The sequence below is a fragment of the Canis lupus genome, chromosome X (assembly GCF_048164855.1).
Source record: "Canis lupus baileyi chromosome X, mCanLup2.hap1, whole genome shotgun sequence".
Taxonomy (NCBI): Eukaryota; Metazoa; Chordata; class Mammalia; order Carnivora; family Canidae; genus Canis; species Canis lupus.
In genome coordinates, this window is record NC_132876.1 from 47,592,587 (window position 1) to 47,664,675 (window position 72,089).

Genomic DNA, 72,089 nt, shown 5'->3' on the forward strand with positions numbered 1-72,089 from the left:
AACACTTCCATACAACACCCGGTGCTCATCACGACAAGTGCACTCCTTAATCCTCATCACCTATTTAACCCAACTCCCACCCACCTCTCCCCTGGTAACCATCTGTTCTCTATAATTAAGAGTCTGTTTCTTGGTTTGCATCTCTCTCTCTCTCTCTCTCTCTCTCTCTCTCTCTTTTTCTTTTTTCCCTTTGCTCATTCGTTTTGCTTCTTAAATTCACATATGAGTGAAATCATATGGTATTTGTCTTTCTTTGACTGCCTTATTTCACTTACATAATACCCTCTAGTTTCATCCATGTCATTGCAAATGGCAAAATTTCATTATTTTTTCTGGCTGAGTAATATACTATGGTAGATATATACTATTTCTTTATCCATTCATCTGTCGATGCATAAGTGGGCTCTTTCCATAGTTTGACTATTGTAGATAATGCTGCTACAAACATAGGGATGCTTGTAGCCCTTTGAATTAGTATTTTTGTATTCTTTGGGTAAATACCTAGTAGTGTAGTTGCTGAATCACAAAGTAGTTCTATTTTTAAGTTTTTGAGGGACCTACATACTGTTTTCCATAGTAGTGGGACCAGTTTGCATTCCACCAACAGCGCAAAAGGGTTCTTTCTCTACATCCTCACCAACACTTGTTTCTTGTGTTGTTGATTTTAGCCATTCTTATGGGTGTGAGGTGACATTTCATTGTAGTTTCAATTTGTATTTTCCTGATGATGAGTGGTGTTGAGTATCTTTTCATGTGCTTGTTGGTCATGTGGATGTCTTCTTTGGAAGATGCCTATTTGTATCTTCTGTCCGTTTTTTCATCGAATTATTTGTCTTTTGGGTATTGAGTTGTATAAGTTCTTTACAGATTTTTGGATACTAACCATTTATCAGATATGTCATTTACAAATATCTTCTCCCATTCTGTAGGCTGCTTTGTAGTTTTGTTGATTATTTCATTTGCTTTGCAGAAACTTTGTATTTTGATGAAGTTCCAATAGTTTATTTTTGCTTTAGTTTTTTTTTTCCCTTGCCTCGAGAGACATATCCAGAAGGAAGTTACTATGACCAATGCCAAAGAGGTTACTGCCTGTATTCTCCTCTAGGATTTTTATGGTTTCAGGTCTCACATTTAGGTTTTTAATCCATTTTGAATTTGTTTTTGTGTATGGTGTAATAAAGTGATCCAGTTTCATTCTTTTGCATGTTGCTGTTCAGTTTTCCAAAACACCATTTATTGAAGAGACTATCTTTTTCCCATTGGATATTCTTTTTAAAAGTTTTTATTTATTTGAAAGAGAGAGAGTGCGAGCCAGAGAAAGTGCTCACAAGTGGGGGAGGGGGCAAAGTGAGAGGGAGAGGCAGGCTTCCTGTTGAGCAGGAGCTGACTCTGGTCTCTATCCCAGGACCCCAGGATCATGATTTGAGCAGAAGACAGACGCTTAACCAACTAAGCCACCCAGGCTTCCCTCCCTTTGGGTATTCTTTCCTTCTTTGTCCATGATTAATTGACCTTATTGCTGTGGGTTCATTTCTGGATTTTCTACTGTGTTCCATTCTATCATTTCCTTTTGATACCTTCTTAGAATTTTTATCTTTCTGTTTACATTACCCACCTGTCTTGCATGTTGTCCAATTTTTCCATTAGAATCCATGGCATATTAATCATACTTGTTTTAAATTTCCAAAAAATAAATAAATTTCCAATATGATAATTGTAACATCCCTGCTATATCTGAGTCTGATTCTGAAGCTTGCTCAGTCATTCCAAACTGTGTTCTGTATTTTATTATGCCTTGTACTTTGTTGAAAGCTAGACATGATAATCTGGATAAATGGAGCTGTGGTTAATAAGCCTTTAGTGAGAGGTTTTATGTTTATCTGGATAGGCTTAGGCTGTGTTTACTGTTTGTTATTCTTGTAATTTTCAGAGGCTAAAATTGCCACAAACATTTTTTTTGTCTCTCATATTGTGTTTGGGTTTCCTAGAGACTTCTTTTTAGTAAGTCTAAGACATGCAGTTTTTTCAGTTGTATTCCCTTATAATTATATAGGAACCTAACTGATGTAGTTGTAAGATGTGGGGTATGGCTAAGCATTCTATAGTCGTCTGATTTGGCCACAGAGTTTAGGGAGGCTGTGATCTGAGCTGTGACCTTCACAAGCGCTTCTCAGTTTTCCCCTGTTGAGTGAGATGGGAAGGCAAAAGGTGGCTGGAGTTCAGTATTTTCCTTCTTTCACATGAAAGACTAGAGGGGGCAGGAGTTGGGTATTTCCTTGCCTGCAAATCAAATACTAAGTGGGGCTGGATTTGGATATTTCCTTTCCCTCAGGTCAGTTAAGTTCCAGTAAAACCACAACAGATTCTAGTAAAATAGTTTCCCTTGAAGGCAGGATTTGTTAAGAAGAATAGAGTGCTCTGGATATATTTCAAAAGGACTACTTTTTCTTTTCCCTTGCCGGAGTGTGAGGGGACTTTTTTCTAATCTTCACTGTGAGAATTTGGTAGAGCTCCTGTAAGTAAAACTCATGAATTCCAGCACTTTGTCAATTAAAATTTATGCTTTCCTTTTTCTAGTACTGGTTATAGCAGTGGTTTTGATCCTGGGTTCTGCTCTGGTGAGCTCTGATCCTCTAAATCTGTCTGTATGTTTATTCAAAATTTGAGACTCAGTAGTTTGTCTTGTGTCCTCAATTGTCTGATGGATCTAAGAAGAGTTGTTGATTTTCACTTTGTTCAGCTCTTTTCTTGTTGTGAGAACTGAACTGACAACTTCCAAGATTTTTGTATGCCAGACTGGAACTCAAAGAATATTGATTGTTTTTAGAGTTTTAGAACAGATACATCCTGCCTTTGCAGGCAGGATGCCATATTATAGTACCTGAATGCCAAGCCAATGTATGTAGGTGAGAATACTCCAGTAAGAACCAATTGTGCAAACATAGTTCAATTGTGATGTCAGTCAAATACTACTAAATCAGACCTCTGCTTCATTCACTAAGAAGACAAATAAAATATTGTGGGGACATGATACAGGGTATGCCCATTTCTCAGAACCTCATACATTATATAAGGTGGACTAGTCCAAGCATGCTGTGTGATTGTTACACATTCGCTCAAAGCAAACTTCGAGTCTCTTTTCCAAAATGGCTCCTGAAGTGAGTTGTTCAGTTTTCCTGGGTCTCTCCCATGTATATAGGAGTTATATGTGCTATTAAACTCCTGTTTGCTTTTCTCCTATTAACCTATCTCAAAAAAGGAAACAAATAAAATGGGTCCTGAAACAAGTGAGTTATAGCCAGAGAAGAATAGTGACTGGATACTTTTGCAAGTCCTATGTCTTTGACCTAAGTGAACTCTACTGAAGTTCAGAGATGAGAGGTACTGTTTTCAAGCCTCCACAGCTTGGGAAGAGGCATTACAGGGATTGTGATACTGATTTTTCTTACCCTCTGCTACCGCACTGTCTTCCCCACAGAGAGTTGCCTTCCAAGTCTCAAAGTCTCATGTGTGTCAACTTATTTGATGTGGAAAACAGTGGTAGAATCTTGGTTTAACCAAATAGAAACACATAGGCAGTTGTATCGATGATTTGGGCGCTGAACACAGAAGTGTGAAAATGGAGTATTGATACAGGCTGCTGGTGCTTGGCACAGAGAGGTTGCTCATAAATAAGTAGTGGAAGGACAAATTAATGAAATGTTGATTTTGGAATGATCAGTCTCTGACACTGATCATACATCTTTCCAAACTTTTCCTAAGTGTATGAGATGGAGGTTCATTTCATACTTCCTGTATTAGAACCTGCTTTGTACAAGTTATTTTTAAAATGTTTTTTGCTTTGACAATGTAAAATATGGACTTTGGATGATAAGGAGTGTGCCAGTGTAAGTTCATTGATTGTAACAAATGTAGCACTCTGAGGCAGGATGTTGATAGTGGGAGGATTGTGGAAGCATGGGAGCAAGGGGTATTTGGGAACTCTGTACTTTCTGATCAATTTTACCTTGAACCTAAAACTGTTCTACAAAATGAAGGATACTTAAAGAAACAAAAATGTTTACTGCTTTGATTTTCTCTCCTTGCTAAAAGGATAGTATGCTGGAGGGAATTTAGAAAGTAGAGATCTTTCACCATCTAGCAACAAGAACTTGAACTGCAACTTGAACCTCATGGCTGACAGCAGATTAGGAGGGGAGGAGGGAGGATCAGGGGTTTCTTAAAGCCACCAGATGGACCTTTCAAGATATGAAATGTGACACAAGACCTTGTGCTGTCACTGCTGTCTCTGAGTCTTGTGACAGCTGATAAGCAACATTTGGGATGATGCTATACATGGTTTCTAATCTGACTTTTTCTACTCCCATTCACAATTATTTGTAGACATGTTTTCAGATAAGTAAGTCTCTCTACAACAATTCTGCAAATACATTTAAGAGCAGATTCCCACCTCTTATTTTGAAATATTATTTTTCTTATAATTACATAAGTGGTAAATCCTGGTTATAAGACAAATTTAAACAACATGAAAAAATAGAACTTCTCTACTTCCCCACAGCCCTGATGATACCCATTTCTGTAGTTTAGTGTATGTTTGGCCAAATATATTTAGGTGAATATTACATCAATATCAACAAGCCATCAGTTATTAACATAATATCAATTCTATTAATATATAACATTAATATTGCTATAATTTGTATTAACACATTAATATTAGAACGAATATCTCAATTATACATTATTTGAAGAGACTTATTTTTATTTACTTTTTAAAGATTTATTTATTTATTTATTTGAGAGAGAGTCAAAGGCAGAGAGAGTGCACACACAAGTGGGGGCAGGGACAGGAGAAGATGAAGAGAATCTCAAGCAGACTCCCTCTGAGTGAGGAGTCGGATACCGGGCTTGATCTCATGACCCATGAGATCATTACCTGAGTCGAAATCAAGAGTTGGAAGCTCAATCTACTGAGCACCCATACACCCCCATTTGAAGAGATTTAAAGCAAGATCTTTTGTAGGAGAGCATCCTTCACACCTAGCTCTTTGAAAATACTGAATGAAGTGTTTGCTCATTGTCCTTGCAATGCATAAGAGTCAGAAAAGCTAAAGGCTCAGTTCCTCACCTTCCTGAACTGTTAGGCTTTGAATCCTCTATTTTCATTACTAGGCCATCCCTTTGCATCATTAATATAAACTGGCTATGTCTCTTCTTCCAATAAGTAGACAAACATACCAAAAAACCCTCCCCTACAAATCAGTTCCCCTAAGTTCCACACTCCCTGCTTTCTTCGCATTTTCACAAGCAACAAACTTCTCAAGGGGGGAATATATTCACTATCTCCACTCTCCATATCTCCCTATTATTCCTCAACCCACCCTTGTTTATTGCCTCCCCATTCTGCTGAATTCACTCTGAAGGAGGTTACCAATGGCAACATTGTTAGAAAACACAAAGGGGTTCCTTTCAGCCTTTATCTATAGTGTAAGCTCATATTTATTTTTATTGTTTCTGATAAATAAATGGTCCTTTTGTTTGTTGTTGTTATTGCAAAAACTGTACACGAACAGGAAAATTGTTGATATAAAACAAGGAATCCCCCACCTTCCTCCCTGGACCATATGAGAATAAGTTGCCAACATTATGCCCCAGAGCTCCTGAACACTTCAGTGTATATGTCTTACACAATATTGTCTTATATAACTATCAAAATCAGGAAATTGTCATTAATAATATTTACCACAAGCTAATCTTCAGACCTTGTTCAAGTTTTGCCAATTTTCCTAATAATGTCATTTGTAGCAGAAGGATCCAGGACAGAATTTTGTACTGTATACAGTTGTTCATGTCTCTTTGGTTCTCTATAATCTAAAAAATTCTTCAGTTTTGCCTTGACTTTAATGACCTTGACATTTCTGAAGACTATGTGCCAGGCATTTTGTAACTGGCCTCTTGATTTGATGTTTGCTTGATTATATGTAGGGATAATTATAGAAGTGATGTGTTTTTCTCATTGCATCCCAGCAGACAGTATGTAATTCAGATTTTTCAATTAGTTAGATATTGGACTTTGATCACTTGATTAGGGTGTTGTCTCCCAGCTTTTCTCACTGTAAAAGTATTGCTTCTCCAATAAATATTTGATACTACACAAATATTCTGTTCCTCATCAAGCTTCAAATTTACTTAAATTACTTATTTAAATTCATGTAATATATATATTATATATATAATGTATATATATATTCATGTAATATATATATTATATATATATATATAATCGACTCATGTTTTCCTGTGTAATTGAATTGGCTATAATATATCCTACCATTATTTGTTTTGGTGCTCAAAATTGTTCCTCTTCAGACTGTTTTGTTGTGTCCTTTAGATATACTCTCAATCTTCTTTGAACACTTCCTTATTATCTGGCACAAGATACCCCAGAGTCATTTTGTATTTTCCCTGTCCCAGACCTGGAATTAAATATTTCTTTAAAAAGCCCTGGTTCATTTTAGTGACTGAAAGTATTTAGAGAAAAATAAAAGCACTAGGTGGACCCAGCTGCTACTGGAGTGTTGCTACTTCCAGGTTTTCTTTTTTTTTTTTTTTTTTTTTTACTTCCAGGTTTTCTTAGTGGACAGAGCTAGGGAACATAAACACGCACACACACACTCAAACACATTTTTTACATGTATGTTTTCCCCAAGTATCTTTAAACACCTTGGAAATTATTGGTTCTCACTCATAATCCTAAATTCAATCCAAGATTGTGTATTGTAATAGTGAGCAATAACATTGGTCTTTCACTCAGTTGGTGGATTAACCATTGTGCTTAATCAAAATAGTACTATTTAATTGTTAACACTATGAATATAGTGACTTTGTTTTCTAAGAAGTCAGATAATGAAAATTGGAACAATTGAAATACCAATGGCAGCATGACCAAGACATCACTAAAAAAGACTAAATGATTGCTATTTTAGTGACAGATGGAAGAATATATAAAACTGGGCTAGTAAGGTAAATACTAAAACAGAACATCCTGCAAAATATGCAGAAAAGAATTTGGAATAGAACATGATGGAGAAGGTGATGTGAAAGTATATACAGAGACTGAATCTCATAATTATAGAATGAAATAGTCAAGGTTTTCTAAACTAATCTTTTTTTTTTGCATTTCATTAAAAAGACACGATACTTAGTTAAAAACACTGACAGCCAAATTAGCTGGATATACTGAACAAATGAACTTGCATTACCTTACAGTTCTCTCAATTGCTCTATGAAAGCAGGTGAAATTATATTTTATGATCTAAAAGATGTAACTAAAATATCCTTTGGATGAACAAAAGGGGTAATTTTGACAAATGTGATAAGTGTGAAGGGCTCTTACAGTGTAGAACCAATTCTGTAAGATCTAACCAACAATCATGCTTTCTACAGTATATTAAGTGATGCCTCAAATCTTGACCAAAAAAAACAAACAAAATCTTAACTGTAGAGAATAAACTGATGGTTACCAGAGGGTGGGGGTGGGGGTGGGGGAATGAATAAAATACATGATGGGGATTAAGGAGAGCACTTGTTGTGATGAGAACTGGATGATGTGTGGAAGTGTTGAATCACTATATTGTACACCTGCAACTATAATAATACTGCAGGTTAACTATACTGGAATTTAAAATTAAATTTTAAAAAAGGCAGGGCAGAAGGCATGAACAGAAATTTCTCCAAAGAAGACATCCAGATAGCCAACAGACACTTGAAAAGATGCTCATCATCACTTATCATCAGGGAAATGCAAAGGAAAACTACAATGAGATATCACTTCACACCTGTAAGAGTGGCTAAAATCAGCAACACAAGAAATAACAGTGGTTGGTGAGAATGGGGAGAAAAAGGAACACTTGACACTGTTGGTGGGAATGCAAACTGCTGCATCCACTGTGGAAAACAGTATGGAATTTCCTCAAAAAGTTAAATATAGAACTACTTTGTGACTCGTGATCCAACAATTGCTCTATTGGATATTTACCCAAAGAAAACAAGAACACTAATTCAAAGTGATGCATGCACCCCTGTGTTTATAACAGCATTATTTACAATAGCCAAGATATGGAGGCAGTGCAAGTGTCCATCCATAGATGAATGAATAAAGAAGTGATTATATATATGGAATAATAATTATATTATATTGATATATATTATATATCAATTGATATGTAAGATATAGAATTATATATAATGGAATATTTATTGTATTATATATATAATGGAATATTATTCAGCCATAGAAAAGATTGAAATCTTGCCACTTGCAATGACATAGATGCTGCTAGAGAATATAATGGTAAGTGAAATAATTCAGAGAAAGACAAATACCATATGATTTCACTAATATATGAAATTTAAGAAACAAAACAAACAAGCAAAAGGAAAAAATTAAGAAAGACAAACCAAGAAACAGACTCTTAATTTTAGAGAAAAAATGGATGGTTACCAGAGAGAGGAATGAGGGCATTTGTTAAATAGGTAATGGAGTTTAAGTAGTGTACTTCTCCTGATGAGCACAGGGTGATGTATGGAAGTGTTGAATTACTATATTGTTCACCTGAAACTAATATAACACTGTATGTTAAAAAATAAAATTGAATAAAATTTAAAAACCCAAATTCCCTTAGTTCTTAGGTATGTTGGTTTGAAAAATGGAGATTCAATTAGTTTTTTTTTATTTCTATGAATATTTAAATGCAACTGCAGAAAAGATATAGCAAAGGATTTTATATCTTCTCTAAATTCAAACAAGATTTCATTCACCTATATGCACTTTTGGAAGATAGTACAAATGTAAATTTTGGTAAATTGCACTAACAGTCTATAAATTTCTTTTCAAATAAGAAGATCCTACTTGTTAAATATGGTGTACTAGTTGCACACAACACTGGTACAAAGAGGTGTGATTTACTTACCTGTGACATTGAGACTTTCATAATGAAAATTCTTGTCACTTTTCAGTTTCCTCAAAGCAAACAGTAGCTCTCAGTGAGATTTTTGACTGTATGAAAATAGAAAAAATAGGAGATAGCTTCCTTAGGCATGTGCCCATGAGATGGCCATCAATGTTCCTGGCCATAGAAAATACATTAAAATGTTGGTCAGACATGTTTTTCTGTAATTTGGAGATATATTGAAAATATGAATGGAGAAATGGATTAAATTAAAATAGATACAACTTGGAATAAGTCCAGGTAATTATACTGAGTGAAAAAAGACCATCCCAAAAAGTTACACAGTATCTGATACCACTTATATAATATTTTGAAATGACACAATTTTAGAAATGAAGGATATCTCAGCGGTTGTCAGATGCTAGTGATAGAAGCGTCGGTGTAGGAGGAAGGTGGGTGGAGTCAAAGGGCAATAAAAGGGATCACTGTGGTTTTGGAGCTAATTACTATCTTGAATATAGTGGTGGATGCATGAACCTACACAGGTGATAAAATTGTATAGAATTTAATACACACACTCACACACACATACACATAAATAAGTACAAGTAAAATCGTGGAAATATGAATAAGACAGGTGGATTAATATTCATAGTTGGGTCAAGATATTCTACTACAGTTTTGCAAAATGTCATCATTTTTGCAAAATGTCACTCCACCATTCGGGAGTATGGGAAAATGTAAATGGAATGTCTGTTTTATTTTTCTACAACGACATGGGACTCTATAATTATTTCAGTTGAAATTTCAATTAAAAAATTAGAGCTAGGTAATCCACTGAATGGGAGAAGATATTTGCAAATGACATATCCAACAAGGGGCTAATATCCAAAATATATAAAGAACTTATAGAACTCAACATCAAAAAACAATCCAATTTAAGAAATGGGCAGAGACCCTGATGTTTATAGCAGCAATATCCACAATAGCCAAACTGTGGAAGGAGCCTCGGTGTCCATCAAAAGATGAATGGGTGAAGAAGACGTGGTCTATGTATACAATGGAATATTACGCAGCCATTAGAAATGACAAATACCCACCATTTGCTTTAACGTGGATGGACCTGGAGGGTATTATGCTGAGTGAAATAAGTCAATCAGAGAAGGACAAACATTATATGGTCTCATTCATTTGGGGAATATAAAAAATAGTGAAAGGGAATAAAGGGGAAAGGAGAAAAAATGAGTGGGAAATATCAGAAAGGGAGACAGTACATGAGAGACTCCTAACTCTGGGAAACGAACAAGGGGTGGTAGAAAGGGAGGTGGGCGGGGGGTGGGGGTGACTGGGTGACAGACACTGAGGGGGGCACTTGAAGGGATGAGCACTGCGTGTTATTCTATATGTTGGCAAATTGAACACCAATAAAAAATAAATTTAAAAAATGGGCAGAGGATCTGAAAAAACATTTTCTTCAAAGAAGACATGCAGATGGACAACAGACACATGAAAAGTTGTTCAACATTACTAATTATCAGGAAAATGCAAATTAAAACCACAATGAGATATCACTTTACATCTATCAGAAAGACTATAATAAAAAACATAGGAAGTGACAAGTGGTAAAGATGCAGAGAAAATGGAAACCTTGTGTACTATTAGTGGGAATGCAAATTGGTGCGGCCACTGTGGAAAATAGCAATGACATTCCACAGAAAAATTAATAATAGAATTGCCATATGATATAGAATGTACTGGATAACCAAGTTTTTTTTTCCACAGGGAGGCTGTGAGCATTAAAAGATATAACACCTATGTCAAACAGATGCATGTATAATCCTCTGCCAAGGGTATCTGTGTTCAAGGAATTTCTTATTCCAACTACTCCTTGTCCTATTGGGGATTCCAGGGGATCTGGAGAGGAAATGACTGTCAAGATAAAGGTAAATGGGTTTCTATAGCACTGTACTACAACACCAATAGATAACTCCTTTCACAATCCAAAGAAAGTCTTAATTTCATCCATAGAAGAAGAGTATTATCAGAGAACACTGAACTAAATTCCTCAGGTGTCTAGGGCTTGAATCAAGGAAATAGAACTCATATGGAGAAAGAAGGATGACAGATTCAGCGAGTGTGAGGCTGCTTGTGAATGGGTAGTGTCCTAAGGACTGTGGGATTCACTCAGCAGCATTTAGGGTATATTCCTCTTTATCCATGACCAGAACACTTGACAGAATTTGGGAGTTGTGACTAGGGGTCTTCAGTCCCAGTGCTGAGCCATTCCAGGGTTAGTTCCTTCCTCTTCATGTCCTGCATTATCACATGGGTGCTCACTGAGCATCTGTCACTCTTCACATCTCCAGTGGCCCAGGGGCTGCAAAGGTTATAGCAATAGTTTCACAAGGTCCATGTACTTGCAGAAGTTATGGTAAACCTCTTTAGAACCTCTTTAATGTATAAAAAGGATGAAGGGCTCACTGGAGTAGTCAAAGACTCCCCAAAGATGAGCCGGCCCTGGCACAGTGGGCAGTACTAATGGAAGCTGGATGGGAGGGAGGGAATGGGGAGTCCAGCCTGACTGTTGAAGAGTAGGGGCTCCCAGGTGAGCAGACATGGCTCAAAGGTAACTGGTTGGACACTTCAGGGGACTGAGACCATCCTGGTTTAGGAATAATTGCAGGATTATTATGGATTTGCTTCTTTGTGATATACATGAACTTCTAGGAAGTCTGGGTGAGATCAAAGCCTTGCCTTACCTAGGGGATACTTGGTTAGAGGTGTGTCCTCCTACCTCTACCTCACCACCACCTTTTCTGATACAGGCTAGGGTACTAAGAAGAGCCAGGCATCATTTCTTCCTGCTTTATTTTATTTTGGAGGGATGAGGACAGTGTCTAACCTTGTCTGTTCTAGGTCTGAGGTTCCTGCCTTTGGATATGGCCATTGAAGGGCTAAAGTGCTCACATCCAACCACTGGCTTTCTCCAGCACAGAGGCTACAGGACAGTGGGATGGCAAACGGCTGTGAATGAAGGAAGACTTGGGGATCATTAAGGGCACGATGCCATTAAAACTTTACGAGCAGTTGGAGGGGGAGCTAAGATGACAATGTAGTAGAAGGACCCAGGCTTCCATCATCTCTCAAACATGACTAGATAGCTCTCAAATCATTTTGAATACCCAAGAGATTGACCTGAGGACTGATAGAGCAAAGTGTACAACTTGAGGGAGAGAAGAGGCCACACTGAGGAAGGTATACAGAGATGTGGTTTGGGAGACAAATGGATCAGAGGTGCTGTGGAAGGGAGGGAACCCTGGTAGCAGCGAAAAGAGAGAGAAAGAGAGACAGAGAGGAATGAGTGCACAGGGGATGGCACAAGAACAGTTCCCTGGAGCCATTGCTTGGTAAAGTGAAAGGGGTTGATTTTCATGAGTTTTTGCAACCAGCATAGGGCTCAAAGACTGGAGATTTAGTGGTCAGAGGCTTGGCTGTGTTAGAACCCTGAAGGTACTGCCCTGCTCCCAGAGAAAAGGCAGGCAGGCAATGATAAGGCAGACAGTGTGACCTGAGGATCATCTAAGGGGTACAGGTGTTCCTTTTTTTAAGATTTTATTTTTTTTATTTGAGAGAGAGAGAGAGAGAGAGAGGAAGTACACTAGCAGGGCAGAAGCAGATGGAGGGAGAGAGAGAAGTAGACTCCCAGCTGAGTAGAAAGCCTGTTGAGGGGCTAAGTCCCAGGATGCTGGGATCATGACCTGAGCCAAAGGCAGACACTTAACTGACTGAACCACCCAGGTGCCCCAGGAGTTTTCTCTTCTTGGAGTGCATCTGTGAGAGGTGGCATTGTCTTTCCTGGGACAAAAAAGCCAGTGGGCACCATTTCCCTCTCCCACCCCTCAGCATAGGTGCAGAGACACCTGCTGAGGGTGGCTAGCCCAGACATTAGCTGTTTGACATGCTTTGCTCCAAATCCCTAGCCCCTGTACTCTGATATGAATGCCCTTCCTGGTCAAACCTGCATCTGTCTCAGTGAAGTAAGATCTTTATTCAGAAGACCAGTGCAGGGCCTTGCCACACCAAGTCTCTACAATTTGGAGTTTTAAAAGTTAGCAAGCTTGGCTGTGATAGGGCCCAAAGTGCACTGTTATGCTCCAGGCAGGCAAGCAACTGCAACCTGGGGACAGTGTGAATAGTGATCTGATTAATGCTTAGGATGCACAAGGGGAAATTATTCCTTCTTCTGTGAAGGCTTCCTGAGAGAAGCAGGCATGGACTCCCCTCTCTGGAGAAAAAGGAGCAGGCTGGTCCATTTCCTTCCCTTACCCCTCAGCATAAACCAACTTCAATAAACAGCAGAGCAGCCAACACTGGCTGCCTAACCTGCTTACACCACGTTCTCCCCCTCCCAATCTCCACTCTGTTCTCTGTTGGTACTGCTTTTCTCAGGCAGGTGTGCCTAAGGACCAGTATATAGCAGGCCCCTTTCCCAGAAGACCAGCACAACCTCCCCTCCATGCACTACATCTACTGACCAGAAAGCTCTACAAAGCTACAGGTCTATAGGAAATGCTTTCAGGTCTCATTTAACAAGCAGATCAGAATACAACCAGGTTAAAACTCCCCACACTCTGACCAAGGTCCAAACACTGTCTACTGCAGGCAAGGACTGACCTGAGGGAAAGAGCAGTCAAACCACAGCAGCAGAGTGCACACAGCACACACCAGAGACACTTCTTGAAGCACCAGGCCTTGAACATTATATGACCTCTTCTTTATAAGTCCATTACTCACAGGAGCAGGAGATATAGCAGGGTTTTCTAATACACAGAAGAAGACAAAGTCTGAGACAAAATAACAAAATAGAGGAATTCATCCCAAAAGAAAGAACAAGAAAAAGTTATGGTCATAGATGTAATCAAAACATATAAGTAATATGCCTGATGCAGAATTTAAAGCAACAATCATAAGGATACTAGCCGGGCTTGAGGAAAGCATGTAAGACATCAGGGAGACCCTCACTGCAGAGATAAAAGAGCTAAAAAATAATCAGGCAGAAATGAAAAATGCAATATCTGAGGTTTGAAATTGACTGGATATAATGACAAGGATGGAAGAAACAGAGGAAAGAATAAATGATATAGAAGACAGATTTATGGAAAATAATGAAGCTGAATGAAGGAGAGAAAGAAGAATAATGGATCATGAAAGTAGACTAGAGAACTCAGTGACATACATAATAACATTTGTATCATAGGATTCCCAGAAGAAGAAGAGAGAGAAAAGGGGGAAGGTTTGTTTGAGGAAATAATAGCTGAAAATTTCCCTCATCTGGGGAAAGAAACAGACATCCAAATCCAGAAGGCACAGAGAACTCATTCCCATAAAAATCAACAAAAGCAGGACAACACCAAGACACACTGTAGTTAAATTTGCAAAATATAGAGATTAAGAAAAAAATCCTAAAAGCAGCAAGACAAAGGAAGTCCCTAACTTACAAGGGAAAGCCTATAAACTTAGCAGCAGATCTTTCCACAGAAACATGGCAAGCCAAAAAAGAGTGACATGATATATTCACTGTGCTGACTGGGGAAAATCTGCAGCTAAGAATACGCTATCCAGCAAAGCTATCATTCAGAATAGGAGAGATGAAGAGTTTCACAAATAGGGGCTCCTGGGAAGCTTAGTTAAGTGTCTGATTTGATTTTTGGCTCAGGTCATGATCTCAGGGTCCTGGGATTGAGCCCTACATCAGACTCTGCACTATGTGGGGAGTCTGCATGAGATTCTCTCTCCCTCGCCCCTTTCCCCACTCATACATTCTCTCTCTCTAAAATAAATAAATAAATCTTTAAAAAAATGAGTTTCCCAGACAAACAAAAAATAAAGGAGTTCATGACCACTAAACCAGTCCTGCAAGAAATAGTAAAAGGGACTCTTGGAGGGGAAAGGAAAGACCAAAAGCAGCAAAGATGAGAAAGGAACAGAGAAAATCTCCAGAAACAATAAAAAACAAGTAAAAAAAGACAATAAATACTTATCTATCAATAATTACTCTGCATGGACTACATGCTCCAATAAAAAGACATAGGGTGTCAGAATAGATTTTAAAAAAACAAGACTCATCTATATGCTGCCTACAAGAGACTCATTTTATTTTTTAAAGATTTTATTTATTCTTTTGACACAGAGAGAGAGAGAGAGCATAAACAGTGGGAGCAGCAAGCAGAGGGAGAGGGAGAAGCAGACTCCCCACTGACAAAGGAGCCTTATGCAGGCCTTGATACAAGGACCCTGGGATCATGACCCCAGCCAAAGACAGATGCTTAACCAACTGAGCCACCACATCTTTGGTGTCCTAAGAGACTCATTTTGACATAAAGCCTCCTGCAGATCAAAAGTGAGGGGATGGAGAAACATTTATTATGCAAATGGACATCAAAAGGAAGCCAGAGTAGCAATACTTCTATCAAACAGATTAGATTTTAAATTAAAGACTGCAACAAAAGATGAAGAAGGGCATCATATCCTTTTCTTTTCTCTTCTTTTTGGAGCATCAGAACAGCTTTATTATGGATTTAGGGCTGCAGAGACAGTGTATGTAATCAAATGATCCCCAGGAATATGTATGGGGTGGATGAAACAAAGGAGAACTTGGGTGATCACATCGATAGACACTCGCCTATGCTAAGAAATCAGATCGCTGATAAAAAATCGTACTTAGAGCTGTGCAAAATCAAATCCTCCCTTTGCAACAGAGATGTGGGGGGCAGGGGAGTTGGGTGGAAGAAGAGGTAAGAAATAAAGAGGGTTCTTATTTTTATGTGGGCAGTTTTGGGGAAGAGAGACAAGTCCTCCATTCCAATCCCATCACATCGTTGTTTCCCTCCCAGTCATGAAAGTAAGTCTTTGGAATACAGGTAACTTCCAATCAAGTAAATTCTTATGGAGGCAAGAGGGATAAGATAAAGGTAGAACTGCGGGGACTCATGTTTTCTATTCCCTTCCCCCCCCCTCTCCGCTCTAAATGGCAGGGGAGATGCACAGAATTCAGTCACAGGCAAAAAGTTGCTTAGTTCATGTGATTTATCAGATCTCCTGTCCTAAAGGGGAGACAGTTTCTTGTAGAACAAGGTGAAGGAGATGATTCTGCTCAGCACTCAGCAGTGGCCATATCTCCACTTGTAGTGACTTGACTGACAGCTTCTGTGTCCTTTTCGTGGGTAGCCATGACCAAGGACTGGAGCAGCAGGAACAGCTCCTCAGGAAGCTGGCCACTGCTCTCCTGCCCATGGCTGTCAAAAGCCACCCAGGAGTACTTCTCTAGAGTATGGGCATGCTCTGGTAGGAGCTTGGTGGGTGGTGGTTGCAGGAGGAGCAGCAGCTGCACGTGGGACACCTTGAAGCAGGGACCAACACGTTGAAGAAGGCTTCCAGCTTGGTGGGAGTGGGCTCACCAGGTGCAGAGCCAGTGCTTGCATGTAGCAGTGTGGCAGGCAGGACCGGGGCTGTGGGGGCAGCAATCCGGGCAGCATCTTTGGCAGCTGTACTGGTGGCTGCAGAGCTCCCACGCCAGGTGCTGCATGTGTGTAAAGATAGCCAGGACACCCTTGTAGTGGCACACCAGCAGCTGGCAGGAGGTGGCATCACTCAGCCCCTGCAGTGTGGCCAGGGGCAACTGCGGGAGGTGCAGCTGGACAGTATGCTGGAAGTGGTTGGCGGCGACGGGCGACCAGCTGGCCCAGCTTGAGGTGCAGGCCCACCGCACTGCATAGAGCCCTGCAGCAGCTTTGCGTAGGCAGGGGGGCAGATGAAGTGCTGGCACAGGTTGGGCACCTCCAGCAGGAAGAGGCCCGCGGCCTTTGTCAGCACCTGCGCTTCCCTGGCTATGGAAGAGTGCCTGTTGGCAGTGCATCACAGCCAGCTGGTACCAGGCTGGGTAGGGCAGGCAGTCCTGGGCCCCACAGCTCACAGGAAGTGCATTGTATCCTAATGAAGGGTAGTATCTAACAATAAGATCTAACCATTGTAAATATTTATGCCCCAACTTGGTAACACCCAAATATATCAAACATTACTAACAAACGTAGAGGAACTCATTGATAATAATATGACAATAGTAGGGGACTTTAACACCCCACTTACAGCAGTGAACAGATCATCTAAGTAGAAGATCACAAGGAAACAATGGTATGAATGACACACTGGACCAGATGGACTTCACAGATGTTCAGAACATTTCACCCTAAAGCAACAGTATACACATTCTTTTCAAGTGCAAATGGGAGATTCTCCAGAATAAATGACATGCTAGGTCACAAATCAGCCCTCAACAAGTACAAAAAGATTGAGATCATACTATGCACATTTTCTGACCACAATGCTATGAAACTTGAAGTCGATCACAAGAAAAAATTTGGAAAGAACACAAATACATGGACCACAAATACATCCTACTAAAGAATGAATGGGCCAACCAGGAAATTAAAGAAGAAATAGGAAATACATGGAAACAAAGAAAATGAAAACATGATGGTCCAAAATCTTTGGAATGCAGCAAAAAAGGTTTTAAGAGGGAAGTATATAGCAATACAGGCCTACCTCAAGAAGCAAGAGATATCTCAAATAAATAACCTAAACTTATATTGAAAGGAGCTAGAAAAAGAACAACAAATGAAGCCCAAAGCCAACAGATAAAGGGAAATAATAAAGATTAGAGAAGAAATAAATGACATAGACAATAAAAAAAACAGTAGAACAGGTCAATGAGATCAGAAGCTGGTTCTTTGAAAAAAAATTAATAAAATTGATAAGCCCTTAGCCAGACATACGAAAAAGAAAAAAGAATGGGGCACCTAGGTGGCTCAGTCTGTTAAACATATACCTTTGGCTCAAGTCATGATCCCAAGGTCCTGGAATTGGGCTCCATGTTGGGCTCCCTGCTCTGGTAGAAGTCTGCTTCTCCTTCTGCCCCTCCCCTGCTTTTGCTCTCTCTTGCCCATGCTCTCTCTCTCTCTCTCTCTCTCTCTTTCTCTCTCTCTCTCCCTCTCAAATAAGTAAATAAAATCTTTTAAAAAAGAGAGAATGGACCCTAATCAATAAAATCACATATGAGACAGGAGAAATAACGACTAATAACCACAGAAGTACAAACATTTATAAGAGAATATTATGAAAAATTTTATGCCAAGAAATCAGACAATCTGAAAGAAATGGATAAATTCCTACAAACATATAAACTATCCAGACTGAAATGGAAAGGAATAAAAAAGTTGAACAGATTGATAACCAGCAAAGAAACTGAATCAATATTGAAAAATCTCCCAACAAACAAGAGTCAAGGGCCAGATGGCTTCTCGGGAATTCAACCAAACATTTAAAAAAGAATTAATACCTATTTTTCTCAAACTATTCCAAAAAACAGAAATGGAAAGAAAACTTCCCAACTCATTATACAAGGCCAGCATTACACTGATACCAAAACCAGACAAAGATTCCACTAAAAAAAGAGAACTACAGGTCGATATCCCTGATGAACACTGATATAAAAATTGTCAACAACTTACTAGCAAATCTAATGCAATAATACATCAAAATAATCATTCACCACAATGAAGTAGGATTTATTCCTGGGTTGCAAGTGTAGTTCAATTTTTGCAAATCAATAAACATGATACACCACATTAATAAAAGAAAGGATAAGAACCATATAAGCCTCTCAATAGATGTAGAAAAAGCATATGACAAAGTACAACATCCATTCATGAAAAAACCCTCAACAAAGTAGGTTCAGAGGGAACATGCCTCAAGATCTTAAAGGCCAAATATGAAAAACCCACAGCTAATATCATTCTCAAGAGGGAAAAACTAAGAGTTTTTCCTGCAATCAGGAACAAGTTAGGGAAGTCTATTCTAACCATTGTTATTTAACAGTGCTGCAAGTCCTAGCCTCAGCAATCAAACAACAAAAAGAAATAAAAGGCATCTAAATTGGCAAGGAAGAAGTCAAACTTCCAGTATTTGTGAATGACATGGTACTTTACATAGAAAACCCCAAAAAATTCCACCAAAAAAATTTTCCAGACCTGATACACGAATTCAGTAATGTCGAAGGATACAAAAATCAATGTACATAAATATGTTGCACTTATATACACCAATAATGAAGTAGCAGAAAAAGAAATTAAGGAATTTATCCCATTTACAATTGCACAAAACCCCTAAGATAGCCAGGAATAAACCTAAAGAAAGAGGTAAAACATTTGTACTCTGAAAACTCTAGAACACTGATGAAAGAAATTCAAGACAACACAAAGAAATGGAAAGACATTCCATGCTCATGGATTGGAAGAACAAACATCGTTAAAATGTCTATACTACCCAAAACAATCTACACATATAATGCAATTCCTATCAAAATACTACCAGCATTTTTTGCAGAGCTAGAACTAACAATCCTGGAATTGTTTGGAATCACCAAGGACCCTGAAGAGCCAAAGGAATCTTGAAAAAGAAAAGCAAAGCTGGAGGCATCACATTTCTGGACTTCAAGCTTAATGATCAAGACTGTATGGTACTGGCACAAAAAAATAGACACATAGATGAACAGAATAGAAAACCCAGAAATGGATCCACAACTATATGGTCAACTAACTTTTGACAAAGCAGAAAAGAATACCCAATGGGAAAAAGACAGTCTCTTCAACAAATGTGTTGTGCCCGAGACTGCGAATCCAAGAAACCACCAAGGAGCCAACACCAATGCAAACATACGAGGGTTTATTTGCAAGCTCGAGCTTGGGTCCAAGTATACCCGACACAGCGGAACAGGGACTTGGGCCCCGAGGTGGGTTTCAGCTTAGTTTTATGGGCTGGTCTAGGGGACCTCCCCAAGGGGTGGAGGACTTTTTCAAGTTCTGTTTACATTCTGATATGGGGCTTTCAAGGGCATTGAGCTCTGTTCTCATTCTGATATGGGACTTTCTGCTACTGGCTTGGGCTCTGTTCTCATTCTAATATGGGGCTTTCTAGGACATTAAGCTGTAAGCTGTTTTTTTTTTTTTTTCCCTGTAACTGAAGTAATGTAAATTTCAGCTCTTATTCACAGGGCCCTGGGATGGCTGTACTTGTGCTAACGCTGAACTTAAAGTGGAATGGCCTTAATTTTCTCGGCCTCCACAAAATGGTGTTGGGAAAACTGGATAGCAACATGCAAAAGAATGAAACTGGATCACTCTTTTACACCATACACAAAAATACATTTAAAATAGATGAAAGATGTAAATGTGAGATAGGAAACTATCAAAATCCTAGAGGAAAACACAGGTAGTAACCTCTTTGATATCAGAAGTAGCAACTTCTTTTTAGATATGTCTCCTGAGGCAAAGGGAACAAAAGCTAAAATAAACTATTGGAACGTCATCAAAATGAAAAGCTTCTGCACAGCAAAGGAAATACTCAACATAGCTAAAATGCAACCTTCAGAATGGAAGAAGATATTTGTAAATGACATATCTAATAAAGGGTTAGTATCCAAAATATATAAGGAACCTATTAAACTCAACACCCAAAAAAAATCTAATTAAATAATGGACAGAAAACATAAATAGACATTTCCCCAAAGAAGACATCCAGATGGCAAACAGACACATGAAAAGATGTTCAGCATCATTCATCATCAGGGAAATACAAATCAAAATTACAATGAGATATCACCTTATACCAGTCAGAATGGCTAAAACTAGCAACACATGAAACAACAGATATCGGTAAGGAGAAAGGGGAACCCTCTTGCACTTTTGTTGGGAATGCAAACTGGTGCAGCCACTCTGGAAAACAGTATGAAGCTTCCTCAAAAATTTAAAGATAAAACTACCTTGTAATTCAGTAATTGCACTACTAGGTATGTAACAAAAGGATACAAAAATATTGGTTCGAAGGGATACATGCACCCCAATGTTTATAATAGCATTATTTCCAGTAGCCATGGAAAGAGGCCAAGTGCCCATCAACGGATGAATGGATAAAGTGGTTATATACATACAATGGAATATTAGCCATCACAAAGAATGAAATATTGCCATTTGCAATGATGTGGATGGAGCTAGAGTGTATTATGCTAAGAGGAGTCAGTCAATCAGAGAAAGACTAATACCATATGATTTAACTCCTATGTGGAGTTTAAGAAACAAAACAGGAACATAAGTGGGGAGAAGAGAGCCAAACAGGAAACAGGCTCTTAACTATAGAGAACAAACAAGGTTGTTGGAGGGGTTGTGGGTGGGGGGATGGGTTAAGTAGGTAATGGAGACTAAGGAGGGCATTTGCTGGGATGATCACTGGGTATTGTATGTAAATGATGAATCACTAAATTCTACACCTGAAATTCACATTATACTGTACATTAACTAACAGGAATTTAAAGAAAAAGTTTAGGAAAAAATGAAAAAATCTTACCAAGACCAAAACAAACAAACAAATCAAAGAACAACAAAAATGGTATAAGCAGTCAAATAAGATCAATGGGATCCTTATTTAGAAAGATGAGCAGTTTGGGGCACATTCAATACTTTGGGTTAAGGATGATAGGCAGGAATCCCAGGGGCAAGTGTACCTGATTAGTTCTCAGGTTCTGAGGCAAAGTGTCAGGAGCATAGAGTGACACATAAGATCTAGAGGTGTTCCGAAAAAGGCACACAAGCTAGTTGGAAATGAGTGATGGATAAAGGACATCATTATGGCCACTACCCCTGGAGACCTGCAGCTACTTCTGGGGCTCCTGCCCTACTAAGGCTCCAAGATCCTGAAAGGGACAGGAAGGGATGGTCCATCACCTACCACATCAGTAACCTTGTAAAAAGTGCACCTTGTTGGAGGTGTCCATGAACTTGAGGCCTTTGTGCATAATGGATAGGAAAAGAAGTGATGTACAGGGAATAATGCCTCTTCACTGAGCTAAACTCACATGATGTCCACAGCCCCAGGCTCCCTGACACTCTATTCCTAAACAGAGTGTGTCAGGACCCAGAGAAATGAGCAGAGCGGCTGCTTCTGGACCCTCCGGGCTGGACTCCCATTTGCTGCCTTCCGTCTTCCCATGTCACACTTTATCCCATACCATAATCGACCTGCTTCTTGGTAAAGGCATCTACCATTGCATCTGTCTCTTGAAGATCTTCAGCTCAGGAGACCAGATTCTGTGGAAACAAGTACTGACAGGGCTTAGGAAATAACATTGGCACCCAGGGGTGGGGAGGTGGGCAACCAAATCAGGCCATTCTGTTATCAGTGTTTCTTTCTTTTTTTTTTCTCATTAAAATTTTGTTTTAATGGGTCTCCAAATTCTGTAACAGATTTTTGGTCAAGTTGTTTCCATTAAAAAATACTGATTTAAAAAACTAATAACTTAAAACTGCCACACACACACACAAACAAATGGTCCACAAAACATTCTCCTTTCCTTCTGAAGGTTTTATGACGCATTGTTATCATTAACCAGTCTTTTACTATTAAACTTAAATGGCCAATTGACACAAACAGTTCGGAGGCTGTTCTTCCACCACTGATTAAGACTGGGGTGGCAGGTATTGGGGGTAATATTCATTTAGTCTTCTGAGCTTTCTGGGCAGACTTGGTGACTTTGTCATCTCCAGCTGCCTTCTTGTCCACTGCTTTTATGACACCCACAGCAGCCGTCTGTCTTGTGTCACAAACAGCAAAACAGCCCAGAGGAGGATAGTCAGAGAAGCTCTCAACACACATTGGTTTGCCAGGAACCATGTCAACAATGGCAGCATCCCCAGATTTCAAGAACTTGGGACCGTCTTCCAGCTTTTTTCCAGAACGACTACCTATCATCTCCTTTAGCTCAGCAAACTTGCAAGCAATGTGAGCTGTGTGACAATCCAGCACAGGTGCATATCCAGCACTGATTTGGCCCGGATGGTTCAGGATAATCACCTGAGCCATGAAGCCAGCTGCTTCCATTGGTGGGTTATTTTTGCTGTCACCAGCCACATTGCCACGAACATCTTTGACAGATACGTTCTTGACATTGAAGCCCACATTGTCCCCAGGAAGAGCCTCACTCAAAGCTTCATGGTGCATTTCAACAGACTACTTCAGTTGTAACATTGACCAGAACAAACCATGCCAGGCTTAAGAACACTAGTCTCCACTTGGCCCACTGGGACGGTACCAATACCACAAATTTTGTAGACGTCCTGGAGAGGCAGATGCAAGGGTTTATAAGTTGGATGAGTTGGTGGCAGAATTAAATCCAGAGCTTCAAGCAGTATGTTTCCACTGGCATTCCCATCTTTATGGGTGACTTTCCATCTCTTGAACCAAGGCATGTTAGCACTTGGTTCCAGCATGTTGTCACCATTCCAACCAGAAATTGGCACAAATGCTACTGTGTTGGGGATGTAGCCAATTTTCTTAACGTAGGTGCTGACATCCTTAATGATTTCCTCATATCTCTTCTGGCTGTAGGGTGGCTCAGTGGAATCCATTTTGTTAACACCAACAATTAATTGTTTTACACCCAGTGTGTAAGCCAAAAGAGCATGCTCATGGGTCTGCCCATTCATGGAGATACCTGCTTCAAACTCACCAATACCAGCAACAATCAGGACAGTACAGTCAGCCTGAGATGTGCCTATAATCATGTTTTTGATAAAATATCTGTGTCCTGGGGCATCAATGATGGTCACATAATACTTGCTGGTCTCAAATTTCCCCAGGGAGATATCAATGGTGATACCACATTCACGTTCAGCTTTCAGTTTATCCAAGACCCAGGCATACTTGAAGGGGCCTTTTCCCATCTCAGCAGGCTTCTTTTCAAACTTTTCTATAGTTCTTTTGTTGATCCCACCACATTTGTAGATCAGATCGCCAGTAGTTGTAGAGTTGCCCGAATCTACATGTCCAAAGACAACGATGTTGATGTATGACTTTTCCTTTCCCAGTTTGGTTTAGGTTTAGCAGTGGTTTTCATGACACCTGTGTTCTGACGGCAAACCCATTGCAAAAAAGCTGTCATCAGTGTTTCTAACCTAAAGACTACCAGGAACACATGTTTAACCAAACAAAGTTGGGTTTTTTCCTCATTGCAGTGGGGAGTAATGTACACCGTGGAGAAACATGAAGTGTAGCAATAATAGGGCAATAGGAATCATTATTACAGGAATTAATATTATAGGATTTGGGCTTGTTTTAGGTGATTTCAGAGAACATTCAAGGAAATGGGGGATTGCTCAGTACGGGGTGCTTTCAAGAACTGGGAGTCATTGTAGGTTTGGGCATATTAATAAGCTTTTCCAGGGAGAGAGGCTTCTTGTGTATGTGTAAGGAAGTAAGAAGAGAGGCAGACCCGAGATTGCCACAGCATGTTAAGGCTGAGGCCCTGGTTAGAGTAAGTGAGGTGTGGCTGTCTGTGCTCATACAATGCACTCTCACATACCTGGGAGTTCTACAGGGGAACATTTGTCATAAATCAAACTTTAAACCTTTTTTCTATTCAAGCTTAGTTTAGTGCTCAATAGAATAGAATGAGTACTTTTGTCGTAGAAAGTTCATTTCCTTTCCATTGTGGGTCCTCATCTCTGTACTTTTCCTAGCTCCTGAAAATAGACTGGCTCATGGACAGGATAAGGATTTCTTTGTATCCACCACATTTGTGAAAACACGTGTGGTATTTAAAGTAGATCTTAGTAGATCAACAATTTAGGCACATTTCAGGCTTTCTTTCAAGATTCCTTATGAATATGTATGAAGGTCACTTAATCCTGGCTTAAATTTACATACTCTGGATGTGCGTTGCCTGTAAGCAAACATGTCGTTTTTATAGACTTTCACTGTAATTAGTTTTAAGATGAAGTTTTTAATTTGAGAAACAAGGAAATATGTCCTCTGAATGTTTTATGTAAGGTTTTTCCTATCACATTCTTGCAATAGTTAATTCATTTTGAAAGATAATACATAGCTTTCCTTCTTCATTAAAAACAATATTTGTACGATTTGGTTTAAAACAGTAGGAATGAAGACAAAAGAGTTGCCACCAATAGCCATAGAAAATTAAAATTATATTTTAAACAGTGTTCAAATGTCAGGAAAGGAACCCTAACAGTTAACGGTTTGTCAGTGGGTTGCAGAGTTGGTGGCTATTTATATTTTCCCCTCCATACTTGAATTTATTTTCCACATTGTCTAAACTGAGTGAGGATTCCCATGATGGTCAGAAACAAAGCCCATAATAGTACACCCAATGGAAAGAGTAAGGGCTTTGGGGTTCAGAAAGACGTGGGTTCCAGTCTGAGCTCTGCCAATGACATAGGGCAGGATGGGGCACTAAGCTGCCCAATCCAGGGATTGAACAGTGAACCCTCCCTCATGGGGTCCTTGGGGGCATTTGACGAAATGGCAAAGGCAGCATAAGTCACACAGGTGTTTTGGCCTCACCCACACCTGGGATGTGATGCTCAGTTTTCTCATCTATAAACAGGGAAACACCACGTGGCCCCTGCAGTAAAGTTAAGAGATTCAATATTATTATGTAGATTAAAAGATAAATCAGCAACACACGATGCAAACAATTAATAAGAAAATAGAGAATGATTATATGTAACCAGAGTTTTTTTTTTTAATTTTTATTGGAGTTCAATTTGGCAACATATAACACCCAGTGCTCATCCCGCCAAGTGTGCCCCTCAGTGCCCATCACCCAGTCACCCCAAACTCCTCCCAGCTCCCCTTTCACTACCCCTTGTTCATTTCCCAGAGTTAGGTGTCTCTCATGTTTTTTCACCATCACTGATATTTTCAATTGTTTTCTCTCCTTTACCTTTATTCCCTTTCACTAATTTTTATATTCCCCAAATGAATGAGACCATACAATGTTTGTCCTTTACCGATTGACTTATTTCACTCAGCATAATACCCTCCAGTTCCATCCACTTTGAAGCAAATGGTGGGTATTTGTCGTTTCTAATGGCTGAGTAATATTCCATTGTATACATAGACCATATCTTCTTCACCCATTCATCTTTTGATGGACACCGAGGCTCTTTCCACAGTTTGGCTATTGTGGACATTGCTGCTATACACATCGGGGTGCAGGTGTCCTGGCATTTCACTGCATTTATATCTTTGGGGTAAATCCCCAGCAATGCATTTGCTGGGTCATAGGGCAGATCTATTTTTAACTCTTTGAGGAACCTCCACACATTTTTCCAGAGTGGCTGTACCAGTTCATATTCCCAAGAACAGTGCAAGAGGGTTCCTTTTCTCCACATCCTCTCCAACCTTTGTTGTTTCCTGTCTTGTTAATGTTCACCATTCTCACAGGTATGAAGTGGTATCTCATTGTGGTTTTGATTTGTATTTCCCTGATGGCCAGTGATGCACAGCATTTTCTCATGTGCTTGTTGGCCATGTCTATATCTTCCTCTGTGAGATTTCTGTTCATGTCTTTTGCCCATTTCGTGACTAGATTGTTTGTTTCTTTGCTGTTTAGTTTAATAAGTTCTTTATAGATCATGGATACTGGCACTTTATCTGATATGTCATTTACAAATATCTTCTCCCATTCTGTAGGTTGTCTTTTAGTTTTGTTGACTGTTTCTTTTCCTGTGCAGAAGATTTTTATCTTGAAGTCCCAATAACTTTGTTTCCCTTGACTTTATAGATGTATCTTGCAAGAAGTTACTGTGGCTGAGTTCAAAAAGGGTGTTGCCTGTGTTCTCCTCTAGGATTTTGATGGAATCTTGTCAAACATTTAGATCTTTCATCCATTTTGAGTTTATCTTTGTGTATGGTGAAAGAGAGTGGTCTAGTTTCATTCTTCTGCATGTGGATGTCCAATTTTCCCAGCAACATTTATTCAAGAGACTGTCTTTTACCCAGTGGATAGTCTTTCTTGCTTTGTCAAACATTAGATAACCATAGAGTTGAGGGCCCATTTCTGGATTCTCTATTCTGTTCCATTGATCTATGTGTCTTTTTTTGTGCCAGTACCACACTGTCTTGATGACCACAGTTTTGTAGTACAACTTGAAATCCGACATTGTGATGCCCCCCAGCTGTGGATTTCGTTTTCAATATTCCTCTGGCTATTCGTGGTTGTTTCTGATTCCAAACAAATCTTAAGATGATTTGTTCCAACTCTCTGAAGAAAGTCCATGGAATTTCGATAGGGATTGCATTAAATGTGGAAATTGCCCTGGGTAGCATTGACATTGTCACAATATTAACCCCTTCCAATCCATGAGTATGGAATATTTTTCCATCTCTTTGTGTCTTCCTCAATTTCTTTCAGAAGTGTTCTGTAGTTTTTAGGGTATAGATCCTTTACTTCTTTTGTTAGGTTTATTCCTAGGTATCTTATGCTTTTGGGTGCAATTGCAACACTGATTAACACCTTCCTTTCTCTTTCTTCAGTCTCATTGTTAGTGTATAGAAATGCCACTGACTTCTGGGCATTGATTTTGTATCCTGCCACATTGCTGAATTGCTGTATGAGTTCTAGCAATCTAGAGGTGGAGTCTTTTGGGTTTTCTAGGTACAGTATCATGTCATCTGCAAAGGGAGAGGTTGACTTCTTTGCCAATTTGAATGCCTTTTTTGTTGTTGTTGTTGCCTGATTGCTGAGGCTAGGCCTTCTAGTACTATATTGAATAGCAGTGGTGAGAGTGGATATCCCTGTCTTGTTCCTGATCTTAGGGGAAAGGCTTCCAGTGTTTCCCCATTGAGAATGATATTTGTTGTCAGCTTTTCACAGATGGCTTTTAAAGTGCTGATGAATGTCCCTTTATCCCTACCCTCTGAAGAGTTTTGATCAGGAATAGATTCCGTATTTTGTCAAATGCTTTCTCTGCATCTATTGAGAGGGTCCTATGGTTCTTGTTTTTTCTCTTGGTGATTTGATCTATTACGTTGATTGTTTTACAAGGGTTAAACCAGCCTTGCATCCCGGGGATAAATCCCACTTGGTCATGGTGAATAAGCTTCTTAATGTACTATTGGATCCTATTGACTAGTATTTTGCTGAGAATTTTTGCATCTGTGTTCATCAGGGATATTGTTCTATAATTCTCCTTTTTGGTGGGGTCTTTGTCTGGTTTTGGAAATAAGGTGATGCTGGCCTCATAGAACGAGTTTGGAGGTTTTCAATCCCTTTCTGTCTTTTGGAACAGCTTTCTTAGAATAGGTATTGATTCTTCTTTAAACGTTTGATAGAATCCCCCTGGGAAGCCATCTGGCCCTGGGATTTTGCATCTTGGGATGTTTTTGATGACTGCTTCAATTTCCTCCCTGGTTATTGGCATGTTCAGTTTTTCTATTTCTTCCTCTTCTAGTTTTGGTAATTTGTGGTTTTCTAGAAATGCATCCATTTCTTCTAGATTGCCTAATTCATTGGTGTATAGCTGCTCATATGTTTTTAAAGTCATTTGTATTTCCTTGGTATTGGCTGTGATCACTCCTCTTTCATTCATGATTTTGTTAATTTGACTCTTTTCTCTTGTTTTTAATAAGGCTGGCTGGTGGTTTATCCTATCTTATTAATTCTTTCAAAGAACCAACTCCTGGTTTTGTTGCTCTGTTTTACAGTTCTTCTGGTCTCTATTTCATTTAGTTCTGCTGAAATCTTTATTACACCTCTTTTTCTGCTGTGTGTAGGTTTTATTTGCTCTTCTTTCTCCATTCCTAAGGTGCGAGGTTAGCTTGTGTATTTGAGTTTTTTCCAATTATTTGAGGGATGCTTGTAGTGCTATGTATTTCCTTCTCAGGACTGCTTTTACTGTATCCCAAAGATTTTGAACAGTTGTATCTTCATTTTCATTAGTTTCCGTGAATCTTTGTAATTCTTCTCTAATTTCCTGGTTGACCCATTAATCTTTCGGCAGGATGCTCTAAACCTCCATGTGTTTGAGTTTCTTCCCATTTCTTGTTGTGATTGAATTCTAGTTTCAAAGCATTGTGGTCTTAAAATATACAGGGGATGGTCCCAATCTTTTGGTATCAGTGAAGATCTGATTTGTGACCCAGTATGTGGTCTATTCTGGAGAAAGTTCCATGGGCACTTGAGAAGAATGTGTATTCAGTTGCATTCAGATGCAAAGTTCTGTATATATCTGTGAAATCCATCTGGTCCAGTGTAACATTTAAGCTCTTGTTTCTTTGGAGATATTGTGCTTAGAAAATCTGTCATTTGTAGAAAGTGCCATCACAAAGTCTCGCAGTATTAGTGTATTATTATCTATATATGTCTTTATTTTGGTTATTAATTGATATACTTGGCAACTCCCACATTCGGGGTATAAGTAGTCATGATTGTTAGGTCTTCTTGTTGGATAGACCCTTTAAGTATGATATAGTGTCCCTCTTCATCTCTCACTACAGTCTTTGGGATAAACTTTATCTGACATGAGGATTGCTATCTGGGCTTTCTTTTGAGGACCATTTGAATGGTAAATGGTTCTCCACCCTTTCATTTTCAGTCTGAAGGTGTCCTTAGGTCTAAAATGAGTGTCTTGTAGACAGCATACATATGGGTCTTGCTTTTTATAGAGTCTGAAACCCTGCATTGATCCCTTTTGGTGGGATCATTTATGTTCAGAGTTACTATTCCATGATATGTTCAGAGTTACAATTGAACAATATGAATTTAGTGTCATCATAATACCTATTCAGTCCCTGTTTCTGTGGATTATTTCTTTATGCATCCTCTTTCAAAAGAAAACCAGGGTTCCCCCTTAATAATTCTTGCACACTGGGTTTCGTGGTCACATATTCTTTCAGTTTCTGCCTATCTTGGAAGCTCTTTATCTCTGCTTCTATTCTGAATGACAGCCTTGCTGGATAAAGTTATATTGGCTGCAAGTTCTTCTCATTTAGGACCCTGAATACATACTGCCAGGCCTTTCTGGTCTGCCAGGTCTCTGTGGAGAGGTCTGATTTTTTTTTTTACTTTTTTACTTTTTTATTTTTAATTAATTTTTATTTTTTATTTATTTATTTATTTATTATTATTATTATTTTATTTTTTATTTTTTTTTATTGGTGTTCAATTAACCAACATACAGAATAACACCCAGTGTCATCCCGTCAAGTGTCCCCCTCAGTGCCCGTCACCCACTCACCCCCACCCCCCGCCCTCCTCCCCTTCCACCACCCCCAGTTCGTTTCCCAGAGTTAGGAGTCTTTATGTTCTGTCTCCCTTTCTGATATTTCCCACACATTTCTTCTCCCTTCCCCTATATTCCCTTTCACTATTATTTATATTCCCCAAATGAATGAGAACATATAATATAATGTTTGTCCTTCTCCAATTGACTTACTTCACTCAGCATAATACCCTCCAGTTCCATCCACTTTGAAGCAAATGGTGGGTACTTGTCATTTCTAATGGCTGAGTAATATTACATTGTATATATAAACCACATCTTCTTTACCCATTCATCTTTTGATGGACACCGAGGCTCCTTCCACAGTTTGGCTATTGTGGACATTGCTGCTATAAACATCGGGGTGCAGGTGTTCCGGCGTTTCATTGCATCTGATTCTTTGGGGTAAATCCCCAACAGTGCAATTGCTGCGTCGTAGGGCAGGTCTATTTTTAACTCTTTGAGGAACCTCCACACAGTTTTCCAGAGTGGCTTCACCAGTTCACATTCCCACCAACAGTGTAAGAGGGTTCCTTTTCCTCCCCATCCTCTCCAACATTTGTTATTTCCTCCCTTGTTAATTTTCCCCATTCTCACTGGTGAGAGGTGGTATCTCATTGTGGTTTTGATTTGTATTTCCCTGATGGCAAGTGATGCAGAGCATTTTCTCATGTGCATGTTGGCCATGTCTATGTCTTCCTCTGTGAGATTTCTGTTCATGTCTTTTGCCCATTTCATGATTGGATTGTTTGTTTCTTTGGTGTTGAGTTTAAGAAGTTCTTTATAGGTCTTGGAAACTAGCCCTTTATCTGATACGTCATTTGCAAATATCTTCTCCCATTCTGTAGGATGTCTTTTAGTTTTGTTGACTGTATCCTTTGCTGTGCAAAAGCTTCTTATCTTGATGAAGTCCCAATAGTTCATTTTTGCTTATGTTTCTTTTGCCTTCGTGGATGTATCTTGCAAGAAGTTACTGTGGCCGAGTTCAAAAAGGGTGTTGCCTGTGTTCTCCTCTGGGATTTTGTTGGAATCTTGTCTCACATTTAGATCTTTCATCCATTTTGAGTTTATCTTTGTGTATGGTGAAAGAGAGTGGTCTAGTTTCATTCTTCTGCATGTGGATGTCCAATTTTCCCAGCACCATTTATTGAAGAGACTGTCTTTCTTCCAATGGATAGTCTTTCCTCCTTTATCGAATATTAGTTGACCATAAAGTTCAGGGTCCACTTCTGGGTTCTCTATTCTGTTCCACTGATCTATGTGTCAGTCTTTGTGCCGTACCACACTGTCTTGATGACCACAGCTTTGAGTAGAACGTGAAAACTGGCATTGTGATGCCCCCAAATATGGTTTTCTTTTTTAAAATTCCCCTGGCTATTCGGGGTCTTTTCTGGTTCCACACAAATCTTAAAATAATTTGTTCTAACTCTGAAAAAAGTCCATGGTATTTTGATAAGGATTGTATTAAACGTGTAAATTGCCCTGGGTAACATTGACATTTTCACAATATTAATTCTGCCAATCCATGAGCATGGAATATTTTTCCATCTCTTTGTGTCTTCCTCAATTTCTTTCAGAAGTGTTCTATAGTATTTAGGGTATAGATCCTTGACCTCTTTGGTTAGGTTTATTCCTAGGTATCTTATCCTTTTGGGTGCAACTGTAAATGGGATTGACTCCTTAATTTCTCTTTCTTCAGTCTCATTGTTAGTGTATAGAAATGCCATTGATTTCTGGGCATTGATTTTGCATCCTGCCACACTGCCAAATTGCTGTATGAGTTATAGCCATCTTGGGGTGGAGGCTTTTGGGTTTTCTACGTAGAGTATCGTGTCATCGAAGAGGGAGAGTTTGACTTCTTCTTTGCCAATTTGAATGCATTTAATGTCTTTTTGTTGTCTGATTGCTGAATTGCTGAGGCTAGGACTTCCAGTACTATATTGAATAGCAGTGGTGAGAGTGGACATCCCTGTCTTGTTCCGGATCTTAGGGGAAAGGCTTCCAGTGCTTCCCCATTGAGAATGATATTTCCTGTGGGCGTTTCGTAGATGGCTTTTGAGATGTTGAGGAATGTTCCCTCTATCCCTACACTCTGAAGAGTTTTGATCAGGAATGGATGCTGTATTTTGTCAAATGCTTTCTATGCATCTAATGAGAGGATCATATGGTTCTTGGTTTTTCTCTTGCTGATATGATGAATCACATTGATTGTTTTACGAGTGTTGAACCAGCCTTGTGTCCCGGGGATAAATCCTACTTGGGCATGGTGAATAATTTTCTTAATGTACTCTTGGATCCTCTTGGCCAGTATCTTGTTGAGAATTTTTGCATCCATGTTCATCAGGGATATTGGTCTGTAATTCTCCTTTTTGGTGGGGTCTTTGTCTGGTTTTGGAATTAAGGTGATGCTTGCCTCATAGAACGAATTTGGAGGTACTCCATCTCTTTCTATCTTTCCAAACAGCTTTAGGAGAATAGGTATGGTTTCTTCTTTAAACATTTGATAGAATCCCCCTGGGAAGCCATCTGGCCCTGGACTTTTGTGTCTTGGGAGGTTTTTGATGACTACTTCAATTTCCTCCCTGATTACTGGCCTGTTCAGGTTTTCTATTTCTTCCTGTTTCAGTTTTGGTAATTTGTGGCTTTCCAGGAATGTGTTCATATCTTCTAGATCGCTTAATTTATTGGCGTATAGCTGTTCATAATATGTTTTTAAAATCGATTGTATTTCCTTGGTGTTGGTAGTGATCTCTCCTTTCTCATTCATGATTTTATTAATTTTAGTCTTTTCTCTCTTCTTTTTAATAAGTCTGGCTAATGGTTTATCTATCTTATTAATTCTTTCAGAGAACCAACTCCTGGTTCTGTTGATCTGTTCCACAGTTCTTCTGGTCTCGATTTTGTTGAGTTCTGCTCAAATCTTTATTAACTCTCTTCTTCTCCTGGGTGTAGGATCTATTTGCTGTTTTTTCTCTAGCTCCTTTAGGTGTAAGTTTAGCTTTTGTATGTGACTTCTTTCCAGTATTTGAATGGATCCTTGTATTGCGATGTATTTTCCCCTTAGGACTGCTTTTGCTGCATCCCAAAGATTTTGAACAGTTGTATCTTCATTCTCATTAGTTTCCATGAATCTTTTTTTTTTTTTAAAGATTTTATTTATTTATTCATGATAGTCACACAGAGAGAGACAGAGAGGCAGAGACACAGGCAGAGGAAGAAGCAGGCTCCATGCACCGGGAGCCCGACGTGGGATTTGATCCCGGGTCTCCAGGATCGCGCCCTGGGCCAAAGGCAGGCGCCAAACTGCTGCGCCACCCAGGGATCCCTCCATGAATCTTTTTAATTCTTCCTTAATTTCCTGTTTGGCCCTTTCATCTTATAGCAGTATAGTCCTTAACCTCCACGTGTTTGAAGTCCTTCCAAACTTCTTGTTGTGATTTAGTTCTAATTTCAAGGTATTATTGTATGAGACTCTGCAGGGGATGATCCCAATCTTTTGGTATTGGTTCAGACCCGATTTGTGACCCAGTATGTGGTCTATTCTGGAGAAAGTTCCATGTGCACTTGAGAAGAATGTGTATTCAGTTGAGTTTGGATGTAAAGTTCTGTAGATAACTGTGAAATCCATCTAGTCCAGTGTATCATTTAAAGCTCTCGTTTCTTTGGAGATGTTGTGCTTAGAAGACCTATCGAGTATAGAAAGAGCTAGATTGAAGTCACCAAGTATAAGTGTATTATTATCTAAGTATTTCTTCACTTTGGTTCTTAATTGATTTAAATATTTGGCAGCTCCCACATTTGGGGCATATATATTGAGGATTGTTAAGTCCTCATGTAGGATAGATCCTTTAGGTATGATATAGTGCCCCTCTTCATCTCTCACTACAGTCTTCGGGGTAAATTTTAGTTTATCTGATATAAGGATGGCTACCCCTGCTTTCTTTTGAGGACCATTTGAATGGTAAATTGTTCTCCAAGCTTTTTTTTCAGGTTGTAGGTGTCCTTCTGTCTAAAATGAGTCTCTTGTAGACAGCAAATAGATGGGTCCTGCTTTTTTATCCTTTCTGAAACCCTGTGCCTTTTGATGGGGTCTTTAAGCCCGTTCACGTTCAGAGTTACTATTGAGAGATATGAGTTTAGTGTCACCATGGTATCTATTCAGTCCTTGTTTTTGTGGATTGTTCCACTGAACTTCTTCTTTAAGGGGAATTTTAAGAGTCCCCTTAAAATTTCTTGCAGATCTGGTTTGGAGGTCACATATTCTTTCAGTTCCTGCCTGTCTTGGAAGCTCTTTATCTCTCCTTCCAGTTTGAATGAGAGCCTTGCTGGATAAAGTATTCTTAACCAAGAATTCATGTTTTTCTCATTTAGGACCCTGAATATATCCTGCCAGCCCTTTCTGGCCTGCCAGGTCTCTGTGGAGAGGTCTGCTGTTACCCTAATACTTTTCCTCATAAAAGTCAGGGATTTCTTGTCTCTTGCTGCTTTATGGATCTTGTGTTTATCAGTGGAATTTGCCAGCTTAACTATTAAATGCCAAGGTGTTGTACGGTTTTTATTGATTTTAGTGGGAGAGATCTCTCTATTTCCTGGATCTGAATGCCTGTTTCCCTTCCCAGATTAGGAAAGTTTTCAGCTAGGATTCGTTCAAATACATATTCTGGCCCTCTGTCCCTTTCGGCACCCTGGGAACCCCAATTATACGTAGGTTTTTCTTCCTCAGGCTGTCGTTTATTTCCCTTAATCTATCTTCATGGTCTTTTAATTGTTTGTCTCTTTTATCCTCAGTTTCCCTCTTTGCCATCAAGTTGTCTTCTATGTCACTCACTCGTTCTTCCACCTAGTTAACCCTGTCATTAGGACTTCTAGTTTGGATTGCATCTCATTCAATTGATTTTTAATTTCTGCCTGATTGGATCTAAATTCTGCAGTCATGAAGTCTCTTGAGTCCTTTATGCTTTTTTCTAGAGCCACCAGTAACTGTATAATAGTGCTTCTGAATTGGCTTTCTGACATTGAATTGTAATCCAGATTTTGTAACTCTGTGGGAGAGAGGACTTTTCTGATTCTTTCTTTTGAGGTGAGGTTTTCCTTCTAGTCATTTTGCTCTGTGCAGTGTGGCCAAAAGTATGTTGTATTGGGAAAAGAGAAAAGAGAGAGGAGAGAAAGAAGAAAAGAGAAAAAGAAAAAAGAAAAAAGGAAGAAAAAAAGAAAAAAGAAGAAAAAAGAAAGAAAGGGAGAAAAGGGTGGGGGAAGGAAACAAATCAAAAAGCGAAAAAAAAAAAAACAAACCTGGGGGAGTATCTTCTGATTCTGTGTACTTTAAGTCCCTTGACTTCCCCTAGAACTTGTCCGTCTAGTGGGTCTTCTGGGGGAGGGGCCTGTTGTGCTGATTTTCAGGTGTTAGCACTTCGGGGAGCTGCTCTGCCCCCTGCCTGGTGCAGGCCTCAGTGGGGGTTGTTTACCCCCTGAGGCCCCAGGAGGAACAACCGCAGTGGCGGCGGCCAGCCCTGGAGCCCTGGATTCAGCTCCAGCAGTAACTTCGGAGCTCTCTGTCTGCAGGGCCTGGATGCTCCGGGGGCGGGGCCGCTGATCTGCTCAGCTCGGGGCAGGAGCGTCCTTGCTGTCCTGGGCCTTCCTGGCCTCTGCCTGTCCCCGGGGGGAGGCCGAATCCTGGGCTGTGTCCCGGCTCCCAGTGCTCCCGGGCCTGCGCTGTTGGATTCCGCTCCGGACCGAGCAGCACCCTCTCCGCAGAGCCTCCACCCGAGCCCCTCTGAACTGTTCCCGGGTCCAGCCATGCCCGCTGCAGCCTTTCAGGGAGCTCGGTTCACTCTCCCCGGGGCGCAGTTCCTCTGTTACGGTCCCAGGGAGCCTGAGGGCATCCCTGCCCTCCTGGGGTCCTGCTCCAAATCCCTGCGAGGCTTTTCCGCCCAGGAAGATTGGTGCAGCTCCTGATTCTCCGGGACGGGGCTCTGCTGTCCTGGTGGCACTCGCCCCGGCCTCAGCCTGGCTCCTCGCGGGGCCCCTCCCCCTTGGATGCCTTTTGTTTCTTTATTTCTTTTTTCCCCGTCTTCCTACCTTGATAGAAGCGCGAACTCTTCTCACTGTAGCATTCCAGCTGTTCTCTCTTTAAATCTCAGGCCGAATTCATAGATTTTCAGGATAATTTGAAAGTTATCTAGGTAATTTGGTGGGGACAGGTGATTTGGAGACCCTACTCTTTCGCCATCTTGCCCCTCCCTTTCCTTCTCATTTCCCGTTTCAATGCTGGGTTTCTAGGACTTGGTGGTCAAGCTTGAACTAATCTTCCTGGAAATGGAGGTCATACCTCATGGAGGGTAGGGGTGGGTAACAACATCCATGTTGCTTCCTGTGGGTATTTCCAGTCATGCAGGTCTGAAGATGAAGAGATGCAGATGTAGAATTAGACCGATAGTGTCTGGCACACAGTAGACACCCAATATCTAATTAATTAACTAATTAATTAGATATAGATGTAGGCATAAACAGGAAAGGAAGCTGTGCGTGCATCCTTTAGATCTTTTTGTACAAATGAATTTTTCATAAAGAATTTGGATCACACTGTACTTCTTGTCTTGTGACGTGCTTTGAAGAAACATTTTGCTTCTGTTCATAAAAAGTATGCCTTTTCATTGGGGTGCAGGGTGGCAGGGGAGAACAGCTATAGATTATGGAGAACAATGCTACCTGGTGACCAGAGTCAGAACTGCAGGTGTGAAAGACTCAACTATGAGGCTTGGCAAAAGGTAGGCAATGGAAAGGCCTGTGGTGTTGGTGATGAGGGAGGGAGGTGAATAGATTCCATATCATAGGCTAGATAGATAGATAGATAGATATTTCTAGACTTTTCTACACACTGGCAGTCATCCTTCTACGTTCACACCCATCCTGGGATCTTTAAGCTTGGACTAGAAATCCAGCCCCTCTGTGAACTAAGTAAAAGTTGCATGATGAATGTTTGATGAACTTAGTTGAATGGATGAACTTAATGTTGGGTACTTAGTTGAATGAACTAAGTAAAAGTGTATGATGAATAATTGGTGTGGGGAAGTGTGAGACAGAGAAACATACACAAACTTGTGTATACAGAAAACTGCCAAATAAATTGTTTTGATCTGCTTGCAAAGCCGTGAATATATAAGTATCATATTTGTAATCAGCTTGCAATTATTTTACCTTTTCAATATTTTTTCAATGTTTCCATATTTAAAACACCATAGAAATGAAGATTTATAAAACAAAAATATCTCTATCTCCGACAGTGCATATGCAGTGAATTATTATCAGAGACATCTATTCAGTGTGCTACTTTCATACTGCAGGATATGAACATGTTTCTACGTTGCTAAATAAACATATTTCTACACTATTACTTTGTGACTCAGTAGCTGATTTACCTGTTTTACAAAGCTTGATCTCAAGAGTTGGTCCTGTTGCCAGTTAATGCTTCTCTTTGTCTAACACATATAAAAAAAACTATAGAAATACATATTTTTAAAAGCTGAAATTACTATGTTGCTCCCATCTGTCCCTACCTTTTTCCAACACCATGGTACAAAGATATTCTCTGTTAACTTATTGGTGCCTATTTCCCAAATTTTTCTCTGTATGTAGTGCACTAACATATTTAATCACACGCATACCTATACACCCATGTTAATATATATTCTTTTGCAGAAATGGGGTCATATTTTGCTTTAGACATTATGGTATCCTTATTTCACTTGGTATGGCTTATTTAGACTGGCATGTTTTCATGTGTTTATTAGGCATTTATATTCCTTGTTATGTGCATCCACTCTTGATACCATTGACCTATCTCTATTGTTTAAGAACATTTTGCACATTGCATATGTAAACAGGTGTCTGAATGTAAGTTGTAAATGATTTCTCCCAGATTTTCACACACCCTTTAACGTTTGCTGTGCAGATGGTATTTGATTCTTTTTAATGAGAGTTAGTATTTTAAAAGTATTTCTGCACATTGTTTGAAAAAGAGCAAGCGAATAATAATGCCTTCAGAGATGTGGAATGATGGCTCATAGGACAAATGGGTGACAGCTTAATGAGTTGTTGTAACTCCTGGAACAGTAATTTACAAGGTTGTTTCCTGGATTTTGTTACTTACGTTTTAACTTCTGTCCCCTGATCATTGGTAAGTATTGGTCTTGCACAGAGTACTTGGGATTCAATGAGCTGAACTGTAAAATACCTTTCATATAGCAGCTGTCCATGTTAATATCCTACCACTCAGTTTCCCTTTTCAAAAGGCAACAGTGTGTGTTGCTTCCTGGGTCCCCTTCAACACCCCAAGAATCAGCCAGTCTGTGTGGCCCCCATATCCAGGCCTCTTGGCTCATGGCTTATGGGGCAGGATTTCATCCCCACCATCATCTTCATGCTAAATGAGGACATAACACCGCTCAATTTCCATATCAGGGAAGGTTCCCACTATCAGTCCTTAAGCCCTGGAAATCCATCATCCAAAGGGGAGGCTGCTGATTGGCCTGTGAGGATGGCAAGGGATAGATGTCTGACTCTGGAAAACTTACACAGCTCTGTGAGTCTGAGGTTGGCCGTCTGTAAAGTGGGACTAAGGGTGCCTGCTTCCAGACTTCTAAGAAGAAGAGGAGAACACCTCAAAGAATGTTTGGCCTGTAGTAGAACTTGAGGTATATTACTCCTGGCCTACCCTGCCTCCTCTGCCCATGAAGTAGAAGATTTGAAACATCATCTGGAAGTGTAGCAGCAGGAAGTGAACTTTGGTCCCATTTCATCATTTCCTTTTCCCCCTTGTGCTTTCCTGTCTCCTTATTTTACTTCTACTTTGACATGAATTAAGTTTATTTTTTTATTTTTTTATTTGTATTTTTTACTGAGCCTCAGGAAGAAGAGATAGTATAGAAGAACAAATAATAGTAACAGGTCAGCTAAATAGAAGATGAGAGTCATCAAACATGGGTCTCATTTGCCAGACCCATCACTGACCACAGGACCTTGAGTGAGTCCCCTCCCTGTGCTGGCCTCCAGCCTAACCCAGAAGAACACTCAATGTGTACACAGGGGTTGGGGCAGGGGCCTTGGGGTCAGAAGGATGCTGGGAATCAGTATTTGCATAATCTTGAACAAATAATGTATCCCACTGTGTGTGCTATAATTGTTGGTATCTTTTATTATTGTTATTGCTAGTGTTGCTGTTTTCAGTTTTATTAGTATTATTAATTATTCCTGCCATCCAGCCAACGTGTGAATGATAGAAGTGGGTATTAACTGCCAGATAGTACAAGATAGTTCATTTACAGAGGAACCCAGCTGAGGGTGGGGAATAGAGGAAGTGAAGACAGAGAATAAATGTGAAGTAAGCAGACAGGTACTGGGCTCTCTGAGTACCATCTTCACCTGACCCTGGGAAGGTTCTGACCCCAGGGCACTCTTGGTTTTCAACTGCAGACAGCAGCAACCTGGGGACTGCCCTGGAGCCATGGGGCTGAAGGGCTATGTCCTCATCAGCTCTCTCCCCATCAAGGGCCACCAGTGCTGCCCCTCCATCTAAACCCATCTCCTTTCCCTTTGCTCCTGGGTATCAGGGAAGGTCTAACTGTGGAACCTCCTAGAACTGACCTTGAAGGGCTTTCCTCATACAAATGATTTTCTATCCACTGCAGTCTCTGAAAGTTGTCCTGTACACCAGCAAGCAGGGAGGGGTCTCTGAGATAAAGACAGAAATGCCTACCTCTCAGAGGCATGTCATAGCTACATGTTTTTGCCTGACATATTGTACTCTGATAAGTAATGACTATCCATTTCCTATACACAATATATTAATATAGACATATGTACACAGAACTATCTCCTCTCTCTCTGTCTCTCTCTCTTTTCTCTCTGAATTTTCCTGAGAATAACAATCTCCAGCTTTCTTTTCTCATTCAGTATCTCATCTCAATGTTTGCAGCTACATTTTTGTAGTTACTGTGTTTGGATAGCTTTTCACAGATTAGTTGGGCATTCCTATTGCTTTTAATAACAATTCTAGGTTAATCTCAGTTTCTGATATCTCTACTGTTTTTTTTTTTTTTACATATCAAGGACTTTTATCCTATGTCATCCATATATGTGGGTAATTTTTCCTTCCCAGGTTTTCATGTGCTCTTTAACGCTATTTTTTCCCAAGAAAATGTTGTTTTTAAATTTGAGTAGATTTGTATGACTAAGCAATTATACTGTTCCCTCTATAAAAACATTTTAATAATATGCCAGGGGCACAGAGCACCATCTCCAGGTTTACCAGGGTAACAGATCATTCTCTGCCTCAACAGCCACATGGCCCTGGGCACACACACAGCCTGGGCTTTAGGGGGTCCAGGATTTTAGACTCTACCCCACTGTTCCCAAAGAGTCTCTGACCCTCTCTGACTTTACCTTTCTTCATCTGTGGTACAAAAATGCCTGCCTCAAATGGATTTTGCAGGGATTTGACACAACATGCAATGTCATTCTTTATTATCAGAAGAATCAGGGGGACCCTGGCTGGCTCAGTCTGTAGAGCACATGACTCTTGATCTCAAGGTTGTGAGTTCCAGCCCTGTGTTGGGTGTAGAGATTACTTAAAAATAAAATCTAAAAAAAAAAAAAAAAAGAATCAGGGATTCTGAGTGAGACAAATAAACAGAACTACGGTGCCCTTTGGGTGGATTAGTATCAGTTAAATATTGGCTTCCCAGCCTCAAGCAACCACCTGCTCAATCACAGGGATCTACTCAGACTAGAAGAAAAACACAACAAAGATGCTGAGGATGAAGATGACCACACTCAAGGGTTTCTTGTCAGGGATACGTTCTCAGGGTCCTGCACCAGCCTGGGTGAGGTCCTCCTCTGGGATTGTGTGCTTGGCCTGGAGGAAGTGAAGGGAGGGATATGGGAGATCAGCAGAGCCAGGAGCCCTGAGTCTCATCCCGAGGTCATTCAGTCTCCACTCACTTGGCCTGAATTCCTGGGCCTCACCTTGGGCCAGGTGAGAACCAGTGTACTCCCAGGGGCTGTCGTGAAGTCACCTGGGCTAGAGAAAGGACAGGTGGCATCCATTAGGACCAAAGTGGTGACAGTCTGACTGCACAGTGCCATTTCACAATCTACGCAAAGCAAACATGGCTCCATATTTACCGCAACATATGCACTGGAAAGAGCCCTGTGGCACAATGAGTACTGGGAAAACTCCTGAAACCAACATGTCTGTCAATAAAGAAATGAGACCCAAAGAATTCATAATATAATATACACCTGTTCAAAACAACTAGGTAATTTAATGTGTATGGAGACAGAAATGTTCAGGATGATGAGTGAGATCAACAAGCAAAACACATTACCTGCAAGTTCCCATTATTCCCTCCTTGGTTCCTCCCAGAAACCTCCTATCTCCATGCACCCCCAACACTCACTTCTGAGACCACTGGAGGTTCGTCCCAGACTGGGTAGTAGAGAAAGCCTGCGTCCTTCCTGCTGCTCCTGGGAGAGGGTGGGCAAGGAGCTGCAAGAGGGTGTGGGAATCTGGGATAGAGGAAGTGCTCTGGGTCTCCTTGGGGCTGGTGTCCCTCACAATAGCATGTTATTCATGATGCATACACTGGAGAAACATGAACCCTGGGACAGCTGGACAGCTGGACAACCCCAGTCCTCCAACAATGGTCCTGCTCCCATTGCCACTCAGCAACCAAGTTCCTTCCATATCCTTACTGTGCCTGCCCCCAGACTCTTTGGTTGGTACCTCTACCCCTCCCAGAGACCACCTTTGGAGAGATTATCAACCAGGGTAGCTAGATTAGGAGGTTTACCTGCACCCCAGGGATGGTTTTCTTTTTAATTTTTATTTATTTATGATAGTCACACACAGAGAGAGAGAGAGAGAGAGAGAGAGAGAGAGGCAGAGACACAGGCAGAAGGAGAAGCAGGCTCCATGCACCGGGAGCCCGACGTGGGATTCGATCCCGGGTCTCCAGGATCGCACCCTGGGCCAAAGGCAGGCGCCAAACCGCTGTGCCACCCAGGGATCCCCCAGGGATGGTTTTATAGTCTCATTTACTCCATAAAATGGCCTAAGGACTGGACTGTCTAACTCCATTTTCAGAGTAAGACACTGAGTCACAGCAATGTCTTGACCAAAGTCACACAGCTAGTATGTTTTGGGTCTGGGAAAGAACCCATATTCCTATTCTATACCCTCATGCCCTTAACCACTAGGCTAGACTCTTTGGATCTACCTGTTGGTTTTCCACAATATTGAGAAAACACCGAGGACTGAGGAACCACATTCCCCATAACCTTAAAGGGTTGTGGGAGTTCCACCCACAACACAGCATTCACCTGGAATTGCTGGTGGGGGTAGCAGTGGAGGTCTGGATGAAGGTACAGATAAACTTACAAAAAGGTGAATGTCACTTATATATCAATGAAACTGGGTTGGGAGGGGGTATGGGAAGAAGTTATGAACGGAACCCTAAGGCTTTCTTTCCACTTCAACAACAAACAACAATACCCCCTTCGAATTACATATGCTTGACACCATCACACAGCATTCCCTATCAGGGTCTTATGATGATACTCATGCTGAAGAAGACAATTGTTCTCTGGGAATCAAGGTGTCAGGATGGGGAGGGCAACAATAGGAAGATCTGCTTCCAGTGACAGGGATTGTTACTATGTACAGACCCTGTGACAGTCACTTCACAAGGTCGTTTGATTCAACTTTTACAGCAGCCCAAAAGATGGACATTATTAGGCCCCTTTTGCAAATGAGGAAAATGAGAGGTTAAGTAATGGGCCAAGTTCAGAAAGTAAGGATTTGGGGTGAGAGCCATCACTCCACAACCTGTGTCCCTAACACCCAGGATGTGCAGGTTAGACAGGCATGGGCACACAGCCCGGTGTGTCCCACCTACACCACATGTCCAAGACACCAGGGCCCTGCACACCTCCCCTGTGGACTGACCCAGAGGAAAAGCACATTTTCTCCTTTTCCTCTTCCCTCCCATGTCTTCTGCACCCCTCATATTCTTCCTCTCTCTCCTCCATTTCCTTTCCCCTATGTAGCATCCACCTAGACAGTCCTGACTCCTTTCTCCAATACCACCAGAAGCAACATTTGGAACCCAGACTCTAGGGTTGTCTTCACGTTTCTGCTTCCCTCCCTTCCTTCAAGTCCCTACCAAAGGCTCCAGAGAGAAGAGGGAATGGGGTGGGAGCCCAGGGCTCTGCTACCTCACTAGGGGTCCAGCATTCTGCAGGACCATGACCCCCACCGCCCATCCTGGGATGGCCCAGGATGCTGGGGCAGGGAGATGAGTGAGACAAGGCCCAGGAGGCAGAGAGGGAGGGGGGTGAAGACAGAAGACGGGGTAAAGGTAGGAGGGGAGACGTAAGAGAGACACAGGGGAGTAGAGACAAAGAATGAAGAGAAAGCAAAGCAAAGGGAAGGGAAAGAAGCTCTACCATGGTGGTGGGGTCAGGGAGGAAGAGAGAAGGAGGAAATGGCTTCATGGCTGCAGCCTTTTCCTTCATCTGCCCTGTCACCCAAGGTAGGAATGGAAAACATGCATGTGTTGGGCTGGGGGCCCATTGGATGCTGGTTGAAACTTTGTCACCTGTGTGAGCTCAATTCGAGCTGGGCATGGAGAACAAGGCAACCACGGGGGCAGGAGACCTGTCCCAGAAGGAGTAAAGGGTCAAGCCCCAGGTCAGCATAGGGCTGAGGGTCTGTGGTCTCCTCTTATGACCACTGCCCTCTCTCCTGATGGCCCCTGTGCACCTGTGATTATCTCAGTTGGTTCCTCGCCTGAGGGATTATATCCATGTCAGGCTCACCAGGGTTCCCCTGAAGGACCAGTCAGGTTGATGAGATGTGTGGAGGGAGGGGAGGGGGAAGTTCCTCTGAGAGGCCTGTCCTTCATTCTCAAGCACCTCTGCCCTCTGCCTTCCATCCCTGCCCCAGGAACGCTCTCTGCTCACTGGCAGTCACCCACTTCTGGCCCCCTGACTCAGGGAACCCTGGTGTCTCCCAAGGAGGGCCCAGCTCCTGGCATTCAGCCAAAGGAACAGGACCTCAGCCCTCAGCATGGGGCAGGAAAGCCATTAAGGCCACCTGAGATTGGGGGTGGGATACATCTGGTTCAAGAAAAGGAGGCTCCCTCTCAGAACAAGGGAGGGAAGCCTTGTCTCAGAAGGGAGTAGGAAGACCTGTCTCAGCATGAAACCCTGGGCTGGAGGACCCTTCTCGGTCCAGGACACCAGCACCTGGCTCAAGGTGTTCACTCTGATCCTGGAAAGGAGCGGGATTCCTGCTTCCTAGAACACACCCATGGGAAGGCCTGAGTCTTAGTCTATTCAGGCTACTATAACAAAATACTACCAACTAGGTGTCTGGTAAATGACAGAAACTTACTGCTATCCATTCCGTAGGCTTAAAGTCTAGATCAAGGCAGCAGCATGGTCGCTTTCTGATGAGGGCCCTCTTCCTGGTTCATACCTGGCACTTTCTTGTTATGTCCTCACATGGTAGAAAGGGTTAGGGATCTCTCTGGAGCCCTTTATATAAGGGCACTCATCCCATTCAGGAGTGTTGCATCCTCATGACCTAAGCATTTCCCAAAAACCCACCTCCTGATACTGTCATCTTTGGGTGTCAGGATTTTTATAATTTTCCAGGGTGGGATGGGGGACACAAACATCCAGAACATAGCAACATGTTAGAGAAAGCTGAGAGAGCAGAAGATGGTAAGAAAGAGACCCCAGACCAGGCAAACAGGTAAGCAGTTCAGAAGAAGGAAAGGAGACCTCTAGGCACAGGTGAGGGACACAGAAAGAAGAGAAGGCAGAGCATGTGGTCCTCCGCATGGCTGCTACTTCCCGCAGACAGGCACTGCTGGGTAACTCAGGCTCCCAGGGTCAGAGGTCCCCAGGAAAGTTGACATGGATTCCCTTCTGGCCACAGCTCTACAACCTTCAGCCCCTTCGCTTTGTTCAACTTTCAGGCTAACTTCTGCTGAGAAATATGAGGAGGGAATTGTAAAAGGAATCCCAAGGAAAGAGAGACATGTGCACCCCTATACCCCCAGCCCCCACCTTTCCACATAGGTACCTTCTACCACCTCCTGTCATCTCTCAAATGAGTGCTACCACACACTGTCAACCCCAAATTTGATCTGGATCCCTCTTTCCATCTCATTTTTGGAGATGTTCAGGATCTTGACTGTGGAGACCTATAAAATGTCATATAGGCCATCTAGCGCTGTATGGCCTGTGGCTGCACAGGTTCAAGGACAACAGCTTTTGGTGAAGAAGAGTTAGAGTGATGGCTACTATGTATGGCCTCAGAGACAAATCTTCCCTCCAGCCCATGGGTTCCATCCTCTACCATAAGGACAGCACTGGGCCTAGGGTCTTACCTCAGGGAAATTCTCTTCAATGATCTGCAGGGTGGCAGCCATGCAATTTCCCCAATTCAGGATTATATCAGTATCATGTCCCACCCACCAAATCTTTGGGAAGCCAACAGGAGGCAACCAGAAGGCTGAGAAGGGTCCAGAGCCAGTACCAACCTCTCCCCACATTACCATCCCTTAGTCTTCCTTCCAAGCAGATCCCTGTGCCCTCACATGCCCTAGAATTACTGTTGTCAACTGTACCTGGGTCAAAGCAGAGCCTCTGGAGGTCAAGGGTTTGCTGGGAGACATCATAGTGTTTGTTCATGGTCGCCTGCAGAGAGAGATGGAGAGAGCCACTGTGAAGCTCTGGTGGGGGTAGAGAAATTAGGGACTGGAGGAAGAAGAGGTGGGTCTGGATGTTGGCTCACAAAGGGCCTTGATCCTGCATTACTTTTATCTGCTCCATTTCTTCTGGCTCCAACTTGTACCACACCAAGGAGGGTACATCAGAAGGACTGACAAAAGGTATCTATAGATAGAAAGGAAGGGTAGGGTAAGCACCAGGAACTCTCATGCTAAATAAGACAACCAACCTCTGGCCTGTCCTCCTTCCCCAAGACTCTCATTCTAAAGGAGAAGACCAACCCCTGGCCATGTCCTCAGCATGCGCCTTCTGGTTCTCTTCATTACACATCTTATAGCCAGTACCCTTCAATGAGCAGTCAGTGTCAGCATCCTGGACAAAGTACTAGGTCTGTGTTTTCACATAGTGGAATCACAGGCAGCACAAGCAACAGAAAAAGTCTTGGAGAACCAACTCTTCCCCTTCCCTGTGCCCATTTCTCTGGCTTCACCATTCTCTCATACATCACCAGTGGTGAAGGGGACACTGCAATGGCTCAGGATTGAATTCAGTAGCCATGTATTATACTTTCTCCCATAGGGCATCTAGGGGGTATAAGGATAGCAGAGAAGAGTGACAACACGGAATTAAGGCTGGAGAACAGATCCTCTTCCAACCATCTACTGAACTTGAAAAGAAACTGCTAAAAAAGGGACCATGGACATAATTTCTTACATTTGTGCCAAATATGGATTTTTTAAATCCCCTTTCTCTCCTTCAGAGCTCTCCTCCAAATAAACACTTAAGATATTAGACATGATCTTCCTTTTATAAATTTCCAGGAGATCCCACCTTGTGAAGATGCTACTTGCCATTTAGACAAGGTCTCCAGGGATTTAACCCCCCATCTCCCACATTCACCTTGAGCCAAACTCAGGCATCCAGTGGAATGTTGTTCCATCCAGTGGAAAGCTGTTCCATCTCCTTTGCCTTTAGCCATCCTCTACTCTAATCTCTTTATATCACTTCTGTGGACCTGCCCTTAGATGACCAAGGCTGATATCTTCTAGTAAAAGAAGAAAAAAAAAAGGATACATTACAGAACCCATCTATCCTAGCAAAGTAACCTAGCATCTCTACACAAGACCAACACAACTGCCCCTGACCTGTCTCTCTTGCACATTCCATACATTTGCAAGGACACTCGCTGTGATCCTGAACCAGCTCCCATGGTTCCATCCCACCAGTGCACCCCTATTTCCCTCCCTGGAGGAATTCTCTTTCCATATATTCACATTAGCATAGGCAAGGCTTTAATAATGCCATTGGCTTCTCCTATGGTAGAGTCAGTTGGCCTAGTGGGTGCTGTAGGGATGTGGAGAGAAAGAAGGACTCCATGAATTCTAAAAAAATGATTTCTACATTTTTGCCCACAGATACCAGGACTACCATTAGGACTGCTTGACCAGTAATTAGTTCCTAGGCTCTGTCATGTAGAAAATAAGGATATAGTTAACTACACAGGGTTATGTATGCCACTGGCTAGTACATGTCAACTGTGATGACTGATCACTTACCGTTGTAAAAACAAAACAAAACAAAACAACAACAATAACAACAACAACAAAAACAAACCACCATCAACAACAAACATTGTGCCCATGGACCCCAAAGGGAGTCACTTGAACTAAGCCCATGTCACCAAACCGAGACTGAATACATAACCTATTTGTAGTTTCAGTCTGCATCACAAATATAATCTAATCTAGTCAGTCTAGAATCTCCTGGTCAGTACTAATGATGTAATATGCCTAATAGATCCCTGCCATCCCTTAAAAGGAAGGTGACCTTGTCTTAAACAATCCACTATTTTCTAGTAATTTCCTTGTCCTGCCTCCTTCTGCCTATAAAAGTCTTCTGTTTTGTACAGCTCTTAGGAGCTTCTTTCCATTTGCTGCATGGGATGCTGCCCAATTCACGGATTGTTGAATAAATCCAATGGATCTTTAAATTTTACTCAGCTGAATTTTTTTTCTTAACACTCTTATTCGGGGATCCACATAAGTATCATTCATTGTTGTTTCTCCATCTTGTTCACAGATGCATGAAGGATGAATGCCAGAAATGTCATGTTTATACTGGTTTTCATAATTCCTTGGGAAACACCCAGGTATCCAGCTCCTCTTTGAAAGGAAGTATGTCTATCAATGTACTCTGAAATCAGGAAGAAGAGTATAAAAGAAACAAAATTAAAACCAAATCAAAGTAGAAAATATACCAATGACCCAAATAACAGAGCAAAGTCCTGTGATAGCATTTATGGATAATGAAGAAATATCATTGACTTTTTTTCATCTAAAAAGAAATATAGCAAGCAGCATGCTTAAAAGTTTGGAAAATTCCACTGTGCATCTGCCTCCTGGGAGATGAGCGGTAGCAAGAATTCTCAGGCCAGGAGAGAACAAGCACAGGAAGAAGGGTTGGGCAGAGAGTCCATTCTGAGATCTTAGTTCCTGCTCTGCCATTTCCAGGCTGGGTGACCTGGCACAAGTTAATTAATGACTATAACTCCCTCCTCCAACCTGAGCTCTAAGCTAATAATAGAATCTGCCCTGACTGTGTGATGTTATGTTTCAAGAGTCAAAGGCAAGTTCCCCACCTGAATGGAGAAGTATATAAATGAACAGCAAGTCTGAAGAAATATCCAGCATTAAGCCTGGTGAGACAAAATGATGGAAGATTTGGAAAGAGAAGGGGCAAGAGTTGAAGGTGTTATAGCAAATAACATTAACGCACGTTCAATTGTTCCCCCCCCAAAAAGAAAGGGAGCAATACAGAAGATATATTTAGAGAAATGATAGTTGAGAAGTTTAAAAAGTGACAAAAGACATCAAGTTGTAGATTCACGAACCTCTGTGTTTGTCCAGCCTAGAGTGGTATGAGGAAAACCAAACCTAGGCCTATCACAGTAACACTGTTGACATCCAGAGATAGTACTCAAAGCTGAGAGAGGAAGAAAAGGCAGGTCATCCTCAAAGAGGCATCAATCAGACTGGAATCTCATCTTTCAACAGAAACAATGGAATCTAAAACAGAATGAGCTTATATCTTCCAAGTGCAGAAGGAAAATAATTGCAAACCTAGAATTCCACACCTAGAAAGAAATGTCTTTCAAAAAAGGAAAGCAGTCATTTTAATGTAACAAATAGGCAAATATGGCACTCAAAGTCTCAAGTTAAAGGAAATAGCAAAGTTTCTTCTTCAGGCAGAAGAAATATGACCCCAGGTGGAAAGGCAGATATGGAAAAGAAAGAAAATTACATTGATGAATATGTGAACAAGTTTAACTGAGTGTTAACTGTGTAATTTACAATTTGGGAAGGGCAAATTAAAACAGCATTTTAATTTTCTCCATATTTAAATCCCAGAAAACATTATTGTCACATATTATACAGTTAACACTCAGTTAAACTTGTTTACATATTCACCAATGTAGTTTTCTTTCTTTCTTGGAATTCTCTGTGATGAGAATGATAAGCCTGTCTTTTGTATGTCAGTGAGACGACTTTTGGAAAACGTCTAAGGTTGAGGGCTGGTTGCCAGGAGAACCAACCGTGTGATTAGAGGTTTAAAACAGTCAGTCCCACTCCTCTGACCCCTGGGGAGGGGAGAGGGACTGGAGATTGAGTCCAATCGCCAATGGCCAATGATTTATTATGACTATGTAATGAAGCCTCCATGGTGATAGTTCATCTGCAGGACTGTGGACTTTTAACATTTTGTCCCCTTTTCAGTGGGCCAAAGTAAAAATATTCATTGACCATTACAGTTATTTGCTGACCTTTTTTGATGGTGACACTATTGCGACCAAATTGACTTTACCATCTTGGCTTTAGTAAGTATAGAAGGCAATGGATTACCATCTTTATTGCTCTAGTGTGCTAAACATTATATGCTAGTAGAATCTAGTTTAATTATTTCAGGTGGAAAAGTATTCTTTGTGTTACCATTCTGAATGTGTTTGGACTAAACAAACAATAAACTCTGATGTCTGAAGGAAAAAAAAAGGACTGGGTTCAGAGCTTCCAGATTAGTAAGAAAGAATGCATCCTTGTGCCACCGTGTCATGCCCCAAATTCCATTGGGACAGAAGCCTCTGCGTTTGGAGCCTCACTCCATGTATCTCTTCATCTGGCTATTGATTGTTATTCTTTAATATCCTTTGTAATAAACCAATAATCTAGTGAGGAAATGGATTTCTTGGGTTCTGTGAGGCACTCCAGCAAATTAATCAAACCCAAGGGAAGGGGTTGTGGGAACCTCTGACTTACAGCCAGTCAGTCAGAAGCACATGTAACAACTTGGACTTGAGATTGGCATCTGAAGTAGAGGGCGGTCATGTGGGACTGAGCCCTCAACCTGTGGAATCTGAATCTATCTGCAGTTAGATAGTGTCAAAATTGAGTTAAATTATAGGACACCCAGCTTCTGTAGGAGACTTGCTTGCATGTGTGGGGGGAAATCCCACACACTGGAATAGCATACAGGATATTAAAAGTTAAAACTGGCAGAAGTAAATGGAGAAGTGGACAAATCCACTATCATAACTGGAAATTTTTAACACATCTCACTGAGTGGTAGCTAAAACAGGCAAACAAAAATTCAGTTAGATGAAATAGATTTAAACAATATTATTAACAAGTGCTCGCTTCAGCAGCACATATACTAAAATTGGAATGATACAGAGAAGATTAGCATGGCCCCTGTGCGAGGACGACATGGAAATTTGTAAAGCACTCTGTATTTAAAAAAATAAATGGAATATTACTCAGCCATTAGAAACGACAAATACCCACCATTTGCTTCGACGTGGATGGAACTGGAGGGTATTATGCTGAGTGAAATAAGTCAATCGGAGAAGGACAAACATAATATGGTCTCATTCATTTGGGGAATATAAAAAGTAGTGAAAGGGAATAAAGGGGAAAGGAGAAAAAATGAGTGGGAAATATCAGAAAGGGAGACAGAACATGAAAGACTCCTAACTCTGGGAAACGAACTAGGGGTGGTGGAAAGGGAGGTGGGCGGGGGGTGGTGGTGACTGGGTGACGGGCACTGAGGTGGGCACTTGATGGGATGAGCACTGGGTGTTATTCTATATGTTGGCAAATTGAACACCAATAAAATAAATTTATAAAAAATAAATACATAAATAATAATAAATAAATAAATGTTACTAATAAATTTATTTACTTAATTGACACAGGACAGTGCACATAATAACTACACATGGAACACTGCAGAATAAGTTACCCGCTGGGCCATAAAGGAAGCCTTGAGTAACTTCCATGAGCATAATACAATCTAGCCTGAATGGTCGGTATGAAAATTCAAAGGTAATGTTGGGTTCTCTGCCCCTGTCCTGCCTTTACATGAATCCCAAGAATGTTAATTCCCAATAATCCCCACCTCCTTCAGCTCCAAATGACTCTTTCCAGGTACAAAACCCTGGACTTGAGAGGAGCCCATGACTCAGGCCTTTCCCCTCAACTAGATGTCTTTTTTTTTTTTTTAATCAACTAGATGTCTTAAAATATTCCTGAGATTTGCTTTAATCAGGTATGTTAAGATGACAGATATGGAGACAATGTCCTTGAAAGAGGAGTTTATTACCTATGCTCCCAAGAGGAGGGGACATGCCATAACACTCAGGGCCACATAAGGAAACACCCGGGTTGGTCAGGAGCAGAGAGAATGAGGGGAAAACATGATCCATAGTCATTATTCTGGCTTTATGAGAAGGATTGGGAGAGGTAGGATGAGTATGCTGTGTATAACTTTAGATTGGATAGTTTGAATAATTTTGGTGGGCTCTGGACTAGAAGGGTGGCCCTTAGTTGTCCAGTATCTGGACTTGGGGTGATTTGGGGCAAAGAGAATATTGAATGGGGGTGTGAGAGTTTGATAAAGGAGGTGGTGGGAGGTGTGGACTTTAGATTGGTTGGTCTGCATATGAAAACTATTGATTGCTATCTCAAGGGATTAGCTCACCCTAGGAGAGACCCTCACCAGGTCCACAAGGCCCCTATTTTGTCACAGCATCATAAAATATAGTTAATAGAAACCCCGATGAATATGCCAAGGGGAAGATTTCACCTGAGTCATGACCACAGCCGCAGGAGGGAGAGGTTTTCTATGTAGAACTAGGATAGGTGTGCCATGGTCCATGTCTTCAAGAGAACAGAAAACACTCATCCTGGGCACTTGCCACCCGCTCCATCTAAAAGGGGACTGCTGGGTGTCTTTCTGGATGGGGCTGGGAAGGGGGGCCCAGAACCCTCTTGGCCTGGGGGGTCCCGAGACTGAAGACCAGCAATGACCAACCCACCCATGGGCTGACCTGCGTACAGTTACCTGTCACCAACGTCCTCACAGGGGGCTCATGAGGTGAATCCGTGGGGTCTGTAGCTGGAGGTTTGGAGAAGATCCCTGAGAAAGGCAATTCTAGACCCCAAACCACTTTGTCAGGGCCACACAAACAAGATGGAGTCCTAATGGGAAAACCCTTTTCCCAAGGGCATAGAGAGGAAAGCTCTGGCAGCCAGAAGAAAACAAAGGCAAAAAGCAAAGCAAAACAAGCCACATAACTACCCATTCTTACTTCCCCCTGAGTTTTGCGACCAGCCTAATGCCCCAGGAGCCATTTCCAAATGCACCACTCTTGCACAGGAGGCCAACCAGAGTCAGGAGGCCTGGGACCCAGGTACTTGTAGCTATAAATCCAAGAGATTCCGTGGCCCACTGTATAACATGGTGTTCTTCCACTTTTCCTCAAAAAGGGACTCTGACCACATAGTCACCAGCTCCTTGCTTTCTCTGAGGTTGCTGAGTCTTAGATACAGGAGTTTCTCTGGGATCACTCAGATACTACTTAGAGAAATAGAAACTGGAACTGGCTCCAGAAGACAGGATGATGCTGCCATGCATAGCTGCAATGAGCTCTTTCTGCAAAACCCTTGAGCAACATGGGTTTGAACCACACAGGTCCATTTATAAGCAGATTTATGCTTTACAATACAATATCATAAATGTATTTTCTCTTATGATTTTCTTTTCTCTAGCTTACTTTCTTGTAGGGGTACAGTATACATACAAAATATGTGTTAGCCAACTGGTTGTGTTATCAGTAAGGCTTCCAGTCAACAGTAAGCTATTAGCAGTTAAGTTTTTGGAGAGTCAAAAGTCATAGATGGATTTTTGACCTAGCTGGGGGGAGTTGATCCCCCAACCTCCTAGCTGTTCAAGGAACAACTGTATATGAGATCTGAAATAAAGTAACAGAAACAGTTGGAATAGCCACATGGCAGGCAGTAACTCCAGCACATTCCAAAGGGCTTACACACAAAACAGTTGTGAAGTGTAAGGAAACAGCAAACAGTTGGTGGGTCTCTGTGAGGAGAGTATGGAAAAAAGCACGGTTTTTCCTTTAAAAAATGTAGTCAATGGGAGGCCACCACCAGAAAGATGGTGGAGGAGTAGGGTCCCCAAGTCACCCGGCCCCACCAACTTACTTAGATAACTTTCAAGCCATCCTGAACACCTACAAATTGGATCTGAGATTTAAAGAGAGAACAGCCAGAACGCTACAGGGAGAAGGGTTTTCGCTTCTAACAAGGTAGGAAGGCAGAAAAAATAAAAATAAAAAAGAATCAAGTGGGGGAGGGGCACCATGAGAAGCCTGGCTAAGGCCAGCGGAGAAAGCCTCTGGGACAGGAAAGCCCAGCCCCGGAGAAGCGGGAACTTTAAAAAATCCGCACCGGATTCTTCCCGGATGAAAAGGCGCTTAGCAGGGAAACCGGGCAGAACCACAAGAGGGGCAGAGGAGCCTCCAGTCTCCCGGAGTCACTAATAGAGGAAGTGCTGCCCCGGAGGAGAGCGCGCTGCACTCCTTGGGCCGATCTCGGTCAAGGGCTGGAGCGCGCCCCAGGCGGGGCACGGGGAGAAGCCGGTTGGTCAGTGGGCGGCTCTGGACCGAGGGGGCTGCGCCCTGCTGCCTTCGGAGCCGCGCCCTGGGAGCATGATTCCAGCAGCACAGGCCCGGGATCCCAGGGCACCGAGGGGACGCAGCCCCTGATCCTGCGCTCCCCACCGCTGACAGGCGGAAGCGGGGTGGGCACAGGACAGCGAGGACTCTCCTGCCGCCGGGCACCCCCAAGCTGTGCAGATCAGCGCACCGGTGCCGCCCGGGAGCATCTAGGCCAGTGCAGACTGGGAGACTGCGTTAGTTACTAGCCAGGAGCTGACTCCACAGCTGGGTAGCTGGCCACTGCCATTGTGTCGCCCTGTGCCTGGGAGAGGCGGGGCCACCAGGCAACAGAGGCCCCAGCGGGCAACTGCAGCCACTGGGCCCCCGCAACCAGCAGGGGGCGGGTCAGCTCCACCAGGTACACACACCTGAGCGTCAGCACAGCAGGCCCTTCCCCCAGAAGACCAGCTGGAAGGACAGGGGAAGAGCAAGTTCTTCACCACGCAGCGCTGGAAAGCTCCAGGGAAGTCGAGGGATTTACAGTATATAGAAATAGAGGGTACCCCTCCGATTTTTTTTCTTCTTTTTTCCAGTACAACTCGTTTTTATATCAGACTGTAAATTTCCAAATTTTTTCTCTTTTCCCACCTTAACTGCAATATTTTACCACCTCTTCATGTTTAAGATTCTTCCTTTCTGACTTTCATATTTCTACAATTTCATATTTCGATAATTACAATTATCCTAGATATATTTTCCACTTTTCGATTCCCTTCAACATACTCAACTTAATTTCGGGAGATATACAGGATACCTATTTCTGTTTTGTTTGTGTTTTTTGGTATCTCTGATTCATTTTGTTCTACAATGGCAGTTCTACATTTTGTTCTACAATGGCAGAACTTAATACCTTCTAAAATATGACCAGCATGCACCCAGGACCAAGTGGTATACGGTGCTGCTTCATTCTGTGAGATTCCTCATTCCCATTCCTCCCTTCCTTCCTTCCTTCCTTCCTTCCTTCCTTCCTTCCTTCCTTCCTTCCTTCCTTCCTTCTTCTGTTTCTCTCTCTCTTTCTTTCTTTCTTTCTTTCCTCTTTCTTTCTTTATTGGAGTTCAATTTGCCAACATATAGCATAAAACCCAGTCCTCATCCCAATCAGGTGACCCCCTCAGTGCCCATCACCCCGTCACCCCCACCCCCCGCCCACCTCCCTTTCCACCACCCCTTGTTCGATTCCCAGAGTTAGGAGTCTCTCATGTTCGGTCTCCCTTTCTGATATTTCCCACTCATTTTCCCTCCTTTCCCCTTTATTCCCTTTAACTATTTTTTATATTCCCCAAATGAATGAGACCATATAATGTTTGTCCTTCTCCAATTGACTTACGTCACTCAGCATAATACCCTCCAGATCCATCTACATCAAAGCAAATGGTGGGTATTTGTCATTTCTAATGGCTGAGTAATATTCCATTGTATACGCAGACCACATCTTCTTTATCCATTCATTTTTGATGGACACCGACGCTCCTTCTACAGTGCGGCTATTGTGACATAGCTGCTATAAACATCGGGGTGCAGGTGTCCCGGCCTTTCACTGCATCTGTATCTTTGGGGTAAATCCCCAGCAGTGCAATTGCTGGGTCCTAGGGCAGATCTATTTATAACCCTTTGAGGAACCTCCACACAGTTTTCCAGAGGGGCTGCACCAGTTCACATTCCCACCAACAGTGCAAGAGGGTTCCCCTTTCTCCACATCCTCTCCAACATTTGTTGTTTCCTGCCTTGTTAATTTTCCCATTCTCACTGGAGTCAGGTGGGATCTCATTGTGGTTTTGATTTGTAGTTCCCTGATGGCCAGTGATGCGGAGCATTTTCTCATGTGCTTTTTGGCCATGTCTATGTCTTCCTCTGTGAGATTTCTGTTCATGTCTTCTGCCCATTTCATAATTGGATTGTTTCTTTGCTGTTGAGTTTTTAAGTTCTTTATAGATCTTGGATACTAGTCCTTTATCTGATACGTCACTTGCAAATATCTTCTCCCATTCTTTGGCTGTCTTTTAGTTCTGTTGACTGTTTCTTTTGCTGTGCACAAGCTTCTTATCTTGATGAAGTCACAATAATTAATTTTTGCTTTAGATTTTCTTGCCTTCATGGATGTTTCTTGCAAGAAGTTACTGTGGCCAAGTTCAAAAAGGGGATTGCCTGTGTTCTCCTCTAGGATTTTGATGGAATCTTGTCTCACATTTAGATCTTTCATGCATTTTGAGTTTATCTTTGGTCCAGTTTCATTCTTCTGCATGTGGATGTCCAATTTTCCCAGCACCATTTATTGAAGAGACTGTCTTTTATCCAGTGGATAGTCTTTCCTGCTTTGTCGAATATTAGTTGACCATAATGTTGAGGGCCCACTTCTGGGTTCTCTATTCCGTCCCACTGATCTATGTGCCTGTTTTTTTTTTTATGTGCCTGTTTTTGTGCCAGTACCACCCTGTCTTGATGAACACAGCTTTGTAGTACAACCTGAAATCTGGCATTGGGATGCCCCCAGATATGGTTTTCTTTTTTAATATTCCCCTGGCTATTCCGGGTCTTTTCTGATTCCAAACAAAACTTAAGATGATTTGTTCCAACTCTCTGAAGAAAGTCCATGGAATTTCGATAGGGATTGCATTAAATGTGTAAATTGCCCTAGGTAGCATTGACATTGTCACAATATTAACCCCTTCCAATCCATGAGCATGGAATATTTTTCCATCTCTTTGTGTCTTCCTCAATTTCTTTCAGAAGTGTTCTATAGTTTTGAGGGTATAGATCCTTTACATTTTTGGTTAGGTTTATTCCTAGGTATCTTATGCTTTTGGGTGCAATTGTAAATGGGATTGACTCCTTAATTTCTCTTTCTTCAGTCTCATTGTTAGTCTATAGAAATGCCACTGACTTCTGGGCATTGATTTTGCATCCTGCCACACTGCCAAATTGCTGTATGAGTTCCAGCAATCTTGGGGTGGAGTCTTTTGGGTTGTCTAGGTACAGTATCATGTCATCTGTGAAGAGGGAGAGTTTGACTTCTTCTTTGCTAATTTGAATGCCTTTTATTTCTTTTTCTTGCTTGATTGTGGAGGCTAGGACTTCTAGTACTATGTTGAATAGGAGTGGTGAGAGTAGACATCCCTGTCTTTTTCCTGATCTTAGGGGAAAGGCTCCCAGTGCTTCCCCATTGAGAATGATATTTGCTGTGGGCTTTTCGTAGATGGCTTTTAAGATGCTGAGGAATGTTCCCTCGATCCCTACACTCCGAAGAGTTTTGATCAGGAATGGATGCTGTATTTTGTCAAATGCTTTCTCTGCATCTAATGAGAGGATCCTATGGTTCTTGGTTTTTCTCTTGTTGATATGATCAATCACATTGATTGCTTTACGAGTGTTGCACCAGCCTTGCATCCCAGGGATAAATCCTACTTGTTCATGGTGAATAATCTTCTTAATGTATTGCTGGATTATATAGGCTAGTATCTAGTTGAGAATTTTTGCATCCGTGTTCATCAGGGATACTGGTCTATAATTCATCCCTGTTCATCAGGGATACTGGTCTATAATTCTCCTTTTCTCCTTTTTGCATCCTTGTTCATCAAGGATACTGGTCTATAATTCTCCAGTCTTTGTCTGGTTTTGGAATTAAGGTGATGCTTGCCTCATAGAACGAGTTTGGAAGTACTCCATCTCTTTCTATCTTTCTGAACAGCTTTAGTATAATAGATATGGTTTCTCCTTTAAACGTTTGATAGAATCCCCCTGGAAAGCCATCTGGCCCCGGAGTTTTGTGTCTTGGGAAGTTTTTGATGACTGCTTCAATTTCCTCCCTGGTTATTGGCCTGTTCAGGTTTTCTCTTTTGTCCTGTGCCAGTTTTGGTAGTTTGTGGTTTTCCAGGAATGCATCCATTTCTTCTAGATTGCCTAATTTATTGGCGCATAGCTGCTCATAATATGTTTTTAAAATCGTTTGTATTCCCTTGGTGTTGGTAGTGATCTCTCTTTTCTCATTCATGATTTTATTAATTTGAGTCTTTTCTCTCTTCTTTCTAATAAGGCTGGCTAATGGTTTATCTATTTTATTCATTCTTTCAAAGAACTAACTCCTGGTTCTGTTGATCTGTTCCACAGTTCTTCTGGTCTCTATTTCATTGAGTTCTCCTAAAATCTTTATTAATTCTCTTCTTCTGCTGGGTGTAGGATCTATTTGCTCTTTTTTCTCCAGCCCCTTTAGGTGCAAGGTTACTTTTGTACTTGAGTTCTTTCCAGTTTTCGGATGGATGCTTGTATTGTGATGCATTTCCCCCTCAGGACTGCTTTTGCTGTATCCCAAAGATTTTGAACGGTTGTATCTTCATTCTCATTACTTTCCATGAATCTTTTTAATTCTTCTCTAATTTCCTGGTTGACCCTTTCATCTTTTAGCAGGATGGTCCTTAACCTCCACGTGTTTGAAATCCTTCCAAACTTCTTCTTGTGATTTAGTTCTAGTTTCAAAGCATCATGGTCTGAAAATATTCAGGGGACGATCCCAATCTTTTGGTATCAGTTAAGACCGGATTTGTGACCTAGTATGTGATCTGTGCTGGAGAAAGTTCCATGTGCACTTGAGAAGAATGTGTATTCAGTTGAGTTTGTATGTAAAGTTCTGTAAATATCTGTGAAATCCATCTGGTCCAGTGCATCATTTAAAGCTCTTGTTTCATTGGAGATGTGCTTAGAAGATCTGTCGATTGTAGAAAGCACTACATTCAAGTCACCAAGTATAAGTGTTTCATTGTCTAAGTATGTCTTATCCTTGATTATTAATTGATTGATATACTTGGTAGCTCCCACATTCAGGGCATAAATATCATCGACTGTTAGGTCCTATTGTTGGATAGATACTTTAAGTATGATATAGTGTCCCTCTTCATCTCTTACTACAGTCTTTGGGAGAAACTTTAATTTATCTGATATAAGGATGGCTACCCCTGCTTTCTTTTGAGGACCATTTGAATGGTAAATGGTTCAGCAACCTTTTATTTTCAGGCTGTAGGTGTCTTTATGCCTAAAATGAGTCTCTTGTAGACAGCAAATAGACGGGTCCTGCTTTTTTATCCTTTCTGAAACCCTGCGCCTTTTGATGGGGTCAGTAAGCCCTTTCACTTTCAGAGTTACTGTTGAAAGATATGAGTTTAGTGTCCTCATGATACCTATTCAGTCCCTGTTTTTGTGCATTGTTCTCTTGGACTTCCTCTTTCTATTACAGAATCCCCCTTAGTATTTCTTGCAGAGCTGGCTTGGAGGTCACATATTTTTTCAGTTTCTGCCTATCTTGGAAGGTCTTTATCTCTCTTCTATTCTGAATGAGAGCCTTGCTGGAAAAAGTTTTCTTGGCTGCAGGTTCTTCTCATTTAGGACCCTGAATATATCCTGCCAGCCCTTTCTGGCCTGCCAGGTCTCTGTGGAGAGGTCTGCTGTTAATCTAATATTTCTCCCCATAAAACTTAGAGATTTCTTGCCTCTTGCTGCTTTAAGGATCTTCTCTTTATCTTTGGAATTTGCAAGTTTCACTCTTAAATGTAGAGGTGTGAAGCAGTATTTTTTTTTTTTTAGGGGGATCTCTCTATCTCCTGGATCTGAATGCCTGTTTCCCTTCCCAAGTTAGGAAAGTTTTCAGCTATGATTTGTTCAAATACCTATTCTGTACCTCTGTCCCTTTCGGTGCCGTCGGGAACCCCAATTAAACGTAGATTTTTTCCTTCTGAGGCTGTCATTTATTTCCCTTAACCTCTCCTCATGTTTTAATTGTTTTTCTCTTTTTTCCTCAGTTTCCCTCCTTGCCATCAACTTGCCTTCTATGTCACTCACTCGTTCTTCTTCCTCGTTAACCCTTGTCGTTAGGACCTCCAGTTTGGATTGCATCTCATTTCATTGATTTTTTATTTCTGCCTGATTAGATCTAAATTCTGCAGTCATGAAGTCTCTGGAATCCTTTATGCTTTTTTCTAGAGCCACCATTAGCTTTATGATTGTACTTCTGAATTGCCTTTCTGACATTGAATTGTAATCCAAATTCTGTAATTCTGTGGTAGAGAGGACTGTTTCTGATTCTTTCTTTTGAGATGATTTTTTCCTTCTGGTCATTTTGCTCATTGCAGAGTGGCCAAAAACAAGTTGTACTGGAAAAAGGGGAAAAAGAGAGAAGGGAAAAAGGAAAGAAAAGAAAAGAAAAAAGGAAAAAAAGGCGGGGGGAAGCAAACAAAAAACAAAAAACAAGGGGGAGTATCCTCTGATTCTATATTCTGTAAATCCCTTGACTTCCCCTGGAACTTTCCAGTGCTGCTTGGACAATAACTTGCTTTTCCCCTGTCCTTCTAGCTGGACTTCTGGGGGAGGGGCTGCTTTGCTGATTCTCAGGTGTGTGCACCTGGGGTAGCTGCTCAGCCCCCTGCCTGGTGCATGGCTCAGTGGGAGTTGTTTATCCTGTGAGTCCCCAGGAGTAACAACAACAGTGGCAGCGGCCAGCTCTCCAGCCCTGGAGTCAGCTCAGCAGTTAGTACCATAGCTCCCAATCCACAGGGGCTGGATGCTCCGGGGGTGGGGGCCGCCATCTGAACAGCTTGGGGCCGGGGATCCCTGGGTGGCGCAGCGGTTTGGCACCTGCCTTTGGCCCAGGGCGCGATCCTGTCCACCCGGGATCGAATCACACGTCGGGCTCCCGGTGCATGGAGCCTGCTTCTCCCTCTGCCTATGTCTCTGCCTCTCTCTCACTCTCTTTCTGTGACTATCATAAAAAAAATAAAATAAAAATAAAATAAATGGATGAACAGCTTGGGGCCGCCCAGCGGCAGGAGCGTCCTTGCTGTCCTGTGTCCTTCCATCCTCTGCCTGTCCCGGGGGGAGCACCCGATCTTGGGCTGTGCCCCCCGGCGCCCTGGTCTCCGGGAACTGCGTCGCTGGAATCGTGGTCCAGTAGGTGCCACCGCCAAACTGCTCCCGGGCCTCCCGGGCCTCCGCCGGTTGTGCATGCTGCAGCCCTTTAGGGAGCTCGGCCGCGGTGTGTGGCGCGCTCTCCCCCGGGGTGCAGTTCCTCTGTTAGTGCCCCTGGGAGCCTGAGGGTATCCCCGCCCCTCCTGGGATCCTGCCCCAACTCCCTGCGGGCACCTTCCCGTCAGGGAAGATTGGTGAAGCTCCTGCTTCTCCTGGACGGGGCTTTCCTGTCCTGGGGGCACTCTCAGGGCAGCCTTAGCCCAGCTCCTCAAGGGGCCCCTCCCCCTTGGATGCTTTTTTATTTATTTTTTCCCCCGTCTTCGTACCTTGATAGAAGTGTGAACTCTTCTCACTGTAGCATTCCAGCTGTTCTCTCTTTAAATCTCAGACCGGGGAACCCTGGGTGGCGCAACGGTTTAGCGCCTGCCTTTGGCCCAGGGCGCGATCCTGGAGACCCGGGATCGAGTCCCACGTCGGGCTCCCGGTGCATGGAGCCTGCTTCTCCCTCTGCCTGTGTCTCTGCCTCTCTCTCTCTGTGCAACTATCATAAAAAAAAATAAATCTCAGACCGAATTCGTAGGTTTTCAGGATGATTTGAAATTTATCTAGGTAATTTGGTGGGGACAGGTGACTTGGGGACCCTACTCTTCCGCCATCTTGCCCCCTCCCCTCCAATTTTTATTCTCTAAAAAATAAAACATAGATTCACAGGCTCCCTGCACTGGAAAAGGCAAGAAACAATGACCAACCCAGTAGCAATGAGCAGCTCTAGTCCCCAGACTGAATCCTTTAAGCACATTTCCCACTAAATGGCTGATTCCAGGTCTAAGTTGGGGTTGTACCAGGTAAGTCTGGATTGAACTCTCATACCAGAAACCATGCCAAAAAGAGACAGAAGCCAACCTGAAGAGGCTCCCACCGGCCGAAAGTAGAGCAATTATCAAAAACATTAATGACTACAATACACTAAAGCACATCAAATACAGCAACATCCCTGAACTCATGATGAGAATGTAAAAAGGAAAACACCACCACCTCCACCACCAACAACAAAGCCTACTCATGCTCACCTTTGAGGATCCTAGGGAAACAACTCATTATTTTAGACAGTGGAAATATTGCAAAAGAACTAAGCATTCACATTACCATCCTGTGCTTACTATACATATGCATAACCTAATAATTGATGAGAGGAAGTTTCTTTTATAAAAGAACATGCAGAAGAAATCAAAGAAGGGGCACCTGGATGGTTCAGTGGTTGAGCATCTGCCTTTGGCTGAGGTCATGATCCCGGGGTCCTGGGATTGAGTCCTGCATTGGGCTCCCTGCTCGTTGGGGAGCCTGCTTCTCCCTCTACCCATGTGTCTGCCTCTCTCTTTCTCTCTCTGTGTCTCTACTATATAAATAAAACCTTTTTAAACAAAGAAGAAATCAATGAAATAGTGCATCCATACTTTTGTAACCTTACTGGAATGCGGTTCTAGGCAACAATCATCAGAGGCTGTGAAAAATATGAGGTGAGAAGCAGATGGAAGATTTCATACTGACTGGATTAGGCTGACAACAGCTGAGACCAGTGATCAATCTCATCATCACAGGAGAAGGGACAACCAGACACTACTAGGCTCCTGGTGTAAGGCTATGGGAAATCCACCACCACATCTGAGGTACTCTTGCCCAAAGACCCAAATCACTGCAAGCCTCTAAACCTAATTAGTGATTTGAAGGAAGGAGGAAAGGCAGAGGAACGTAATAAACAATAAGGATATGATTGGCAAAATCCGGAATGCAAACTCCATAGGCCAAAGATCCAGTTTCTTAAGTAAATGAATAGGAAGGTTAAAAAAAAGAGGATGAGATTTCTTTAGACAAAATGAGACTAAACACTTCAGAAAGAGTTAAGTTTAGGAGAACCTAATTAAAACAGACAAATTAAAATTAACACCACAATGGGATACCACCAAAGCAACAAAAATGACAAAGTTGGAAAATACCAAGTGTTGGCGAGGCTGTGGAGCAGGGCAACTCTTACACACTGCTGGTGAGAATGCAGATGAGAACAAACCCTTTGGAAAACTGCTTCAGAGTATTTTCTGAGCTCAGCATGCACACGCCCTACAACTTGGAAATGCCACTCTTTGGTACCTGCCCAAGAGAAAGGAAGGAAATGTCCACCCAGAGATATGTACAAGAATGTTCAGAGCCGCATTATCATAATAAGTCAAAATATGGAAAATACCCAAGTCCCCATAACATGCGCATAGATTGTAAAATAGCCACACAATGCAATACTCTATTGTTGTGTCAATCCCAGCCTATTGATAGTGATGCTATCACTGTCAGTATCACAACAGCCAGCCTATTGATAGCGGCTAGGAATGCCTGAGGCACTCACCCACACCTGTATTACTCCTAGGAAGACCCCACAGGCATTTCCCCCACAGGGGCCAATGTTGTGGCTGGAATGGCCCTTGTGGTTCTTCCCTGTGGTTTATTATGATTGCATTATTATTGCAGGATGTGCTTCAGCAAAAAGCCATCAGGGAACTTTGAGGAACAAGATTTATTACTCACAGATATGGGAGGATGCATGGCACACCCGAGGGCTGGACAGTATGTGGTTTGGGGAGAGTGAGAGAGAGAGTGCAAGCAAGCATGGACCTAGGATCTGCCTTTATTAATTATTAAGGTTTGAGACTGGAGTGTCTTGGGTTTTGTGGGCTCACTCTTTTTTGGCCAATTTAAAGCCTAACAGCAGGAATTAGAACATCTGGAAACTATTCTAGACGGATAGAGAAAGAGAGGAAAATCAGCTCTTCATTTCCTATTACTTTAAGGTACTTAGTATCTGAGATGGTTAAGTATCAACTTGGCTTTCCACAGTACCCAGGTATTTGGTCAAACATTGTGGATGTTTCTGTCAGTGTTTCTGAATGAGAATAACATTTAAATTGGTGACTTTGCATAAACCATAATGTGAGTGGGCCTCATCCAATCAGTTGAAGGCCTGAATAGAACAAAAGATTGACCTCCCCTGAGCAAGGATGAACTAGGTAGGCAGCAGAGGGCCTTCAGCCTCCATAATTATGTGAGCCAATTCCTCCAAATCTACCTATTATCTGCCCCCCCTCTATCTACACACACACACACACACACACACACACACACTCCACATCCTGTGGGTTCTATTTCTCTGGGGAATGCTGACTAATACAGTGTTGTCTTAAATTATCTACAGGGTAACCTCAGACAAATATGCATCCTCTGAGCCCCTGAAAAGTGACTTACTGAGCAGAGGAACAAAGCTAATACTATGTCTGATGGACAGGCAACTGGGTGCATGACAGGAGACATACCTGGCCACAGTGACAGACCTAACCCACTAACTCTAGACAACACTCCTTCTGACCTCACTTGCCAAAGGGGATCAGACCAATTCTGCAACATCCCTGGTTGGCAGGGAGGTTGCAGGCATAGAGAAATGTGATCCCCATCTAGAAAGGCACTCTGAGTTAGTAAAAGGGGAAAACAAATACACTATGGAAGTCTGAGGAATTATCTTAACAGCCAAGTTGTCTAATGTGTAGTAACTGTGAGAATTATTAACTTTTCTGTTTTTATAATTATTACCTTTGCCACTTTTATTAAATAATCACCTCCTAGCACAAGGCAAAATGCTTCTGAAGCATAGTTTCCACCAAACAGATTCTGTGAGTCACTCCAGGGAGTTAGTTTTGTTTGTTGGGTTTGTTTGTTTGTTTTTGTTTTGTTTAGCTTTGCTTCTTTTTAGAGTGTCAGGAGACCCCAGCCTAACATCCACCACCATGAGTTGATATACTTCAACACATGTCTTTTTCTTCTTGCTAAATGTACTGGTTAGGGATGTGGGCTCTGATAGTAGAATAGGTCTAAAACCAAGTTTTGCCACTTACTAACTGTATAAGTGTGAATACCTTACTTCTCCTTATAGTCACTGGGTTGGCCCCTGTCTTCCCATTCGACTTGATCTCCTACCATCTGTACTGTGTCTGCCAAGCTCCAGCCCCCTGCGATTTTTGTCTGCTTCTGGAACAATGGGTACTCACACACAATGCTTGTGTGTACACAAAAAGGCCTGCCTGGGCCTGGCTTTTTCTTGTTGTTCAGGACTCAGCTCAAAGGCACTTCGTGAGAAAGAGCTTCACTGAAAACACCATTTATAGTTGTCCCTGACCAGACATTTTCTACTGTATTCATGTGTTCATTTTTCTTAAAGCACAAGTCCCCTTATGGAATTTCCCCACTTATTGATTTATCTGCTTATTGCCAGTGTTCCCAAACTGGAATGAAAGCTCCAGGGACCTTTCCTATCTGGTCCTCTGTGCTGAGTTCCCTGTTTTATATATATATATATATATATATCTGATATATATATCACTGAATGTATATTACTTACAAGAAGAAATTGATACCTATGGGACACACTGGAGAAGACACAGGTATTTAGAACTGAATGGCAGGAGAAGTTGACAAGGAAGTCAAACATTTAAGAATTCTAATTTTTTAATGAGTGTTTGTTGCAAGTCCACAGCAGTACATTTCAAACTTGGATGGGCACCAGAAACAACAGTGGATATCACTCAAAATGTAGATGCTCCCCATTCCGCCTCCCTGTTTTTGATTGAGCTGACTTAGGGTGGGCCCAGGAATCTGGAAATTTAACACGCTCCAGTGATTAATGTAGTGGTCTGAGAACCACACTTGGAGAAATCGTGACCTAAACAGCTGACATTTGCATAGCATTAATGTGATGGCTACCATGCAGAGTTCCGTGATAACTGGGGAGTGTCTGTTATATCATTACTCAAAAGGGCACCGGTTTTTCCCTCCCACCTGTGACCACAGATTCCTTTCCCACAGGGGATCACGCTTAAAGTCCACAATATGCCTGAGTGGTTGGAGCATTGGGTATTGTTATCCTGTTGCATAGATGAAGCTGGTGGAAGGGTCATGACTTTCAACAAAAACCCCAGTGATGGGACCCTAATCTCTTTGCTCTTGCTCCAGCAACTTGTCTAATACACTGGGCATCACACTTGGTTCTTCTCTATCACCTCCTGTTTCAGGGGCTCAGAGTCTATACCCTTCTCTGCCGTTCCACTAGAAAGGAGAGGCAGGGTATCAGACAGCACATGTAATAGAGAGGAAAGTGAGAGGAAGGGGGAGCACATGAAAGGCAGGGGAAAGGGATCAAGATGTGCTTGCCTGTCCCCACTCAGGTCACTGGAAGCTGTGCAGTGATGCTGTGCCTCTTCCCCAGCTCCATTCCACAGCCCCTTCCTGTACACAGCAGTGACACTGAAGCTCTCACATCACGGAAGTGTGGGCTCATCCCTGCTTGCCGCTCCACGTCTAAGTATTCTCTCTATTAAGTCATGCTATAATGTTAATATCAGAGGCATCACATTGACAGAATGGAGTAGCCAAAGCTGGACGGGGCAACTAATAATATTTGTTGAGGGCTCTCTAGATGCCACACGTTGCAGGTTGTTATTTTTCAGACTTTATTGCTTCAAATACTCAAAGTAATCCTCTGAGGTGACATCATTACTTCCTTTCTACACATGGAGAAATAGGCAGGCTCAGAGAGCAAAGTACATATTAGGAGAAGTCTAGGGAGGTTTCGTGGACACAGAGGCCAACTTGAAGAGCTCAATGCTGCCCAATTCGAGCATCAAAAGAAATAGAGTAACAGATGCTAACACTTTAGGACAGATAGGAATCTATAGGTCATACTGACACAAACAAATACTTGAATAAACCCATAACTAAATAAGCCTTAGAGGAGAAAGGAAAGTCTACCATACAGTCAAATGCCAACTAACAAATCTAGAAAAACTGACAGAATGAGAAAAGCAACACTTCACCACTATCATAGTCACCACTGATTTAGGCAAGAGTCCTGAATGGGAGCTCAGTCAGCACCAAATCCCACAGTAGGCACAGTCACCATGGCAGCCATGCCTGCCCAGGAACGCTGGAAAAACAGTAAGCCACCACCATTTTGTTTTCATTCCTAATAATGTACTAGGATCTGTATAGCACAGCTGTGATGTGCAGTGATTAACCCCACCTATTTCTCAAAATAAATACTCCTAGAGTTTCACTGACGTACACATACATACATGCAAACAAACATACTTACAAATGTGCATACAGACCCAAATACATGCATGCTATGCCCTACTCTCATTTTCAATATCCAGGTTCCCAGGAATTCACTGAGGTGGATTTACAGAGGAGTAAGGAAGAAAACATCCACAATTCAACAAATTCAATTCTAAGCACACTTATCAAGTGGGAAAGTACCATAACGATTTTCTTTTAGTGACTAAGTTTTCTGTAGATGACCTAAAGATTGTCTCTGGGACATTTTTCCATATCCTTGGGTTAGAAAGCTCAGAATTGTTAACGGGAAAATTGTTAGGATGAAAAATCGCCACACTTATCTATAGATTCGATACAATCCAAATCAAAATCCTAGCGGACATTATTATTATTATTATTATTTGGAAATTAAGAGCTGAATCTAAAATTCATGTACACATGGCAAAAAGACCTAGACTATACAAAAACAAATAGAAACTGTGATCCATGTAATTGCATCATATATACAAAGTCTGCTGAAAATGGATCATAGATCTCAGTATAGGACCTGAAGCTATAAAACATGGGAGAAAACACAGAAGAGGAAAACCTGGGAGAAAATCCTTGCAACCTTGGCTTAGGTGAAGCTTTATTAGATGCCACATCAACACCACAATCCATAAATGAACAAACTGATAAATTAGGCTGCCTCAACATGAAGAAAAAACAAACAAACAAACAAACAAAACCTTCTACTCTTCCAAAGACACTGTTGAGAGAATGAAGAGACAAGCCACTGACTGGGAGAAAAATATTTGCAAATCATTTATCTGATAAAGGCCCCGTATCCAAAATATGAGAAGTCCCTTAAAAGTCAATAACAGATGCTCCACGAAATAAATGAGCAATCAATTTGAACAAACACTTCATCCAAGAAATTATACAAGTAGCGAATAGGCACATGAAAAGATGATCAACATCATTAGTTAGTTAATACGGAGATGTAAATTAAAACTACAATTAACTATCACTACAACCCCCATGAAAATGGCCAACATTAAAAATACTGACTGCACTAAGCATTGTGGAGGATGGAACCTTCATACACTGCTGGTAGGAATGAAAAATGAAACAACCGGTTTGGAACTCGTTAGGGAGTTTCTTACATTGTTCATCTTAACATCTACCTTTTTTTTTTTCATGGACCAATCTAAGTTATTTATTTAAGCCATCTCCTGCCATAAGCAAAAGGATGGAGGATCAGTATACTGGTCATCAAAGTAAGGAAGGTGAGCTTAAGGTCCCATATACTTTTCTGGTCAGTGTGCAGAGTCATGGTCCAAACCAGTCCTGTGGTCCCCACTGGGTGGTGGTCCAGGTTCTGTTTATTCATCTTCATAGCCGGTTGGAAGTGGATTCACGTGAGAGTTATGGAATAAAGTAGGATAACCATCTCCCCAGGGAAAGGGCTTGGACCTGATGCGGAGATGGGGGTAGGTAGCCATTGAGCCCCTAAGTATTTACCTTACAGAAAGAAAGCATGTGTCCAATGTGAAGATTTGTACACAAATATTCATACCAGTTTTATTGAAAAGAGCTTCAAGTTGAAAACAACCCACCTGTCTATCACCAGGTGAATGGCTGAAATGAATTGTGACATATACAAATAATGGAATATTATTCAGCAATAAAAAGGAACTATCCATGCACGCAACACATGGATAGATCTACAAATAGGCTGAATGAAAGAAGCTGGAAAACAAGAGTACATTCTGTACAATTTTACCGACATGAAGTTATAAAAAAAGAAATTAATGGTGATGGAAGTTCATTGGTTGCCTGAAAACGGGAAGAGGTTCAGGGGAGGGAGTTGGAAGCTAGAGGAGAGTGGATGAGGAGTTTACAAAAGGGCATGGGGAGATTTTTTGGGGTTATGGAGATGTTTATTATCTCAACTGCAGTATGGGTTTCACGATGTATACATATGTCAAACCGTATTAAAGCATATACTTCGGGATCCCTGGGTGGCGCAGCGGTTTGGCCCCTGCCTTTGGCCCAGGGCGTGATCCTGGAGACCCGGGATCAAATCCCACGTCGGGCTCCTGGTGCATGGAGCCTGCTTCTCCCTCTGCCTGTGTCTCTGCCTCTCTCTCTCTCTCTCTCTCTGTGACTATCATAAATAAATAAAAACTTAAAAAAAAAAAGCATATACTTCAAATGCGTGCAGTGCATCGTGTGTCAGTCATATGCCAATAAGGCATTTGGAATATATTTGAATTTTTCCAAGTCTCTAATGCAGTGAAATTAACCAGGATTCCCATTAATACACTCTTGTCATATTAGCACGTCCACACTATATCTTACCAAATTGGTCTGCACAACATATGACCAAAATAGAAATCATCATTTGCAATGGGATATACAGAAATATTTAGTGAAAGTCAGAGCACATGTTCCTCTGAAGTACAGAACTAAAAAGTATTACTTCTTGGAAAAGAATCATGATATTTTAGAATATCATGGCTGAGTATCAATATAATAGGGCAAGCTCTAGAGTAATTATTATTATTATTATTTTAGTAATTATTATTTTTGAAAATGCTAAATTCTTGTCACTGACATTTTTAACTAACACGTGGGTGGGAACTCTGGCATTTAAAATGTTTCATTATACAATGGATAAAAATGTGGTGAGCTGGGAAGAATCCATTTGTTACAATACAAATTGCTAGAAAAACAATCTATCCAAATATTTATTTCAAGACCTATCTGAGAGATACATGGGAATCACTGATTATTATTTGTACATCCAGCAAAATATATGCAAACTGATTGCAAATTTATATTAAACAGTTTCTTTCCTCAGGCTGTAGAATTCATTGCTTTTGCACAAATAGGGCATTTCTATGATGGGCCTCAGGGCTACTCCATAGCCTGAAGCTGCTGACGGAAAGAAATTCCACCTGCTAAACCTTTCCTCTTGTGATAAGATCAAAGTAGCATCTCTACTTTTGGACTAGCTTGTGAACCTCACAGTAGCTATTCCACATAATGCTTTTGTTCAGATCTATGAACTCACTTGAGCCAGGTGTCAGATCCCACCAGGGATGGGAAGTGTTGGGGTCTCCTGAGGACTGCTGCCCTTTGATCTGGAGCAGATGTGTCTATAGAGGGCCGATGGTTGTAATACCTCTAGTGCCCCCGCCTTTGGAAGGAAAGCAACTCCAGGGCACCCCTGGGGCAGGACTCACACTCACTGAGGTCAATGGGGGACCCCAGTGGCTTTACCTACAAGACGGCCGGGGCACTGAGCCCTAAAGCAGGAAAGAGGCGACTTGGATCTGGATCCCTTTGTCTCCCGACACCCCAGGGCAGTTCAGCCCCCACTGCAGGACCCAGGCCCTCAGCTGAGTCCCAAACACCTGAAGGTGGGACCGGATCTACTGAAAATTCCTCAGGGTCGCTACATTGACCTTGGGTTTCCATGGCAAAGTCCTTTACAGCAGAAATGCATTCACAGTCTTCCTTACCACTCTCCTGCCACCCCCTCCCTTGGTCCCCGGGACATTTTGGACATTTCGCTTGAAAGGAAAACATCATAGCTTTCATGCCACCATGTGAGAAAGCATAGTAATCAAAGACTAGCCTGGGACCTGGGCAATTGGTGGAAATCTGCCCGGAATGATGGAACAAAGAATGTTTGTATCTTCAGGAATTTTGTTTACACTGGAATGGGAGGGGGGCATTATCAGTACACGGAGACCTAGGGAGGTGTCCTAGGGTTCTTGGAGATGAGCTAGGCCTCAGAGGGTGAGCATGTGAAATCAAGGCCATGCTAAGCAGTTTCTTGGCAGAAAACGAAGAGATTGTTTATAATCACATGATTGAATGATCTAGGAACACAGAAAAATGTCATTTAAAGAAACATTCAGAAGTGCTTCAGGGTGGCAGTCCTAGAATAATACAATCATCCAGTAGGTGGAAACCTATTTTCTGAACCATACGACAGTTTCTGTTGGGGAAATTCTTACCCTTCATTCCTGGTATTTTCTTCCATGTGGAAGGACATCCGTGATCAAAGCAATTCTACCTTCTCTTATAATCCACTTCTTCTCTATTGTGGGAATCACTTACCTCATTTGTGACTTTGGGGTGGGAAACACACATCTCAGCCCCTCTCCCTTCAAAATTCTTGTAGCAGCTGTCTACAGAGCACAGGTTTTCTCTGCTTTCAGGGGTGGGTAATAGAACCACAGGTATTCTCCTGTTTTCTGTGTCTTGCTGGCTCCTCAGCTATACCTACGGTCTGTTTCAAAATGCTTTTGTCTTAACCAAGAAACAGACTCTTAACTATAGAGAACAAACTGATGAGTACCAGAAGGGAAGTGGGGGGGAGGATGGGTGAGATAGGTGATGGGGATTAAGGAGCACACTGGTCAGTGATGATCACTGAGTGACATATGGAATTGTTGAATCACCACATTGTACATGCGAAACTAATATAACACTGAATGTCAACTGTACTGGAATTAAAATAAAAACTTAAAAAAAGATCGAAAAATTCTTTTGTCTTTAAGAGTCTCCCAAAGCACACCTCTTCTCCCCATCTGAGCTCTGAACCAACTAAGAAATATGACAAAAGAATGAAAAAAACCAATATATTGACTCTATTGCTTTTATAAAGGTAATATTGCAGAAAGTGGCTTAGATATGCAGGCAGTTGGGCTTCCTTTTAATGAACCCCTGAATTATACTGACTTGGCCACATAGCAGTGCTGCATGAGATAGTCACAAAGGCCAAAGAGTGCAATCAATGCAGAGCTACCTGCTCTCTGGTGAGGGAGCCCTGTCTATACATGCTTAAAGAAAGTAGGTTCCTTGCCAAAGGTTATCCCTGTGGCAGGAGAGTGTACCAGGAAACAATCCTCGAGAATCACATTTCTAAGTGAATAAACAGCCCTTGTTCTGATTGCATACTTACCATGCAATGTTCTGAAGATATGCCATTCCATGTGGTTCATGGAGCCAATTGTA

The 72,089-nt window shown here is 41.7% G+C and overlaps 1 long non-coding RNA gene, 1 other non-coding gene and 1 pseudogene across 2 annotated transcripts; 1 reads left to right on the forward strand and 2 right to left on the reverse strand.

Moving 5' to 3' along the window:
• Positions 1-16,040: 16,040 nt before the first annotated feature.
• Positions 16,041-22,105, reverse strand: LOC140628455 (40-kDa huntingtin-associated protein-like; annotated as a pseudogene).
• A 19,918-nt stretch (positions 22,106-42,023) lies between these two features.
• On the reverse strand, positions 42,024-53,703 carry LOC140627360 (uncharacterized). Its single transcript, XR_012026149.1, has 4 exons — positions 52,310-53,703; positions 46,817-46,961; positions 45,814-45,883; positions 42,024-45,167 (listed from the first exon to the last, which is right to left on the reverse strand). It is a non-coding gene; the product is annotated as an uncharacterized lncRNA (long non-coding RNA).
• On the forward strand, positions 50,597-50,703 carry LOC140628858 (U6 spliceosomal RNA). Its single transcript, XR_012026793.1, has one exon. It is a non-coding gene; the product is annotated as a U6 spliceosomal RNA (small nuclear RNA).
• Positions 53,704-72,089: the final 18,386 nt, after the last annotated feature.